This window comes from Panthera pardus, unplaced genomic scaffold, assembly GCF_024362965.1.
Source record: "Panthera pardus isolate Hobbes unplaced genomic scaffold, ASM2436296v1 HiC_scaffold_249, whole genome shotgun sequence".
NCBI classification, from domain to species: Eukaryota; Metazoa; Chordata; class Mammalia; order Carnivora; family Felidae; genus Panthera; species Panthera pardus.
In genome coordinates this window covers 61,277-132,814 of record NW_026526820.1, presented here as the reverse complement: position 1 = coordinate 132,814, position 71,538 = coordinate 61,277, and the positions used below count along the sequence as shown (strand labels likewise).

At 49.4% G+C, this 71,538-nt stretch overlaps 1 long non-coding RNA gene across 1 annotated transcript; it reads left to right on the top strand.

The window, feature by feature from the left end:
• The first annotated feature begins 26,716 nt into the window (after window positions 1-26,716).
• On the top strand, window positions 26,717-50,772 carry LOC109261137 (uncharacterized). Its single transcript, XR_008417637.1, has 2 exons — window positions 26,717-27,749; window positions 50,616-50,772. It is a non-coding gene; the product is annotated as an uncharacterized LOC109261137 (long non-coding RNA).
• The last annotated feature ends 20,766 nt before the right edge of the window (window positions 50,773-71,538 follow it).

The window sequence follows — 71,538 nt, the reverse complement described above, 5'->3', positions numbered from 1 at the left end:
TGGCACTGGATTCACTGCATGCTGCAGTGCCGCTGGCAATGGGTTCACTAGAGCGTGCAGTGCCGCGGGCACTTTGTTCACTGGAGGGTGCAGTGTCGCGGGCACTGGGTTCACTGGAGGGTGCAGTGCCGGGGGCACTGGGTTCACTGGAGGGTGCAGTGCCACGGGCAATGGGTTCATAGGAGGGTGCAGTGCCGCGGGCACTGGATGCACTGCAGACTCCAGTGCCACTGGCACTGGATTCACTGCATACTGCAGTGCCCCTGGCACTGGTTCACTTCATGCTGCAGTGCCGCCGGCACTGGGTTCACTGGAGGGTCCAGTGCCGCGGACACTGGGTTCACTGGAGGGTGCAGTGCCGCGGGCACTGGATACACTGCAGACTCCAGTGCCACCGGCACTGGATTCACTGCATGCCGCAGTACCACTGGCACTGGATTCACTGCATGCTGCAGTGCCGCTGGCACTGGGTTCAGTGGAGGGTGCATTGCCATGGGCACTGTATTCCATGCAGACTTCAGTCCCACAGGTACTGGGTTCACTGCAGGATGCATTCCCGCTGGCACTGGGTTCACTGGAGGATGCAGTACCTCTGGCACTGGTTTCACTGGAGGGAGCAGTGTCCCAGGCACTGGATTCCCTGCAGACTTCAGTGCCACGGGCATTGGGTTCACAGCAGGCTGCAGTGCTGCTGGCACTGGGTTCACTGGAGGGTGCAGTGTCACTGGCACTGGGTACACTGGAGGCTGCAGTGCTGTGGCAATATGTTCACAGCATGCTGCAGTGCCAGAGGAACTGGGTTCACTGGAGGGTGCAGTGCTACGGGCACTGGATTCCATGCAGACTTCAGTGGCACGGGCACTGGGTTCACAGCAGACTGCAGTGCTGCTGGCACTGGGTTCACTGGAGGGTGCAGTGCCGCTGGCACTGGTTTCACTGGAGGGTGAAGTGCCGCGGGCACTGGGTTCACTGGGGGGTGCAGTTCCGCGGGCACTGGGTTCACTGGGGGGTGCAGTGCCGCGGGCACAGGGTTCAATAGAGGGTGCAGTGCCGCGGGCACTGGTTTCACTGGAGGGTGAAGTGCCGCGGGAACTGGGTTCACTGGGGGGTGCAGTGCCGCGGGCACTGGGTTCACTGGGGGGTGCATTGCCGCTGGCACTGGTTTCACTGGAGGGTGAAGTGCCGCGGGCACTGGGTTCACTGGGGGGTGCAGTGCCGCGGGCACTGGGTTCACTGGAGGGTGCAGTGAGGTGGGCACTGGGTTCACTGGGGGGTGAAGTGCCGCGGGCAATGGGTTCACTGGAGGGTGCAGTGCCGCGGGCACTGGATTCACTGCAGACTACATTGCCACTGGCACTGGATTCACAGCATGCTGCAGTGCCCCTGGCACTGGTTCACTTCATACTGCAGTGCCGCTGGCACGGGTTCACTGGAGGGTGCAGTGTCGCTGACACTGGGTTCACTGGATGGTGCAGTGGCGTGGGCACTGGATACACTGCAGACTCCAGTGCCACTGGCACTGGATTCACTGCATGCTGCAGTGCCGCTGGCACTGGATTCACTTCATGCTGCATTGCCACTGGCACTGGCTTCACTGCATGCTGCAGTGCCCCTGGCACTGGTTCACTTCACGATGCAGTGCCGCTGGCACTGGGTTCACTGGAGGGTAAAGTGCCGCGGACACTGGGTTCACTGGAGGGTGCAGTGCCGTGGGCACTGGGTTCACTGCAGACTGCAGTGCTGCTGGCACTGGGTTCACCGGAGGGTGCAGTGCCGCGAGCACTTGCTTCACTGGAGGGTGCAGTGCCATTGGCACTGGATTCACTGCATGCTGCAGTGCCACTGGCACTGGATTCACTGCATGCTGCAGTGCCCCTGGCACTGGTTCACTTCACGATGCAGTGCCGCTGGCACTGGGTTCACTGGAGGGTGCAGTGCCGCGGACACTGGGTTCACTGGAGGGTGCATTGCCGCGGGCACTGGGTTCACTGCAGACTGCAGTGCTGCTGGCACTGGGTTCACCGGAGGGTGCAGTGCCGCGAGCACTTGCTTCACTGGAGGGTGCAGTGCCATTGGCACTGGATTCACTGCATGCTGCAGTGCCACTGGCACTGGATTCACTGCATGCTGCAGTGCCCCTGGCACTGGTTCACTTCACGATGCAGTGCCGCTGGCACTGGGTTCACTGGAGGGTGCAGTGCCGCGGACACTGGGTTCACTGGAGGGTGCAGTGCGGCGGGCACTGTATACACTGCAGACTCCAGTGCCACTGGCACTGGATTCACTGCATGCAGCAGTGCCACTGGCACTGGATTCACTGCATGCTGCAGTGCCGCTGGCACTGGGTTCACTGGAGGTTGCAGTGCCGCGGGCACTGGATTCCCTGCAGACTGCAGTGCCGCGGGCACTGGATTCACTGCAGACTCCAGTGCCCCTGGCACTGGATTCACTGCATGCTGCAGTGCCACTGGCACTGGATTCACTGCATGCTGCAGGGCCACTGGCACTGGATTCACTGCATGCTGCAGTGCCGCTGGCACTGGGTTCACTGCATGCTGCAGTGCCGCTGGCACTGGGTTCAGTGGAGGGTGCAGTGCCGCGGGCACTGGGTTCACTGGAGGGTGCAGTGCCGCGGGCACTGGTTTCACTGCAGACTGCAGTGCAACGGGCACTGGGTTCCCTGGTGGGTGCAGTGCCGCGGGCACCGGGTTCACTGGACGCTGCAGTGCCTTGGGCACTGGGTTCACTCGAATTTGCAGTGCCGCGGGCACTGGGTTTACTGGAGGGTGCAGTGCCTTGGGCACTGGGTTCGCTGGAGCGTGCAGTGCAACGGCCATGGGCTCACTGGGGGTGAACTGCCGCAGGCACTGCGTTCACTGGAGGGTGCAGTGCATCGGGCACTGCCTTCACTGGAAGCTGCAGTGTCGCGGGCAGTGTGTTCACTGGAGGCTGCAGTGCAGAGGGCACTGGGTTCACTGCACGCTGCAGTGCCCCAGGCGCTTGGTTCACGGCTGACTGCCGTGTCGCGGGCCCAGCGTTCACTCGAGTGTGCAGTGCCGCGGGCGCTGGGCTCCCTGGAGGCCGCAGTGCCGCGGGCACTGGGTTCATTGGAGTCTGCAGTGACGTGGGCACTGTGGTCCCTGGAGGCTCCAGGGCCGCGGTCCCTCGGGTCACCGGAAGCTCCAGTCCCGCGGTCGCTGGGGCGTCCTGTGCCCCGGTACGGCTGGCACTGGAGCCTGGATGGGCTGCTTGGGATTCTGAGTCTCCCTGTCTGTTTTTCCCCAGGGGTCTCTGGTTGGAGCACAGAGCTGGAGGCTGCATGGGATTGTGTGTCTCCCTCTGTCTCTCTCTTTCCCCAGGAGTTTCTGTGCCGAGACCACAGAGCCTGGAGGCTGCTTGGAATTCTGTGTCTCCCTCTCTCTGTCCTTCCCCTCCAGTTCCTCCAGGAACTGGGATTGCGGACTTCAGGCACTGGGAGTGACGTCAGGAGTGACTTCAGTCCCTGGGGGTGACTTCGGGAGTGACTTCCGTCCGTGGGAGTGACTTCGAGTGGGACTTCCGTCACTGTGTGTGTCTTTGCGAGGGACTTCCGTCACTAGGAGTGACTTCAGTCATTGGGAGTGACTGACTTCAGTCCCTGGGCATGCCCTCGGGCCCTGAGCGTGCCTGTGCCCTTCAGGCGGGGGGCTAGACTTCAGGCACAGGGTGAGAATTCACGCATGGGGCAAGCCTTCGGGCATGGGGCATGCCTTCAGGCCAGGGGCGTGCCTTCAGGCCCTGGGCGGGGCTTCATGCGTGGGGCAAGGCTTCAGGCACAGGGCTTTCCTTCAGGCACGGGCCTTGCCTGCAGGCAAGGGGCTTTAGTACAGACACGTGGAGCTGTTTCAGGCAAGAGGCACGCCTTCAGGAACAGGAGCCCCTTCGGGCACATGGAGCGTTTTCCAGCACGGGGCGCACCTTCAACCATGGAGCTTGTCTTCAGGCCCTGGGAGCACCTCCAGGTACAGTGAGCGGCTTCATGCACGGGGTGCGACTTCAGGCACGGGGAGCCCCTGTGCTCTTCGGGCACAGGGCGCGTCATCAGGCACTGGGCTCGCCCTCAGGCGCAGGGCGCCCTCAGGCAAGGGGTGCGCCGTCACCCACGGGGTGCGCCCTCAGAGAGCGCTTGTGCCTTCAGGCAAAGGGAATGCCTTCAGGAACGGGGAGCGCATTCAGGCACGGGGAGTGCCCTCAGGCATGGTGAGTGGCTTCAGGAACTGGAGGCTCTGTGCTGCGAGCACAGAGCCTGGAGGGGCTGCTTGGGATTCTGTGCCTCCCTCTCTGTCCTTCCCCAGGAGGCTCTGTGGTGAGAGCACAGAGCCTGGGGGCTGCATGGGATTCTGTGTCTCCCTCTGTCTCTGTCTTTCCCCGGGAGTTTCCGTGCCGAGACCACAGAGCCTGGAGGCGCTGCTTGGAATTCTGCGTCTCGCTCTCTCGGTCCTTCCCCTGCAATTCCTTCAGGCACTGGGAGTGCCGACTTCAGGCACTGGCAGTGAAGACTTCAGGCACTGGGAGTGGGAGTGACGACTGCAGTCACTAGGAGTCACTTCAGACACCGAGTGTGACATTTCCTTCCGTCACTGGGAGTAACGATGACCTCAGCAGCTGGATCAGCAGCTGGGAGTGGCTTTGACTTCAGTCCCTGGGAATGACTTCGGGAGTGACTTCCGTCACTGGGAGAGGGACCTCGAGAGGGACTTCCGTCACTGGTTGTGAATTCGGGAGTGACTGGCGTCACTGGGAGTGACATCGGGAGTGACTTCTGTCACGGGGAGTGACTTTGGGAGAGGCTTCCCTCACTTGGGAGTGACATAGCGAGTGACTTTCGTCACTGGGAGTGACATCGGGAGGAGAGGATTCTGTCGCTTGGAAGGACTTTGGGAGTAACTTCCTTCACTGGGAGTGACTTTGACTTCAGTCACTTGGAGTGACTTTGGGAGTGACTTCGTTCGCTGGGCATGACTCAGTCATCGGGGGTGACCGACTTCAGTCGCTGGGCATGCCCTCAGGCACTGGGCATGCCCGTGCAATTCAGGCACGGGGCGTGCCTTCAGGCGAGGGGTGTGCCTTCAGGCACCAGGCGGGGCTTCACGCACGGGGCAAGGCTTCGGGCACGAGGATCGCCTTCATGCAAGAGGCTTGAGTACAGGCACGTGGAGCTGTTTCAGGCAAGAGGCGTGCCTTCAGGAACAGGGAGCGGCTTCGGGCCCAGGGAACATTTTCAGGCACGGTGCACGCCTTCAACCATGGGGCTTGTCTTCGGGCACTGGGAGCACCTTCAGGTACAGTGAGCGGCTTCGTGCACAGGGCACGACTTCAGGCACGCGGAGCCTCCGTGCTCTTCGGGCACAGGGCGAGACGTCGGGCACTGGGCTCGCCATCAGGCACGCGGCACCCTCAGGGGAGGGGTGCACCGGCAGGCATGGCGCAAGCCTTCAGGGAGTCCCTGTGCCCTTGAGTCAAGGGGAGCGCCTTCAGGCATGGGGCTTGCCTTCAGGCACTGGGAGCTTCTTCAGGCATGGGGTGAGTCTTCAGGCACGGGGAGCTCCTGTGCAATTCGGGCAAGGGGAGCACATGTGCCTTTCACCAAGGGATGCCCCGTCATGCACAGGGAACTCAAGGAGACACAGAGAATGCCCTCAGGCAGGGGTGCAGCTTCAGAGATTACCCATGCCATTCAGGCAATGGGAGTAACTACAGGCACCGGGAGTGCATTCAGGCACGGGGAGGGCCTTCAGGCACGGTGAGTGGCTTCAAGAGCTGGAGGGTATGGGCCGAGGGCACTGGGGTACCGGTGGCTGCAGTGCCATGGTCACCGGGGCACTGGAGGCTGCGGTGCCGAAGGCACTGTGTTCACTGTACGGTGCACTGCCGCGGGCACTGGATTCACTGCAGACTGCAGTGTCACAGGCACTGGGTTCACTGCAGGCTGCAGTGCCGCTGGCACTGTGTTCACTGGAGGGTGCAGTGCCGCGGGAACTGAGTTCACTGGAGGGTGCAGTGCCGCTGGCACTGGGTCCACTGGAGGGTGCAGTGCCCCTGGCACTGGATTCACTGCATGCTGCAGTGCCACTCGCACTGGATTCACTGCATGCTGCAGTGCGGCTGGCAATGGGTTCACTAGAGAGTGCAGTTTCGCGGGCCCTGGGTTCACTGGAGGGTGCAGTGCCGCGGGCACTGGATACACTGCAGACTCCAGTGCCACTGGCACTGGATTCACTGCATGCAGCAGTGCCACTGGCACTGGATTCACTGCATGCCGCAGTGCCGCTGGCACTGGGTGCAGTGGAGGGTGCAGTGCCGCGGGCACCGGATTCCCTGCAGACTGCAGTGCCACAGGTACTGGGTTTCACTGCAGGCTGCAGTGCCACTGGCACTGGATTCACTGCATGCTGCAGTGCCCCTGGCACTGGATTCACTGCATGCTGCAGTGCCTCTGCAATGGGTTCAATAGAGCATGCAGTGCCGCTGGCACTGGGTTCACTGGAGGGTGCAGTGCCAGGGGCACTGGATTCACTGGAGGGTGCAGTGCCGCGGGCACTGGATTCACTGCAGACTCCAGTGCCACTGGCACTGGATTCACTGCATGCTGCAGTGCCACTGGCACTTGATTCACTGCATGCTGCAGTGCCCCTGGCACTGGATTCACTGCATTCTGCAGTGCCCCTGGCACTGGATTCACTGCATGCTGCAGTGCCGCTGGCAATGTGTTCACTAGAGCGTGCAGTTCCGCTGGCACTGGGTTCACTGGAGGGTGCAGTGTCAGGGGCACTGGATTCACTGCAGACTCCAGTGCCACTGGCACTGGATTCACTGCATGCTGCAGTGCCACTGGCACTGGATTCAATGCATGCTGCAGTGCCCCGGCACTGGATTCACTGCATGCTGCAGTGCCGCTGGTACTGGGTTCACTGGAGGGTGCAGTGCCGCTGGCACTGGGTTCACTGCAGACTCCAGTGCCACAGGTACTGGGTTCACTGCAGGCTGCAGTGCCCCTGGCACTGGATTCACTGCATGCTGCAGTGCCCCTGGCACTGGATTCACTGCATGCTGCAGTGCAGCTGGCAATTGGTTCAATAGAGCGTGCAGTGCCGCTGGCACTGGGTTCACTGGAGGGTGCAGTGCCGCGGGCACTGGATTCACTGCAGACTCCAGTGCCACTGGCACTGGATTCACTGCATGCCGCAGTGCCACTGGCATTGGATTCACTGCATGCTGCAGTGCCCCTGGCACTGGATTCACAGCATGCTGCAGTGCCACTGGCACTGGATTCACTGCATGCTGCAGTGCCGCTGGTACTGGGTTCACTGGAGGGTGCAGTGCCGCTGGCACTGGGTTCACTGCAGACTCCAGTGCCACAGGTACTGGGTTCACTGCAGGCTGCAGTGCCCCTGGCACTGGATTCACTGCATGCTGCAGTGCCCCTTGCACTGGATTCACTGCATGCTGCAGTGCAGCTGGCAATTGGTTCAATAGAGCGTGCAGTGCCGCTGGCACTGGGTTCACTGGAGGGTGCAGTGCCGCGGGCACTGGATTCACTGCAGACTCCAGTGCCACTGGCACTGGATTCACTGCATGCCGCAGTGCCACTGGCATTGGATTCACTGCATGCTGCAGTGCCCCTGGCACTGGATTCACAGCATGCTGCAGTGCCACTGGCACTGGATTCACTGCATGCTGCAGTGCCACTGGCAATGTGTTCACTGCATGCTGCAGTGCCCCTGGCACTGGATTCACTGCATGCTGCATTGCCCCTGGCATTGGATTCACTGCACGCTGCAGTGCCACTTGCAATGGGTTCCCTGGAGCGTTCAGTGCCGCGGGCACTTGGTTCACTGGAGGGTGCAGTGCCGCGGGCACTGGGTTCATTGGAGGGTGCAGTGCCGGGGGCACTGGGTTCACTGGAGGGTACAGTCCTTGGCCACTGGGTTCACTGGAGGGTGAAGTGCTGCAGGCACTGCGTTCACTGGAGTGTGCAGTGCAGCGAGTATTGACTTCCCTGGAAGCTGCAGCGTCGCGGGCAGTGGGTTCACTGGAGGCTGCAGTGCAGTGGGTACTGGGTTCACTGTAGGGTGCAGTGCCATGGGCACTGGGTTCACTGGAGGCTGCAGAGCACCGGTAAATGAGATGACTGGGAGCTGCAGTGCTGTGGGCACTGGGTTCACTGGAGGATGCAGTGCATCGGGCACTGGCTTTATTGGAGCCTGCAGTGCCACGGACACTGGGTACACTTGAGGCTGCAGTGCCACGGGCAGTGGGTTCATTGAAGGCAGCAGTGCTTTGGACAATGTGTTCACAGGATTCAGCAGTTCTTCGGGTGGTAAGTTCACTGGAGGCTGCAGTGATACTGGCAGTGGGTTCACTGGAGGCTGCAGTGCCTCGGGCAGGCATTCACTGGTGGCTGCATTGCCCCAGCCACTGGGTTTACTGGACGATGCAGTGCCACGGGCACTGGGTTCACAGGAGGCTGCAGTGCCTTTTGCACTGGGTTCACTGGAGGCTTCAGTGCCGCGGGCACTGTATTCATGGGAGGATTCATTGCCTTGGGCACGGGGTTCACTGGAGGCTCCAGTGCCATGGGCACTTGGTTCACTGCAGACTGCAGTGCCGCGTGAACTGGTTTCACTGGTGCCTGCAGTGCCACAGGCACTGGGTTCACTGGAGGCTGCATTGTAGCGGTCACTGGGTTCACTGGAGGCTCCAGTGCTGTGGGACCTGGCTTCACTGCAAGCTGCAGTGCCGCGGACACTGGCTTTACTAGAGTGTGCAGTGCCGTGGACACTGGCTTCACTTGAGGCTGCAGTTGCGCAGACACTTGGTTCACTGGAGGGTGCAGTGCCACAGGCACTGGCTTCACTGGAGGGTAGAGACACGCAGGCCCTGGGTTCACTGCGGGCTGCAGTGCCTCGGGCACTGGGTTCACTGAATGCTGCAGTACCGCGGGCACTTTTTTCACTGGATGGTTCAGTGCTGCGGGCACTGCTTTAACTGGAGGGTGCAGTGTACCGAACACTGATTTCACTGGAGGGTGAAGTTCTGCGGGCTCTTGGTTCACTGGAGGCTGCACTGCCACAGACACTGAGTTCACTGCAGGCTGTAGTGCCGTGGGCACTCTGTTCCCTGGAGGGTGCAGTGCCACGGGCTCTGGGTTCAATTGAAGCTGCAGTGCTGCACGCACTGCGTTCACTGGAGGCTGCAGTGCCACGGGCACTGGCTTCACTGGAGGCTGCAGTGTCGCGGGCACTGGCTTCACTGGAGGGTGCTGTGCCACATGCACTGGTTTCAGAAGAGGGTTCAGTGCCATGGGCGATGGGTTCACTGGAGGCTGCAGTGCTGCGGGCTCTGGGTTCACTGTAGGGTGCTGTGCCACGTGCACTGGTTTCACAAGAGGGTTCATTGCCATGGGTGATGGGTTCACTGGAGGCTGCAATGCCGTGGACACTGGGTTCCCTGGAATGTGCAGTGCAGGGTGCGCTGACTTCACTGGACAGTGCAGTGCCGTGGCCACTGGTTTCACTGCAGGCTGCAGTGCCCTGGGCACTGGGTTCAATGCAGGATGCAGTGTGGCAGGAAATGGGTTCACTGGGTGGTGCAGTGCTGCGGTCACTGCATTAACTGAAGGGTGTAGTGCACTCAGGGCTGGCTTCACTGGAGGCTGAAGTGCCGCGGGCACCGGGTTCACTGCAGGCTGCAGTGCTGCGGGCACGGGGTTCACTGCAGGGTGCATGCCATGAGCACAGCGTTCGCCGCAAACTTTCGTGCCGCCTGCACCAGGCTCACTGGAGGCTACAATGCCGCCGACACTGGGTTCATTGGAGGATGTAGTGCCTCAGGCACTGGGTTCACTGCAGGATGCAGTGCTGTGGGGACTAGGTTCACTGCAGGCTGCTGTCCTTCGGGCACTGGGTTCACTGCAGGCTGCAGTGTGGCGGGAACTGGGTTTACTGGATGTTGCAGTGCTGCGGTCACTGCGTTACCTGGAGGGTGCAGCGCACTCAGGACTGACTTCACTGAAGTCTGCAGTGCAGTGGGAACTGGGTTCAATGCAGGCTGCTGTGCCTCGGCCACTGGGTTCACTGCAGGATGTAGTGACGTGTGCACGGTGTTCACTGGAGGCTGCATTGCTGCGGGCAGTGGGTTCACTGGAGCCTGCAGTGCTGTGGGCACTGGGTTCACTGGAGGCTGCATACAAGCGGGAACCGGGTTCACTGCATGGTGCAGTGCCACGGGCACTAAGTTCACTGGAAAGTTCAGTGCGGCAGGTACTACCTTCTCTGGAATCTTCAGTGTCGCGGGCAGTGGGTTCACTGGAGGCTGCATTGCCACAGGCACTGGGTTCACTGAAGGATGCATTGCCACGGGTACTTGTTCACTGGAGTGTGCCGTGCCTCGGGCAGTGGGTTCACTGGAGGCAGCAGTGCCTCGGTCAGTGGGTTCCCTGGAGGATGCAATCCAGTGGGCACGTGATTCACTTGAGGCTCCAGTGTCGCGGGCCTTGGGTTCATTTGAGGCTGCAGTGCCGTGGGCACTGGGTTCCCTGCGGGCTGCAGTGTCTCGGGCACTGGGTTCACTGTAGTGTGCTGTGCCACAGACACTGTGTTTCCTGGAGGGGGCAGTGTCGCAGACAGTGGGTCACTGGAGGCTGCAGTGCCGCAGGCAGTGGGTTCACAGCAGGCTCCAGTGCCACGGACACTCGGTTCACTGGATGGTGCAGTGCCACGGGAACTGGGTTCACTGTAGTGTGCAGTGCCGCGGGCTCTGGGTTCACTGCAGCATGTATTGCCGCGGTCAGTTTGTTCACTGGAGCCTGCAGTGCTGTGGGCACTGGGTTCACTGCACGCTGCAGTGCCAGGGGAACTGGTTTCACTGGAGGCTGCAGTGCTAGGGCGCTTGGTTCACTGGAGGGTGAAGTGTCGCAGGCACTGCGTTCACTGCAGGGTGCAGTGCAGCGGGCGCTGCCTTCACTGGAAGTTGCAGTGCCTCGGGCAGGGGGTTCACTGGAGGCTGCAGTGCAGTGGGAACTGGGTTCCCTGGTGGGTGCAGTGCCACGGGCACTGGGTTCACTGCAGGCTGTAGTGCACCGGTCACTGAGATAACTGGAAGCTGCAGTGCTGCGGGCATTGGGTTCACTGCGGGCTGCAGTGCACGGGTCACTGACAGTGCCGCGGGCAGTGTGTTTACTGGAGGCTGCAGTGCTGCAGGCCCTGGGTTCACCGCAGGCTGCAGAGAAGCGGAAACTGGGTTCACTTCATGGTGCAGTGCTGTGGGCACTGGGTTCACTTGAGGGTGCAGTGCAGCAGGCACTGGCTTCACTAGAGGGTGCAGTGCTGGGGACACTGGCTTCACTGGAAGGTAGAGTCGGCAGACCTTGGGTTCACTGCAGGCTGCAGTCCCGCGGGCACAGGGTTCACTTGAGTGTGTAGTGCCGCGGGCTGGGTTCACTTCAGGATGCATTGCTGCGGTCACTGTGTTCACTGGAGGATGCAGTGCATCTGGCAGTGGGTTCACTGGAGGCTGCAGTGCCTCGAGCACTGGGTTCACTGGAGGCTGCCATACCGCAGGAACTAGGTGCCCTGCAGGATGCCATTCTGCGGGCACTGTGTTCATTGGAGGCTCCAGTGTTGCGGGCACTGTGTTCACTGGAGGATGCAGTACTGCGGGCACTAGGTTCACTGGAGGATGCAGTGCCACAACGGGGTTCACAGGAGGCTGCAGTGCCGCGGATGCTGCGTTCACTGGAGGATGCAGTGCCGCGGGCACTGGGTGCATTACAGGCTGCAGTGGCCCGTGCACTGGGTTCACTGCAGGATGCATTGCTGTGGGCACTTTGTTCACTGGAGGCTGCAGTGCTGTGGGCACTAGGTTCACTGGAGGGTCCAGTGCAGCAGGCGTTGTCTTCACTGGAAGCTGCAGGACCGCGGGCAGTGGGTTCACTGGATGATTCAGTGCCACGGGCACTGGGTTCACTAGATGCTCCAGTGCCTCTGGCAATGGGTTCACTGGAGAATCCAGTGCTGTGGACCTGCTTTCACTGGAGGATGCAGCACCACGGCACTGGGTTCACTGGAGGCTGCAATGCTGTTGGCAGTGGGTTCACTGGAGGCTGCAGTGCTGCGGGCAGTGGGTTCACTGGAGGCTCCAGTGCCTCGTGTGCTGGGTTCACTGGATGATGCAGTTCTGCAGGCACTGTGTTCACTGGAAGATGCAACTCCGTGGGCATTGGTTTCACTGGAGGCTGCATGCCTCGGGCTGAGGGTTCACTGTTAGCAGCAGTGGTGGCGCAGTGGGTGTCCTGCAAGAAGTGCTTCGGGGAGTGGATTCACTGTAAGCTTCAGTGCGTTGGACAATGGGTGCATTTGAGGCGGCAGGGCCTCAGGCACTGGGCACACTGGAGGATCCATTGCCGCGGGCATTGGGTTCACTGGAGGATGCAGTGTCGAGGGCACTGGGTTCACTGGAGGCTTCAGTGCCACCGGCAGTGTTTTCACTGGATCTCCAGTGCTGCGGGTCCTGGTTTCACTGGAGGATGCAGTGCCGCTGACATTGGGTTCACTGGAGGATGCATTGTCAAGGGCACTGTTTTCACTGGAGGCACCAGTGCCACGAGCACTACGTTCACTGGAGGAGGCTATGTCGCAGTCACTGGGTTCACTGGAAGCTGCCGTGTCGCGGTCACTTGGTTCACTGGAGGCTCCAGTGCCGCGGGCACTGGGTTCACTGGATGATGCAGTGCCGCAGGCAGTGTGTTCACTGGAGGATGCACTGTCGCGGGCCCTGGGTTCACTGGAGGCTCCACTGCCGCGGGCACTAGGTTCACTGGATGATGCAGTGTCGCGGGCCTTGTTTTCACTGGAGTGCCGACATCAGGCACTGAGATTGACGACTGCAGTCACTCGGAGTAACCGCAGACACTGAGTGTGTCTTTGACTTCAGTCACTGGGAGTGACTATGACATCAGTCACTGCGAGTAACTTGACTTCAGTCAGTGGGAGTGACGTCAGGATTGACTTCAATCACTGGGAGATACTTCGAGAGTGACTTCGGTCAGTGGGAGTGACTTCAGTCATTGGGAGTGAGTGACTTCAGTCACTGGGCATGACCTCAGGCACTGGGCATGCCTGTGCCCTTCAGGCAGGGGGCTAGCCTTCAGGCACAGGGTGAGAATTCAGGCATGGGGCGTGCCTTCAGGCAAGGGGCGTGCCTTCAGGCACTGGGTGGGGCTTCATGCATGGGGCAAGGCTTCAGGCACGGGGCTTGCTTTCAGGTGCGTGGCTTGCCTTCAGGCACGGAGCTTGTCTTCAGGCACGGGGAGTGCCTTCAGTTATCGGGAGCCACTTCCGGCATGGGGTGTGCCTTCAGGTACTGGGAGCATCTGTGCCCTTCAGGACACTTTCCATGGAAAGTAATGCTGCACCACTTCTGGCCCCACATGTGTGTGGTCATATCAGATTTAGGAATTTTGTCCTCATCGAGAGAGAGAGAGAGTCTTAGCTAGTGTTTGGGTTTGGGCCAGGGACTTAGATAGGGCTGAATGGACAGAAGACCCATGATCACCCTGGAAGGCTGAAGTGAGGGCCCATGCACTAATGTGTGTAAGGTTTAGGATTATGGTAAGAGTTGGTGTGAACTTTAGGTTGAGGGGTATGGTGCGGGTCAAGGTTACTGTTAGGTTTAGGTCCCAGGAGGTTCTAGGCAGTGAACTCCTAACAGTGCAGTGGTCTCCACATAGGGTTGAATGGAGACTGCATGAAAGCCTCTAGTTCAGGCTTCGTCTTTCCATGCCAGAGCCAGCCTCCCGTGTGTGCCACTCTTCAGTTGGGCCTTAGCACCCTCCTTGTGCAACTCCATGCCGGCAGTGGAATTGACATGATGATGTTCCAATTCCATACCGAATAATACTTCAGGGGTCTGGGCCCTATGGGCGTGTTGTTCTCAGAATTCGCAACTCGATCCTCATTGGGAGAGAGCCATCTCTAGGGTTAGGGTATGTTCCAGCAACATAAGCACGGCTGAGGCGACACCAGTCCCTTGAGCTACATGGAGGTCTGAATAGGGCACATGCACAGGTGCAGGTCAGATGTAGGGTTACGGTTAGAGTTGGTGAGGTTGGTGTCTATAGTTATGTTCATTGTTATAGTTCTGTTCATAGTTATGTTCATGGTGAGGTTGGTGTGTATAGTTATGTTCATTATTGGGTTTGGAGTTAAGTCCTAGGTGGCTCCAAGCGATAAACCAACAGCAATGCAGTGAGCTTCCTGGAGGGCTCAGTGGAGGGCATATTGCAGGTTGTCCATCATGCTTAGTCTTTGTTTGCCAGGGCAAGCCTCCATCGTGGGACATTCTTTGATTGAGCCTCAGCAACCACTTCTGCAGCAACATCTGGGCTTTGGATATTACATGGTGATATTCCACATTTCACACCGAGTAATAGTCCTCCTCCTCTGGACTCCATGTGTGTGGTATCCTCAGACAAAAGAATTGAGTCACCATCAGGAGAGAGCCTTAGTTTGAGTTAGGGTTTGCTTCAGGGCCATAAGCAGCGCTGAAGCAACACTACTCACGTTATCTACATGGGGTGTTGGATGAGGGACCATGCACACGTGAGGGTCTGGTGTAGGATTAGTGTTAAAGTTGGAGTGAGGTTTAGGTTGAGGAGTACTGCGAGGGTCACAGTTAGGGTTAGGGTCCAGGAGGCCCTAGGTGCTGAAACCCAAGCAGTGCAGTGATCACCCTGGAAGGCTGAGGGAGGTCGCATTGGAGGGTGCCGGCCAGGCTTAGTCTTTAAGGGCTAGGGCCAGCCTCGGATATGGACCACACTTTGGTTGGGCTTCAGCCACCCCCTTGTGCAGCTCCCTCTGGGCTTTGGAAATTACCTGTCGATGTTCCATGTTCCATGCGAGTAACGCTGCAGTGCTTCTGGGCCCCATATACGTGGTGACTGAGACTTAGGAATTTGTTCCTCAATGAGAGAGAGCCATTACTAGGGTTAGGTATCGGCCCAGGGATGTAGATAGGTCCAAATCCACATGCGTCCGTGATCGTTCTGGAGGACTCCATAGGGCCCATGCTTGGGTGCGGGTCATGTGTAGGGTTAGCGTTAGAGTTGGTGTGAAGTTTAGGTTGAGGTGTATGGTGAGTGTCAAGTTTAGTGTTAGTGTTAGGTCCCAGGAGGTTCCAGGCAGTGAACGCCTAGCAGTGCAGTGGTCTCCACAGAGGGCTGAGTGGAAGCTGCATGGAAGTCTACAGTTCAGATTAAGTCTTTGCATGCCAGGGAAGCATCCTATGTGTGACACTCTTCAGTTGGGCCTCAGCAACCTCCTTGTGCAGCTCCATCCCAGCAGTGCAAATGAGATGATGATGTTCCAATTCTACACTGAAGAATACTGCAGGGGTTTGGACCCTATGTGCATGGTGTTCTCAGAGTTAGGAACTGGATCCCCTTTGGGGGAGAGCCATAGCTAGGGTCAGGATTCGGTCCAGGGACATAAGCAGGGCTGAAGCAACACCAGTCCCATTATCTAGATGGAGGGCTGAATGAGCACCCATGCAGGGGTGCAGGTCAGGTGTAGTGTTACCTTTAGAGTTGGGGTGAGGTTGAGGATGATGTGTATGGTTCTGGACAATATGATGGTTAGGTTTTGTCCTGGGTCCTCCAGAAGCTGAAGCACCAGCAGTGCTGGTCTTCCTGTATGGTTCAGTGGTGAGCACATGGGAGGGTGTAGGTCACGCTTAGTCTTTGAGAGCCAGGGTGGGCCTCCTTTGTGGGCCACACTTTGGTTGAGCCTCAGGAACCACTTCTGAAGCAACATCTGGGCTTTGGATATTACATGGTGATATTCCACATTCCATGCCGAGGAATCCCCCTTTTCTTCTGGAAAGCAGGTATCCTCAGAGTTAAGAATCGGGTCACCATCTGGAGAGAGCTTTAGATAGAGTTGGGTTTCAGACCAGGGCCATGAAGAGGGCCAAAGCTACCCCATTCCACTTACCTCCATGGGGTGATGAATGGTTGCCAGTGTGCAGGTGAAGGTCAGTTGTAGGGTTAGCGTTAGTGTAAGAATGAGTTTGAGGTTCAGGGTATGGTGAGGGTCACGGTTAGTGTTAGGGTTAGGGCCCAAGAAATTCCAGGCGGTGAACCCCTAGCATCACAGTGGTCTCCACGGAAGGCTGAGTGGTGGCTGCACGGGAGCCTTCAGTTCAGACTTATTCTTTGTGTTTCAAGGCCAGCCTCCCGTGTATGCCACTATTCATTGGGTCTCAGTAGCCTCCTGGGGCAGCTCCATCCCAGCAGTGGAAATGAAATGATCATGTTCCAATTCCATACCGAATAATACTGCAGGGGTTTGACCTATATGCATGGTGTTTCAGAATTAGGACCTGGATATCCATTGGGAGAGAACCACGGATAGGGTGAGGTTCTGTCCAGGGACATAAGCAGGGCTGAAGAGACACCGGTCCCATTATCTCCATGAGAGCCTGTATGAGGGCCAATGCACAGGTGAGGGTCAGGTGTAGGGTTAGCATTAGCGTTGGGGTGACGTATAGGTTGAGTAGTATGGGGAGGGTCATGGTTTGGGTTAGGGCTAGGTTCCAGGAGGCCCAAGGTGCTGAATCCAAGGCAGTGCAGTTGTTTCCCTGGGGGACCCAGAGGAGTGTGCATGGGAGGGTGCCTGTCATGCTTATTCTTTGGGTGCCAAGGCCAGCTTCTTGTGTGGGCCACTCTTCGGTTCGTCCTCAGCAACCCCCTTGTGCAGGTCCCTCTGGGCTTTGGAAATGGTATGGTGATGTTCCCCGTTCCATGCCAAGTAAGCCTGCACCGCATCTGGGCCCCATGTACGTGGTTTTCTCCGAGTTAGGAATTGGGTCCCCATTGGGAATGAGCCATAGCTAGGGCAAGCGTTTGATCCAGGGACGGGACGTAAGCAAGACTGAAGAAACAACAATCCCTTTACCTCCATGGAGGGCTGAGTGAGGGCTCATGCACGGATGCAGGTCACGTGTAGGGTTAACGTTAGACTTAGGGTGAGGTTCCGATTGAGGAGTATGGAGTGGGTCATGATTAGGGTGAGAGATAGCTCCAAGGAGTCCCCAGGTGATGAACTCCATGCAGTGCAGTGGTCTCCTGGGAGGGCTCAGTGGAGGGCACATGGGAGGGTTCTGGTCAGGTTTAGTCTTTGGTTACCAGTGCCAGCCTTGCATGTGGGCCACTTTTGGGCCTCAGCAAGCACTTTGGCACCTCCCTCTGGTATTTGGACATGACATGGTGGTGGTCCATGCTCCATGTGGAGTAATCCTGCACTGCTTCTGGGCCACAGGTGCGTGATATTCTCTGCATTAGGAATTGGATCCCCATCGGGATAGAGAAATAGGTAGGATTACAGTTAGATCCAGGGACATAAGCAAGGCTGAAGCAACAACAGTCCATTTATCTCCACTGAGTATGAATGAGGGCCATGCGCAGTAGCAGGTCAGGTGTAGGGTTAGTGTTAGAATTGGGGTGAGGTTTAGGTTGAGGAATATGGCTAGGGTCATGGTGAGGGTTAGGGGTAGGTTCCAGGTGGCGCTTAAGTGCAGAAACCTAATAGTGCAGTGGTCTCCTAGAGGGTTGAGTGGAGGGCGCAAAGGATGGTGCCATTCCTTCTTAGTCTTAGGGTGTGAAGGCCCTCCTTGGGTGTAGGACACTCCTTAGTTGGGCCTCAGCAGCGCCCTTGTGCAGCTCCCTCTGAGCTTTGGAAATGGCATGGTGATGTTCCAGGTTCCAAGCCGAGTGATTTACACCATGAGTGTGCTGTTGTCAGTCATTGGAATTGGGTTGCCAGGAGGAGGGAGACTTAGCTAGGGTTAGGGGTCAGTGCAGGGACATCATCAGGGCAGAGTGACTCCAGTCTCATGAATTTCATGAGGGCTGAAGTGAGAAACCTTGTGAGGGTATGGGTCTGGTATAGAGTTAGTGTGAAAGATAGGTTTAGGTTTAGGTTGAGTGCTAGGGTCAGGATTCTGGTTAGGGTTGGGGATAAGTCCCACGAGGCTCCAGATGCTGAACCCACAGCAGTTCAGTGGTCTCCCTGAAGTGCTGACTGGAGTACACAATGGATGCTGCGCATCAGGATTAGTCTTTCGGTTGCCAGGCCAGACAGCTGTTTCTGGCACTCTTCGGGTAAGCCTCGGGAATGCTCTCGGGCACAACGGAAGCTGCCGGTCAGGATTAGTCTTTGGGTTCCAAGGCTAGACAAGTGTATTGGACACTCTTTGGGGAAGACCTCAGGAATCCTCTTATGCATTAGCAGCCGGGCTTTGGAAATGACATGGTGATATTCCACGTTCCAAGCTGAGTGATCCTGCACTGCTTCTTGACCCCATGTGCATTCTGTTGTCAGACAATGTAATTGGGTACCCCTAGGGAGTGAGTTTTAGCTAGGGTTAGGGTTCAGTGCAGGGATGTGGCCAGGGCCAAAGGACTCCAGTCTCGTGATCTCCTTGGAGGGCTGAAGTGAGGGCACATGCGCTGGTGTGGGTCTGGTGTAGAGGTATTGTGAGATATATGGTCAGGTGAGATTGAGGGTTATGCTCAGGGTTATGGTTATGGTTAGGGTAGGTCAAAGAATGATCCAGGCGCTGTACCCAGAGCAGTGCAGTTGTCTCCCCGAAGGGCTGAGTCAGTGCACAATGGAGGCTGCTTGTCAGAATTAGTGTTTGGGTTCCAAGGATGAACAACTCTATAAGGTCTGGTGTAGATAGGTGAGTCTAGTGTGATAGAAACTGTTAGATTTAGGTTGAGGGTTATTGTTAGGTTTACGGTTAGGTTTAGAGTTAGGTCCCAGTAGTCTCCAGGCGCTGAACCCACAGCAGTGCAGTCATCTCCCGGAAGGGTTGAGCGGAATGCACAACGGAGGCTGCCAGTCAGGAATAGTTTTCAGTTTCCAAGGCCAGACAACTGTATCGGGCACTCTTCAGGTAGGCCTGTTGAATCCTCGAGTGCAGTGGCAGCCGGGCTTTTGAAATGACATGATGATGTTCCACATTCCACTCCAAGTATTCCTGTACCACTTCTCGATACCATGTGCGTGCTGATGTCAGACTGTGAATTGGGTCCCCATGGGGAAGGAGCCTTAGCCAGGGTTAGGGCTCAGTGCAGGGAAGCCACCAGGGCCGAAGCAACTCCAGTCTAGTGGTATCCCTCAAGGGCTGACCTGAGATCCCATGCGAGGCTGTGGCTCAAGTGTAGGGTTAGGTTTAGAAATAGGGTTACGATTAGGTTGAGGGTTATCGTTAGGGGTACGGTTAGGGTTTTCTTTGTTCCCAAGGCTCCATGCACTGAACCCACAGCAGTGCAGTTGCCCCCACGAATGACTGAGTGGTGTGCACAACCGAGGCTGCGGGTCAGGATTAATCTTTGGGTTCTAAGGACAGACAACTGTATCTGGTCTGGTGTAGATACATGTGTCTAGTGTGAGTGATAGGGTTAGGTTTAGGTTGAGGGTTAGCATACGGTTCTGGTTAGCATTAGGGTTAGGTTCCAGGAGGTTCCAGGCACTGAAAGCACAGCAGAGCATTTGTCTCCCCGAAGGGCAGAAGGGAGTACACAAAGGAGGGTGCTGGTCAGAATTAGTCTTTTGCTTCCAAGGCCAGACAACTGTATGGGCCACCCATCAGTTAGGCCTCAGGAATCCTCTTGTGCAGCTGCAGCCACGCTTTGGAAATACATGGTGATTTCCACATTCTATGCTGAGTGTTCATGAACCGTTTCTGGTCTTGGTGTGTGTGCTGTTATCAGTCTTTCGATATGGATCCCCATGGGGAGAGAGGCCTTAGGTTTATAGTTTTAGACTTAGCGGGTAGAGTTAGAGGGTTAGGACGAGGGTTTTAGGGTTAGAATTAGAGGCTAAGTGTTAGAGGGTTAGGGTAAGGTTAGGGTGAGTTCGGGTTATGTTTACATTTGCGGTTAGTTAGAGGTAGGGCTAGGGTTAGGGGAAGGATGGGGGCAGTATTTAGCATTAGGGTTATGGTTAGTGTTAGGTGTTAGGTTTAGGTGGTGGGATTTTGTTTAGTGATAGGGTTAGGAGTTGGGCAAGGAGTAGGTCATGCTTGCACCCCCACTTTGAGCGGGAAGGTGTTCATGCGTGGATACCGCCCTCCATGTTTGAGGGATTGTGTTCTTGCTATCGCCCCAGTCTCTCTGCACTGCAGGTTGTTCTTGCCTCGCCCATTCCAGCTTTGCTCTGGAGTTTTTCACACCATCACCCCACACTCTCTCGGTATGGTAGGATTTCACATACCACCCAATCCTTTTTGGTGCATGGGGTGTGCTCACACATGCGACCCTCCACCCCCTCTGCATGCGATTGTGTCACCCATGAGCCTCACCCCTCCTTAGATTGGGATTACTGATGCCAGTATTAAATCTGATACTCATGCCAGTATTAAATCATGAATATCTTTTTCCAATTTCACAACTGAAAAAGTAGGCGTTTCTTAAGGTAAGGTTTATGTTTAGGATTAATATTAGGTGTGAGTTAAGGTTTAGCGCATGGTTCAATCCCCCTTGGTGTGGGATGCCTTCATGAATGTGTCCCATCTGCTTCTCTTTATCCGCGATGTAGCAGTGATAGTCCTTTTAGTTCAGATGTTTTCCTTGGCACCTGGATGTCTCTGGGTTAAGCTTCCCACTCCGTCTTGGTTCATGGTCTCTGGGTTTCTGGTTTTGAGCCCTGGGTAGCTTCTGTGCTGATGGCTCTGAATCTGGGGCCTGCTTCAGATACTATCTGTCTCTCTCTCTCTCTCTCTCTCTCTCTCTCTTTCTCTGCCCATGCCCCACTTGTGTTCTTTGTGTCTTTCAAAAATTAATGTACCTAAAATCATTTTCAATCCGATGTTTTCTGGATGGCTCTTTTCACTTTCATTGCTGAAGAAGAAGGCGTCTGTCTCATTCATTGTTCTTTTGTTATCTTTGGCATAGCTGACAACATATACGACATTTCCCCAGCCAGCATCGGGGATGCTCAGCATTTCTTCTACCAGCCAGACACCTCTCATCCACTGTAACACTGCCTTCCTCTAGAGCATCCCACATGCTCTCGGAAACTGGACTGTAACTGTGGATGGTAGCAGTGTCCCATAGTCTTCTGATGGTATTTCAGGAGGTTCTTCATTCGCATCTTTGGTTACCTGAGTGTCTTCTGACATCTTCTCTCATGTTTCCACTAGGCCACTGCTATGATGCTCAACAGGGAACCCGAAGCACACAGGGATTCAGGAGCAGACCAACTACCGCTTCGCTCCCACAAATGGTCGCCTTGGAACTCTTTATGGAAGAGGAGAAAACACCCACCACCACCGTTTCATAACTCTGCACCGAATGTGGAGACAACAATCACCCACCCCCAAAAGGAAACTCTAGCAGGGTACATGTATCAAACCTAAGGTGTTGGTTATGTATTTTGGATCAATAAGTGAGGTTGCACTTTTGACTGGTAAGTGTACAACTAAATCCCTCAGAGGGGATATTCTCTGAGGTCACCCCAACCTAAATTGTTGGCCCATGGGGAGATGTGTTGTCCCTATTGACTGTATTGATGTTGTCTCTGTAGGCCAGTGAATTAAAGCTCCATTGGGTCTTGTCCTGTTCTTGCCTCTTGACGGGAAGGTCCATTTCACCGATTGAAAGAGACACCAAGGGAGTAGTGTTGCCACTATTAAATCTGATGTTTCATGAATGAGTCTTTTCATTTTGATGGCTGAAGAAGCAGCATCTCTTATGATGAGGGTTAGGGTTTGGATTACCCTGAGGATTAGGGTAAGGGTTAGGTCATGCTTGCACCCCCCGTTTTGGCAAGGGAGGAAGGTCACACCTGACCCCTGCCACCCTCCTTGTGGAAGGGTGTTCAGGCATGCAGCCTGCCTCCCTTCCACAAGGGAGTAGTGATGCCACTACTTAATGTGTTGTTTTATGAATGGCTCTTTTCACTTTCACAGCTGAAGAAGCAGGCATTTCTTAACATAAGGGTTATGGTTAGGATTGCTGTTCATGGTTCGGGTAAGGGATAGGCCATGCCTGCACCCTCCCTTGGAGTGGGAGGGCGTTCACTCATGAGCCACGACCCCCTCATCTCAGGAGTGTGTTCACCAATAGGAACCAGTCCCCTTCAGCGGGGGGATGTTGATGTATGCGCCTGCACCCATCTCGTGTGCGAGGGTGTTCATGCATGCACACCACAACGCTTGGTGAGGGAGGGCATTTGTCCATGCACCATGCCCTCCTTGGCTCAGGAGGTGTTCACGCATGAGCACAGTGCCCCCGTGGCTTGGGAAGGTGTTCAGGTATGTGCATGAACCTGCTCCCCAGCGTGGGAGGGCGTTCACGCATGTGCCCTCCCCCCTCAGGCGCTGGAAGGGGTCACCAGTGCCCAGCACCACTAGTCAGCAAGGGAGTAGTGATGCCACTATTAAATCTGACGTTTCATGGACGGCTGTTTTCTCTTTCACAGCTGAAGAAGCATGCATCTCTTAAGGTCAGGGGTAGGGTTATCATTACAGTTAGGGGTTAAGAATAGGGCTAGGTCATGCTTGCTCTCCCCCCTCAGCACCGGAAGACTTCATGCATCACCCTACTATCCTGAGCAAGGGAGGGTGTTCACCCTTTCACCCCAACCCCTGAGAGTGGTAAAATATTGAAGCACGTGCTCCACTCCACTTCCGCTGGGGAGGGCTTTCACACATGCGTAGATCCCCCCTTCAGGAAAGATTGTTCACATATGTGCATGACCACCTGTCGGGTCGGGAGGGTGTTCACTCATGGGCACACCCCACCTCTGCATGGGAGAGGTTCATGCATGTGTCTTGCTCACCTCAGCAGGGAGGGCTTTTACGCATGTGCACAGCCTCACCTTGGTGTGGGAGGAGGTCACCCATGCAGAGCACCACCCTTCAATGAGGGAATAGTGATGCCATTATTAAATGTGACGTTTCATGAATTGTTCTTTTCAATTTCACAGCTGAAGTAGCAGACAACTCTTAAGGTAAGGGTCTGGGTTAGCATTACCATTAACGGTTATGGTAAGGGTTAGGTCATGCTTCCACACCCACCCCCTCCTCTCTAGAGTGTATTCACGCAATAGCACCGCCCCTCAGTGTGGGAGAATATTCATGCATGTGTCCTGCCCCCTTCAGCGTGGGAGGGTGTTCACACATGTGCCCCATCCTCTTCAGCTTGGAAGTGCATTCACGCATTCTCACATTTGCACCACCCGTCCTAAGGTGAGGGAGGGTGTTGACACATGTGCCCTGTCTCCTTCGGCATGGGAGGTGGTACACACATGCTCCTCATCCCCTCGGTGATGGATGGTGTCACCCATGAACAGTGCCACCCCTTGGCAAGGGAGTACTGTTGCCACTATTAAATGTGACCTTTCATCAATGATTCTTTTCACTCTCACAGCTGAAGCAGCATGCATCACTTAAGGTAAGGGTTAGGGTTAGCTATACATTTAGGCTTTAGGGTAAGGGTTAGGTCTTGCTTGCTTCCCCTCTCTGCACGAGAGGTGTTTCACTAATACTCCCTGCCCCCCCTGGCACAGATGGGCACAGCCCTCCATCCGTGTAGAAGGGTGTTCTCACGCACAACCCTCCTTGGCGATGGAACGTGTTTGTGCATGCACCCTGCCCCATTAGTGCGTGAGTTTGTTCTCGTGTGTGTAAGGCCCCCCCTCCTGGTGGAAGGACGTTCACCCATGTGCACCATCCCCCCACTTTGGCATGGGAAGGTGTTGACCTATGTGACATGACATGTCAGCATGGGGGAATATTCACACATCTGCCCCGCCCCCCTCTGTCCGGGAGGGTGTTCATGCATGCGCACAGCCACCAGTGAGGGACGGTATTCATGCATGTGCACAACAACCCCTCCATGAAGGAGGGCATTCACATATGCGCCATGCATCCCTCAACAAGGGAATGGTTCAAGCATGTGCCCCATACCCATTTTGGCACGGGAGGGTGTTGACCTATGTACCTTACCCCCTCAGCGCTGGAGGGTGTTCATAGATGTGCACAGCCCCCGTTGTGGCGGAAGTGTGTTCATACTTCTGAACAACCCCGGCTGGGGGAGGGATGCCATTCTCACGTTGGCCCCACCCCATACCACTGGGTGCTGTTCACACATGTGCACAGCTCTCCCTACTGGCGTAAGAGTGTTCACACATGCACAAAACTCCTGCTCCAAGAGGTAGGGTGTTTCCACATGAGCACAATCCCCATCACTGAGGGAGGGCATGCATGCATGCTCCTTACCCACTACCGCAGGAGGCTGTACAGGCATGCGCACTGCCCCCCCTACTGGTGTATGTTCACGCATGCACACAGCTCCCCTCAATGAGGGAAGGCATTTGCACATGCGCCCCCTTCCCCTGGGCAAGGAAGGGTGTTCAGGCATGCACAGAACCACCACCTCAGCCAGGGAGGTCGTTGGTGCATGCGCCCTGCCCCACTTAGCACAGGAGGTGGTTCAGGCTTCCGCCTGGCCCCCTGTCAGCATGTGAGTCGGTCACCCATGCACAGCGCCACCCCTCAGGGAGGAAGTACTGATGTCACTATTGAATGTGATGTTTCATGAATGGTTCTTTTCACTTTCAGAGCTGAAGGAACACAGCTGAAGAAATGCGGCCAGGGAGGGCATTAACATATTCTCCCCGCTCCCCTTGCCAGGATGGTGTTCATGCATGTGCAAAGCCCCCCCTCCCTTGCCAAAGGGGGTTCAGGCATGCCCACAACCCCCGCTCTGTGAGGCAGACCATTTGTACAGGCACACAACCTTCCCTCAGCAAGGGACAGTGTTCATGCTTGGCCCCACTCACCTCGGTGGGAAGGGTGTTCACACATGCACATAACCCCCCTCAGCATTGGAGGGTGTTCAAACATGTGCCCCACCCCACTTGACGCCAGAAGTGGTTCAGGATTCTGCCTTGCCCCTGGTTGGTGTGTGAGATGGTCACCCATGCACAGTGCCACCTTTTAGGGAGAGTAGTGGTGTCACTATTAAATGTGATATTTCATGAATGGTTCTTTCACTTTCACAGATGAAGAAACACACATCTCTTAAGGTAATTAATTGTTAGGGTTGACACTGACATAAGGGGTAGGGTAAGGCTTAGGTAGTACTTCCTCCACCCTGGGTATGAAAGGTTTTCAAGCATTAGCTTCCCCCTCCCCCTTTGGACAGGAGGGGGTTAACACATGCGCTCTCCCACATCAAGGTAGGGGGTCACCATTGCGCCACTGTCTCTGCGATGGAGGGGTGTCACTCATGTTCTTTCCCACACCTTGGCATGGGAGGGGATCATGCATGTGCCCCTTCTGCACCCCTTCATCGGTGATGTAGCCTTGATGTTCCTTTTAGGCCAGATGTATTTTGCACTGCCTCGGCCGTTCAGTGGATTAAGTGTCCCACTCCAGGTCATAGTCTCACGGTTTGTGGTTTCGAACCCTCGCTTCATCTCTGTGCTGATGACTCTGAACATGGAGCCTGCTTCAAATCCTGTGTCTCACTCTCTGTCTGCCCCTTCCCCACGTGTGTTCTGTCTGTCTGTCTGTCTCTCTCTCTCAAAAAAAACAGTGACGCTGAAAACATTTTAAAGCAGCTCCATCGGTCTACTTGTCTTCTTGCCCTATTCCCGCCTCTTCACGGGAAGGTCCATTTCACTGATGGGTTTTACGGTTTTATGAAGAGAGTAAAACCCTCGTGTGGCCATTCAAATGAGTCACTATTTAGGAAACAAGTGATTATGCTACTTTTCCATGGTCAGGATACCATGGCCATTTCATGAATGTCCATAGGCAGGCGGGGCCTCTAAAACTAGAAATGCTAGAGGTGATTTTACTGGTAAGCAGGTGGGGTTTGTGTTCACTGAGTTCCTTTTACTTCCTTTCATCTTTCCTTGATTGCCTATCTGTGTTGGGTCAACAATTGTTTTGGTATTGACTTTACAGTTAGGTTATTTTTATCTCATGGTTAACTATCCATGGTTATCCGCTCTGATAGAGCTTAAGCAAGTACAAATATTTCTTGTTGCACATACTAGCATTATTGTTTCCTGTGTACCTGAAGCTGTTTCTCCCGGCCCACGGGGAGCAATCACTTCCCATCCAGCACCACCTGCTTTGTCTTCCTATGCCTAGCAGTGCACGTGCCGGTGCCTGCAGAACTTCCCTTGTTTCTCTGTCAGCTGAGTCTGAATGGGCTTCCTCTCCCACTCATCCCTACTTCTCATCTCTTTAATGGATGACACACATCGCTGAAGGTCACAGTGAAGTCTCAAACTTCAGTATGTGGATTACGTGGCACCATTTTACAGTCTCACTTGATTACCCCCTTTCTTTAAAAATTACTTCCTTCCTCCTCCCACCGTCTGGGCCACTGCTCACCAGTGTCTGTGTTGGTAGGTCCTCATCTTCTTCCTGCCCCCCATCTGCTTTCCATCCGCCCTTACTCTGGGGTGATCTCAGCCAGCCTCAGGCTTCTATATGCCAGCATCTGGGGCCTCTAAGTCTTTATGCGCTGCCCACAGCTATTCATGTCTCCAGACACCTGACTCCAGCTGTGCACCACAGAGGTACTACCCTCCCCAGACTCTGCTACCTCCTTGTAGGCCTCTCCTATTCCCCTCCTCTTTTTTACTGGGCTGCTGCCACACTGGCCCCTCCCTGTTCCCTGAGCTTGTCAAGCACATACTCCTGCTTCAGGTCTTTGCAATCAGTTTGCCTCTCTCTGTCGGAGATATACTTCCACGTGCCAACAAGACATACTCCCTCAATTCCGTCATAACCTTGCTCTGACATCACCTGCTCAGTGGATTCTCTGCTAGCTCTCTATGTAAAACTGAAAACTGTTCCTTCTCCGACCTGAACACCCCATATCCCTTCCCTGCATTCTTTTTCTTCCTGGCCCTTGGCACCATCTGTTTTCTTTCTTGCTTGCTGGATGTCGCCTACTGCAGTCCCTGCCAGATTGTCGGCTCCATGGGCTCCAAAGACCAAACTAGCTTTGTTTAGGGCTGGTTCCTTAGGGCCCTCGAACAGTGCCCGACTCCTTCAAAGGCTCACAAACCATTTGCTGAGCAAGTAAATATTAGGATTTCGTATTGTTTTGCTGTGTCTTCCATCACAATGTACCACAGACTGGGTGGCTTAAGCAACAGAAATTGATTTATTTATTTTCTCACACTTCAGATCAAGGTGTGGCCAGGGTGGGTGTCCTCTCTCCATGACTGGTGGATGGCCTCCTTCCCACTGTCTTCACGTGGTCTTCCTTCTGTGTGTGTAGTTGCCCACTCTCTTCCTATAGGACACCGGTTATCAGACTAGAGTCCCTCCCCGCAAATGAGCTCATTCGACCTCCACTTTACCTTTCAAGATCTGGTATCCAAGTACAGTCCCATGGGTAGTTAGGACTTCAATGTATGGATTTTGGGGGCAAATCCATTCCATAACAGGTTTATGTCTGTTGTACCTAGTCACTACCTACATGGGTTTTTTTTTCTTTATGCCCTTGTGCCCGTTATTTGCTCACACAGTGCTAATCCCAGTTTGCCCTTAGCCCAAGTTATAACTCTGTTTATTTATTTGTATAGGCTTGCATCTTCCCTCTACCTCTATGCTCCAAGTTCCTGGCTGGCACTGGAATTACATCTTTAGCACGGACATCATAACCTCCAGGTGAGGTAAGTATGATTTTCATTTTGAAAATCAACAATCTGAAGCTCAAAAGAGAGTAGGTCATGTTTCTGAGATCACAATACTAGTAAGTGCTGTCCTTTGGATAACTTTGTTCTCATGGGCTCCAAAGCCCACTTTCTTTCATCTACCATATGTCCCCAAGATGAATGGGGAAAAGCCATATTTCAGCATGGTATAATATAAGCAATGGTACGTGTAAAGCTGGTGTAACAATTCAGGAAATGGGATTAAGTTTAGTATCTGCGTAATTATACCCACAGGTTGAATTTCAATATCACATCCTTTTATTTTTTACTGCTGGAATTTCTGTTATCCTTAATGATTATATAAACGTATTCTTCCCTTTGCAAAATTTAGCCAGTAAGAATACTGAGAGAGTTTGTTTCCTTTTTAACAGGTCTGAATTATAGGATGAATTCATAATGTCAAGATAATAGCTGTTATTTTTTCCTACAATATAGAGGAAAAGGTCATTGCCTTTGTTGTAAGAGTTTACCATGTGTTCTTGGTAACATGACTGAGCTGTATTGGTGAAAACCCGTCGTAGATTTTGAAAGTCAGTTATTTATAGTTAAGAGAGTATCGTTCTTTCTTTGGGTGCAGCTGATTTTTGAAATAGAACTTAGGATTTGTCTGCATAGATTGTCTATTTCAGAATGAGCTTTGTTTTAAAAAGTATGTTATATTTGCATTCATGTAAGTTGTACCATCATTAAATTGACAGGAAAGCAGCTGTTAATAGTTGTCATTTGGACATGTAGATGGAAATCCTAAGGGTCATGGTGTGACTCCTTACACGTGTTGAGCTCTGGTTTCATTTGGCATTTCCAAACCATTGCCATGACCTTATGAATGTTGATCAAGTGGCCATATAATGGTTGTTTTAAATTGGCATCAGTGGTGTAGAGATGATTCCTAAGTTGTGTATGAGGAAGCTGTTGGTTTTCTGCTTCTATGTCTGTGTAGCTCCTAAAAATAGAAGACTAGCGCATCTTATCAAAATTACTTTTGTTCAAAGTCAATGCAACTTGTGAATGAGCTAAAGGCTTAGATAATAGTCAGTACTTTTGGAGTCTGATATTTGCAAATTTAAAATAGGTCTTCGGGCATCTGTGTGGCTCAGTTGGTTAATCATCTGACTTTGGCACAGGTCATGATCTCACTGCTCATGACTTTGAACTCCATGTTGGGCTTTGTGCTGGCAGCTGGGAGCCTGGAGCCTGATTGCGATTCTGTGTTCCCTCTCTCTGCCCCTCCCTGGCTCATGCTCTTTCTCTCTCTCTCAAATATAAACTTAAACATAGAAAATAGGTCTAGAATAAATCTGTAGACCATAACATATTTATAGTGACTGCTGATTGAAACAAAGAAATATCCTGAAATTCCAAAAATACATTACTGTTGTTTCCCTAGGCTCCCATTAAATGCCAGGTTGACCATTAAGCTGAATACAAGCAGTAATCTTTTAGTAACTTGGAAGAGATAAGCATACTATCATAGCTAGTAAGGTTTGGTATATGTCGTTTTGGTAGACCTATTTTCTTTAATGATCAAAAAATTAATTTGAGGTCTCTTTTATTTGGGTATTCAGGATTAAGAGAAGTTACCCAAGGAAAATGAATTAAGACCATTTTAGAACTGACCTGGACTTAAAAAGCCAGAGACTGGAGTCATGATAAAGATAGTTTGAACATGCCATTTCATCAAATAAAAAAAAAAATACAGCTCCTGAATGACAATCATCATGTTGGAGGAGAGTTTCTGGCGTTCCCTCCACAAATGGTGCATGATTTTCAGTCAAGGATACAGCTTCACTGACTGTACTTTTACTGACATGATGGTTCAGATACCAACAATGTTGTTTGTTGGGATTGTCTTTTACAAAACTGATATCCTTTCAGTTTTCAGCTTAATTAATATACTAAGGAGAAAAAAAATGTTTCCCTCTTTCTGAAAAATAATCCCATTTGTATTTAGAGTTATCATTAAACATAGTATTTCTAAAAATGGTTAATAAATTGGAAGTCAATATAAATTTGCTTGTGAAGTTATCAAATGGAAAACTGTTGCCAAAGCAGTTATTTTATGTTTTATAGGAAAACTAATCTTTTATGTCCTTACTGCATTTATGTTATATACTATTCACTTTTGTTTCATGCTATTTGTGTGTGTGTGTGTGTGTGTGTGTGTGTGTGTGTTTGCAACTAAGTGAAATGTGCAATATTTGGTCATTTAAATAGATTCACTAATTTAGGCAAAGTCAGCCATAAACAAATGCAATACATTATGTCCAAAGTAGTCAAGCAGATTTGCATCATGAGTAAAAGTTGCTTTATCTTAAATGAATTTGCTTTTCTCTTTTCTTTTTAACAAGCCAAGTCAAAGGTGAATATATTCTTTCTGCTCACCTTGAGGCAGGGCAAGAGCAGATTTGTGTCAGAGCGCACTGTCCGTATTTATGAGAAACTAGGGAAATTAAGAAAGCCACTTAGGTACAAACCTTAGTGGGGACTCATGACTGACACCTTTTCAACAATATTCTGTTGGGATGTCTTTTATTTACTGGGATAATTTTTTTTAATTTTTAGTTAATTTATTTTTTAATTTACATCCAAGTTAGCATAATGTGGAACAATGATCTCAGTAGTAGATTACTTAAAGTCCCTTACCCATTTAGCACATCAGCCCTCCAATAGTCCCTCCAGTAACCCTGTTTATTCTCCACACTTAAGAGGTTTTTTTTTATATTTTTGTCCCCCTCCATGTTTTTATATTATTTTGCTTCCCGTCCTTTATATTCATCTGTTTTGTATCTTAAAGTCCTCATACGAGTGAGGTCCTATAATATTTGTCTTTCTCTGACTAAATTCACTTAGCATAATACCCTCTAGTTCCATCCATGCAGGTTAAATGGCAACATTTTATTCTTTTGGATTGCTAAGCAATACTCTATTGTGTGTGTGTGTGTGTGTGTGTGTGTGTGTGTGTGTGTGTATACACCACATCTTCTTTATCCATTCATCCATCGATGGACATTTTGGTTTTTTCTATACTTTAGCTGTTGTTGATGGTGCTTCTATAACTTTGAGGTTCACTTTTCCCTTCAAAATAGCACATCTGTATCATTTGGATAAATACCTAGTAGTGCAACTGCTGGGTTGTAGAGTAGTCCTCTTTTTCATTTTGTGAGGAACCTACCTACTGGTTTCCAGAGTGACTGTGCCAGTTTGCATTCCCGCCAGCAGTGCAAGAGTTACTCTTTCTCTGCTTCCTCGCCAACATCTGTTGTTGCCTGTGTTGTTAGTGTTAGCCATTCTCACAGGGGTGAGGTGTTATCTCATTGTGTTTTTGATTTGTACTTCCATGATGATGAGTGATGTTGAGCATTTTTTCATGTTTCATTTGGCCATCTGGATGTCATCCTTGGAAGATGTTTGCTCATGTCTTTGCTCATTTCTTCACTGGATTACTTGTTTTTTGGGTATTGAGTTTGATATGTTCTTTATAGATTTTGTATACTAATCCTTTATCTCATATGTCGTTTGCAAATATCTTCTCCCATTCTGTTGGTTGCCTTTTAGTTTTGCTGATTGTTTCCTTCACTGTGCAGAAGCTTTTTATTTTGATGAGGTCTTAATCGTTATTTTTTGCTTTTGTTTCCCTTGCCTCTGGAGACTTGTTGACTAAGAAGTTGTGGAAGCAAACATCAAAGAGGTTTCTGCCAGCTTTCTCCTCGAGGGTTTTGATGGCTTCCTATGTTACATTTAGGTCTTTCATCCATTTTGAGGGTCTTTCATCCATTTTGAGTGTGAGAAAGTGGTCCAGACTCATTCTTCTGTATGTCGCTGTCCAGTTTTCCCAGCACTCTTGCTGAGGAGACTGTATTTATTCCATTGGATATTCTATCCTTTTTGTCAAAGATTAGTTGGCCATACGTTTCTGGGTCCATTTCTGTGTTCGTATTCTCTTCCACTCATCTGAGTGTCTGTTCTTGTGTCAAGAGCATACTGTCTTGGTGATTACTGCTTTGTAATACAGCTTGAAGTCCAGGATTGTGATGCTTCCTACTTAGGTTTTCTTTTTCAAGATAGCTTTGGCTATTCCGGGTCTTTTCTGGTTCCATACAAATTGTAGGATTCTTTGTTGTAGCTCTGTGAAGAATGATGGTATTATTTTGATAAGTATTGTGTTGACTATGTAGATTGTTCTGGGTACTATTGACATTTTAACAATATTTGTTCTTCCTATCCAGGAGCATGCAATATTTGTCTTTTCTGTGTGCTTGCCATCTGCAATTTCTTTCATAAGCTTTCTATAGTTTTCAGTGTATAGATTTTTCACCTATTTGGTTAGATTTATTCCTAGATATTGTATGGGTTTTGGTGCAATTTTAAATGGGATCGATTCCCTGATCCCTCTTTCTCTTGCTTCATTGTTGGTGCATAGGAATGCAACTGATTTCTGTGCATTGATTTTGTATCCTGCCACTTTGCTGAATTCCTGTATTATTTCTAGCAGTTTTTTGTTGACTATTGTGGGTTTTCCACATAGAGTTTCATGCCATCTATGAAGAATGAAAGGTTGAGCTCCTCCTGGACGATTTGGATGCCTTCTATTTCTTTGTGTTGTTTGATTGCTGAGGCTAAGAATTCCCATATTATGTTGAATACCAGTGGCGAGAGTGGACATCCTTGTCTTGTTCCTGACCTTAGGAGGAAAGCTCTCAGTGTTGCCCCTTTGAGGACAATATTAGCATCGGGCCTTTCATATATGCCTTTTATGATCTCGAGGTATGATCCTTCTATCCCTACGTTCTTGAGGGATGTTATCAAGAAAGGATGCTGTATTTTGTCAAATGCTTTCTCTGCATCTATTGAGAGGATCATGTGGTTCTTGTCCTTTCTTTTATCGATGTGATAAGTCACATTGATTGTTTTGTGGATATTGAACCCAATTTGTATTCCAGGTATTAATCCCACTTGGTCGTGGTGAGTAACGTTTAAATGTATTGTTAGATCTGGTTGGTTCATATCTTGTGGAAGATTTTTGTATCCATGTTCATCATGAAAATTTGTGTATACTTCTCCTTTTTAGTGGGTCTTTTTCTGGTTTTGGAATCAAGGTAAAGCTGGGTTCAGAGAAAATGTTTGGAAGTTTTACTTCCATTTCTTTTTTTGGGACAGCTTCAAGAGCATAGGTGTTAACTCTTCCTTAAATGTTTAGTAGAATTCCCCTGGAAAGCCATCTGGCCCTAGGCTCTTTTTCTTGGGAAATTTTTGATTAGTAATTCAATGTCTTTACTGGTTATGGGTCTGTTCAAATTTTCTATTTCTTCCTGTTTCAGTTTTGTTAGTTTATATATTTCTAGGAATTTGTCTCTTTCTTCCAGATTGTCCATTTTATTGGCATACATTTGCTGATAATATTCTCTTATTATTTGTATTTCTGCTGCGTTGGTTGTGACCTCTCCTCTTTCATTCGTAATTTTATTTATTTGGGTCCTTTCCTTTTTCTTTTTGATCCAACTGGCTAGTGGTTTATCAATGTTATTAATTATTTCAAAGAACAAGCTTCTGGTTTCAATGATCTGTTCTACTGTTTTGTGTGTGGGTGGAGGGGGTTATTTGTTGTTGTTTTTTTTCTGTGTGTGTTTTTGTTTTTGTTTTCAGTTTCGATAGCATTGATTTTTGCTGTAATCTTTATCATTTCTTGTCTTCTGCTGGTTTTGGTTTTATTTGTTGTTCTTTTTCCAGCTCTTTAAGGTATAAAGTTGGGCTGTGTATCTGAGACCCTCTTACCTCTTTTGGAAGGCCTGGATTGCTATAAACTTCCTCTTATTACTACTTTTGCTGAATCCCAGAGGTTTAGGGGTGTGGTGTTATCCGTTTCATTGGCTTCCATGTACTTTTTAGTTTTCTCTTTAACTTCTTGGTTCACCCATTCATTCCTTTTTTTTCATTTTTTTTATGTTTTAAAATTTACATCCAAATTAGTTAGCATATAGTGCAACAATGATTTCATGAGTATATTCCTTAATTCCCCTTACCCATTTAGCCAAACCCCCTCCCACATCCTGTCCAGTAACACTCTGTCTGTCCTACATAGTTATGAGTCCATTCTGTTTTGTCCCCCTGACTGTTTTTATTTTTGTTTCCCTTCCCTTATGTTCATGTTTTGTCTCTTAAAGTCCTCATGTGAGTGAAGTCATGATTTTTGTCTTTCTCTAATTTCACTTAACATAATACCCTACAGTTCTAAACACGTAGTTGCAAATGGCAAGATTTCAGTCTTTTATATATATATATATATATATATATATATATATATATATATATCTTATATATATAAGTGATATATATATATCACTATGTATATGTGTGTGTGTGTATGTATGTGTGTGTGTGTATATATGTATGTGTATATTCACTCAAATATAGTGTTTTTATATACACTCAAATCCATTGTTTGTTTGTTGATTTTCTGTTTAAATGATCTTTCTGTTGTCATAATGGGGTGTTGAAGTCCCATAGTATTATGGTTTTATTATCAATGAGCTTCCTTGTATTTGTGATTAATTGATTTATATCTTTGTGTGCTTTCACATTGGTAGCATAAATGTTTACAATTGTTAGGTCTTCTTGGTGGATAGACCCCCTCAATTATGATACAACACACTTATTCATCTCTTGTTACAGTCTTTATTTTGAAATCTAGATTGTCTGATATGAGCAAGGCTACTCCGTCTTTCTTTGGCGATCATTAGCATGATAGATGGTTCTGCAGCCCCTTCCTTTCAATCTGAAGGCGCCTTTAGGTCTAATACGGGTCTCTTGTAAACAGCATATAGATGGATCTTGTTTTTTTCCCCACCCTGTTACCTTGTGTATTTTGATTGGAGCATCTATGCCATTGACGTTTAGAGTGAGTACTCACAGATATGAGATTATGGCCGTTATGTGTCTTGTAGCGTTGGATTTTGTGGTGGTGTTTTTTTGTGCTATCCAGTCTTTGGTACTTTTGGTGTTTTTTTATTCTTTTTTTTTAATCTTTTCTCCCCTCAGGGAGCCCCCCTGAAAATTCCTTGAGGAATTGCTTAGTGGTCACAAACTCCTTTAAGTTTTATTGTCTGGGAAACTTTTAATCTGTCCTTCTATTTTGAACGACAGACTTGCTGGATAAGGAATTCTTGGCTGCATAGTTTTCTGATTCAGCACATTGAGTATATCTTGCCACTCCTTTCTGGCCTGCCAAGCCTCTGTGGGTAGGTCTGCTGCAAACCTGATCTGTGTTGTCTTCCCTTGTTGGTTAAGGACTTTTTTCCCTTGCTGCATTCATGATTCTTTCCTTGCCTGAGTATTTTGTGAATTTGAATGTGATATTCCTTTTACTGGTGGATTTTTATGGAATCTTATGAGAGTCTTCTGTGCTTCCTGGACTTTAATGTCTGTGCCTTTTCCTAGGTAAAAAAAAAAAAAATATCCGCTATGACTTGCTGACTTAACACTTCTACCCCTTTGTCTCTCTCTTCATCTTCTGGGAGCCCTCTGATTCTGATGTTGTCCTTTTTAATGAGACAGGGTTAGGTGTAGGTTGAAGGTTATGGTTAGGGTTAAGGTTAGGGTTAGACTTAGGACCCAGGATGCTCCAGGCACTGAAACCCCAACAGTGCACTTGTCTCCACGAAGGGCTGAGTGGAGTACACAAGGGAGGGTACCAGTCAGGATTATTCTTTGGGTTCCAAGACCAGACTACTCTATGGGACGTTATTCAGGTAGGCCTCAGAAATACTCTCTTGTAGACACACTCGCGCTTTGGAAATCACATGGTGATGTTTCAGGTTCCATGCCAAGTGTTTCTGCACCTTTTTTCGAACCCGTGTGCGTGTTGTAGTCAGACTTTGGAATTGGGTCCCATGGGGAGAGAGCCATAGCAACGGTTAGGGTTCGGACCAGGGACATCGACAGGGCTGAGGCGACACCAGTATCATAAATTCCATGGAGGACTGAGGTGACGGCACATGCACAGCTGTGGGCCTGCTGTAGAGTTAGTGTGATAAATAGGGTTAGGAGCAGGTTGAGGGCTAGGGTTAGGATTACGGTTAGGGTTAGGGTATGTCCCAGGAGACTCCAGGCACTGGCCCTACATCAGAGCAACTGTCCCCCTGAAGGGCTGAGTGGAGTACACAAGGGAGGATGCCGGTCAGGATTAGTCTTTGAGTTCCAAGGTCAGACAAATGTATAGGCTCCCCTTCAGGGTGGCCTCAGGTATCCTCTTGGGCAGCTGCAGCCAGGATTTTGAAAGGACATGGTGATGTTCCAAGATTTTTGCCGAGTGATTCTGTACTGCTTCATGCGCCCAGACACGTGGTATTTTCAGACTTTTGTATTGGGTCCCCATGGGAGAGACCTTAGCTAAATTTAGGGTTCGATTGAGTGACATCACCAATGCCAAAGCGAATCCAGTCTTGTGATCTCCTTGGAGGGTTGAATTGAGGGCCCATGCGAAGGTGCATGTCATGAATAGGCTTTGAATTGAGATAGGGTTAGGGTTTTGTTGAGAGTTCTGGCTAGTGTTAGGGTTAGGGTTAGGTCCCAGGGGGATCCAAGCGCTGACCCCACAGCAGTGCAGTTGTCTCCCGGAAGGGCTGAGTGAGGGCACAGTGGATCATGCTCGTCAGGATTAATTTTTGGGTTCGAAGGCCAGACAACTGTATGGGCCACTGGTCGGGTAGGCCTCAGGAATTCTCAGGGGCAGCTACTGTGGGGCTTGGAAACAACATAGTGATGTTCCAGGTTCTATGCCAGGTGATCCTGTACCGCTTCAGGACCCCAGTCGCATGGGGTTGTCAGACTTTGGTATTGGGTACCCGTGGGGAGAGAGCGTTAGCTAGGGTTAGGGTTCGATCCAGGGACATCGCCAGTGTTGACGAGACCAGTTTCGTGACCTTCCTCGAGGGCTGAAGTGGGGGCCCATGTGACTGTGTGCTTCAAGTGTAGGGTTAGAGTTCGATATAGGGTTTGGGTTCGCCTGAGGGTTCTGGTTAGGGTTTCTGTTAGGTTTAGGTCTCAGGAGCCTCCAGACACTGACCCCAAGGCAGTGCAGATGTTTCCCCGAAGGGCTGAGTGGAAGACACAAGGGAGGGTGCCGGTCATGATTAGCCTTTGGATTCTAGGCCACACAAATATCTGGGCCACCCTTGGGGTAAGCCTTGGTAAACCTCTCTTGCAGCTGCAGTCACCCTTAGAAAATGACATACTGATATTCCACGTTCCATGCCGAGTATTTCTGTACCGATTCTTGAACCCTTGAGCGGGCTGTTGTTAGACTTTGGAATTGGGTCCCCATGGTGAGAGAGTCTTAGCTAGGGTTAGGATTCGGTCCAGGCAAATAGACCCGGCTCAAACGACTCCAGTTTTGTGATCTCCCTCAAGGGCTGAAATGAGGGCACATGGGAGGGTGCGCGTCAAGTGTATGGTAAGTGTTAGAGAATGGGTTAAGTGTAGGGTGAGTGTTACGGTTAGGGTTATGTGTAGGGTTACTGTTAGGTCCCAGGAGGCTCCAGGCACTGACCCCACAGAAGAACCTTTGTCTCCCCAAAGGGCTGAGTGGGGGACACAAGGGAGGGTGCTGGTCAGGATTAGTCTTTGGGTTTCAAGGCCAGATGAGTGTATGGGCCATCCTTCAGGTAGGCCTCAGGAATCCTCTCGTGCAGATGCAGTCACGCTTTGAAAATGACATGGTGATGTTACACGCTCCATACTGAGTATTTCTGCACTGATTCTCGAACCCGTCTGTGTGGTATTGTCAGACTTTGGAGTTGGGACCCCATGGGAAGAGAGGCTTAGCTAGGTTTAGGATTTGGTCCAGGGAAGTTGCCAGGGCTGAAGCGACACCAGTGTTAATTCCATGGAAGGTGAAGTGAGGGAAAATGTGTGGCTGTGAGTCCGCTGTAGAGTTACTGTGCTAGATAGGGTTAGGTGTAGGGTGAGGGTTATGGTTTGGGTCATGGATAGGGTTTGGGTTAGGTCACAGGAGACTCCAGGCACTGAACTCACAGTAGATCAGTTGTCTCCCTAAAGGGCTGAGTGCACTACACAAAGGAGGGTGCCGGTCAGCATTAGGCTTTGGGTTTCAAGGCCAGAAAAATGTATTGGCCACCCTACAGGTAGGCCTCAGGAATCCTCTCATGCAGCTGCAGTCGCGCTTTGCAAATGACATGGTGAATTTCCATGTTCCATGCCGAGTATTTCTGCACTGATTGTCGATCTCATGTGCATGCTGTTTTCAGACTTGAAATTTATTCCACATGGGGAGATAGCCTTAGCTAGGGTTAGGGTTCGGTCCTGGGAAGTCACCAGGGCTGAAGCGACTCCAGTTTCATGATCTTCCTAGAGGGCTGATTGAGGGCCCATGCGAAGTTTCAGGTGAAGTACAGGGTTAGGGTTAGAGATAGGGTTAAGTGTAGGTTGAGGGATATGGTTTGGGTTATGGTTTCGGTTAGGGTTAGGTCCCTGGAGGCTCCAAGCACTGATTCCACAACAGTGCTGTTGTCTACCTGAGGGGCCGAGTGGTGTCCCCAGGGAGGGTGTCAGTCAGGATAAGTCTTTGGGTTCCAATTCCAGACTAATGTATGAGAGACACTTCAGATAGGCCTTAGGAATCCTCTTGTGCAGCTGCAGTCGTGCTTTGGAAATGATGTAGTGATGTTCTACATTCTGTGTAGAGTATTTCTACACTGATCTCGAAACCGTGTGTTTCCTGTTGTCAGTCTTTGCAATTGGTTCCCCACAGGGTTTGTGCCTTAACCAGGGTTAGGGTGAGGTCCAGGGTAGTCGGCAGGACCGAAGCGACTCCAGGTTCGTGATCTCCCTCACGGGCTGAATTGAGGCCCAGCGACGATGTGGGTCAAGTGTAGGGTTAGAGTTCAAGATAGGATTAGGTTTCGGTTGAGGGTTCTGGTTAGGATTACGTTTAGGGTTAGGGGTAGAATTAGGTCCCAGGAGGCTCCAGGCACTGAAAGCACAGCAGTGCCGTTTTCTCCCCGCTGGGCTGAGTGTACAAGGGAGGGTGCTAGTCAGGATTAGTCTTTTGGTTCCAAGGCCTGACAACTCTATGGGTCACTGGTGTAGTAGGCCTCAGGAATCCTATCAGGCAGCTGCAGCCAGGCCTTCGAAAGAACATGGGGACCTTCCAGGTTCTATCCCGAGTGATCCTGCACCGCTTCTGGAGCCCAGGCATGTGGTGTTGTCAGACTTTGGTTTTGGGTCCACATGGGGAGAGAGCCTTAGCTAGGGTTAACATTCTGTCCCTGGACGTCGCCAGGTCCGAAGCGACTCTAGTCTCGTGATGTCCCTCCAGGGATGAAGTGAGAGCCCATGCGATGGTGATGGTCAAGTGGAGGGTTAGTGTTTGAGATAGGATTAGGTTTCGGTTGAGGGTTCTTGTTAGGCTTAGGTTTAGGGTAGTGTTAGGACCCAGGATGCTCCAGGCGCTGAACCCACAGCAGTGCAGTTGTCTTCCCGAAGGAATAAGATGAGGGCACATGGTAGGGTGTTAGTCATGATTAGTCTTGGTCTTCCAAGACCACACAGCTCTTTGGGCCACTGGTCAGTGAGGCCTCTGGAATCCTCTCGGGATGCCGCAGCCGGGTCTTTGAAAGGACATGGTGTTGTTCCAGGTTCTATGCCGAGTGATCCTGCACCACTTCTGGACCCCAGGTGCGTGGTGTTGTCACACTTGGTTTTGGGTCCCCATGGGGAGAGAGCCTTAGCTAGTGTTAGCTAGGGTTAGGGTTCGGTCCAGGGACATCGCCAGGGCTGAAGCGACTCCAGTCTCGTGATCTCCCTCGAGGGCTGAAGTGAGGGCCCATGCGACGGTGCGGGTCACGTGTAGGGTTAGGGTTACAGATAGGGTTAGGTGTAGGGTGATGGTTATGTTTAAGGTTATGTTTAGGGTTAGGGTTAGGTCCCAGGAGTCTCTAGACACCCCACAGCAGAGCAATGTCTCCCCAAAGTTCTGAGTGGAGTACACAAGGGAAGGTGCCCGTCAGGATTAGTTTTTTGATTCCAAGGCTAGACAAATATATGGGCCACCCTTTGGTTAGGCCTAAGAAGACCTCTAGTACAGCTGCCATAGATCTTTGGAAATGATGTTGTGATGTTACACGTTCCATGGTGAGTATTTCTCCACTGATTCTTGAACCCGTGTGCATGCTGTTGTCAGACTTTGGAATTGGGTCCCCAGGGAAGAAAGCCTTACCTAGGGTTAGGGTTCGGTCCAGGGACATTGCCAGGGCCAAAGTGACACCAGTGTTGTGAATCCATGGAGGGTGACGTGAGGGCACATTCTTGGCTCTGAGTCTGTTTTAGAGTTAGTGTGATAGATAGGGTCAGGTGTAGGGTAAGCTTTAGGGTTAGGGTTAGGGTTAGGGTCAGGGTTATGTCCCAGGAGGCTCCAGGTACTGAACCCACAGCAGAGGAGTTGTCTCCCTGAAGGTTTCAGTGGAGTACACAAGGGAGGGTGCCGGTCAGGATTAGTCTTTGTGTTCCATGGCCAGTCAAATGTATGGGCCACCCTTCTGGTGGGGCTCAGGAATCCCCTCGTCCAGCTGTCTCCCCGAAGTTGTCTCCCCGAAGGGCTGAGTGGAGTACACAAGGGAGGTTTCCAGTATGGATTTTTCTTTGTGTACAAAGTCCAGACAAGTGTATGGAATGCTCTTCATGTAGTACTCATAAATCCTCTGTTGTAGCTGCAGTCGTGTTTTGGATATGACATGGTGATGTTCCATGTTATGTTGAGTATTTCTGCACTGATTCTGGAACCCATGTACATGCTGTTATCAGACTTTGGAATTGGGTCTCCATGGTGAGAGAGCCTTAGCTAGGATTAGCGTTTGGTACAGGGACGTCGCCAGGGCCAAAGCGATACCATTCTCGTGAATTCCATGGAGGGCTGAAATGTGGGCACATGGGCGGGTGTAGGTCTGGTTTAGAGTTAGTGTGAGAGTTCGTGTTAGGTTTAGGTGTAGCGTTAGGGTTACGTTTCTGTTTATGGTTGAGATTAGTTCCCAGGAGGTTCTAGACCCTGAACCTACAGCAGTGCAGTTGTCTCCCCGGAGGGCTGACTGGAGTGCAGAAGGAAGGGTACCGGTCAGCATTAGTCTTTGCATTCCACGGCCCCACACCTATATCCACACTCTTCAGTAGGCCTCAGGAATCCTCCTGTGCATCTGAAGCCCTGCTTTGGAAATGACGTGGTGATGTTCCACGCTTCACACACAATTATCCTGAACCGCTTCTCAACCAATTGTGCCTGCTCTTGTCAGACTGTGGAAATTCGGTCTCCATATGCAGAAAGCCTTAGCTACAGTTAGGGTTTTGGCCAGGGAAATCTCCAGGGCTGAAGTGACACCAGTCCTGTGATCTCTCTGAATCGATTATATGAGGGCACATGCATGGTGCGAGTCAGGTGTAGGGTGAGTGTTAAAGATGAGGTGAGGTTTAGGTTCACGTGTATACTGTGGGTCACTGTTAAGATTAGGGCTTGGTCACAGGAGGCTCCTGGCACTATACCCCCAGTAGGGCCACTGTCACCCCACAAGGCTGAGTAGAGGGGTCTAAGGAGGGTCCCAGTTAGGCTGAGTTTTGGGTGCCAGTGCCACTCCTCGGTTAGACTTCAAGAAGTCCCCTGTGGAGCTCCTTCTGGTCTTTGGAAATGACATGGTGATGTTCCAGGTTCCATGCCACGTAATCCTCCTCCGCTTCTCGGCCCCATGTCCGTCATGCCCTTAGACTTAGGAATTGGGTCCCCATTAGGAGAAAGCTTTTGCCAAGGTTAAGGTTCGTTCCATAGATGTTGCCAGGGCCAAAGCGACACCAGTGCCGTGATCACCCTGAGGGCTGAATGAGGGTCCATGCGCGGTTGCGAGTCATGTGTAGGGTTAGGTTTAGAGTTGGGGTGAGTTTTAGTTTGAGCGGTATGTGAGTGTCACAGTTAAGGTTAGGGTTAGGTCCCAGGAAGCTCCAAGCGCTGAACCTCTGCAGTGTAGTGGTCTCCCCAGAGGAATGTGTGTGGGCCTCATCAGAATGGGCTCTTCAGGCTTAGTCGTTGTGTTCCAGGACCAGCCTCGTGTGTGTGCCATCTTCAGTTGGGCCTCATCAGCCCCCTTGTGCTGCTCCATGCGGGCATTGGAAATGTCATGATGATGTTCGATGTTCCATGTGGAGTAATTCTGCACTGCTTTGGGCCATTTGTTTGTGGTGTTCTCAGAGATAGGAATTGGGTCCCCATCTAGAAAGATCCTTAACTAGGGTTAATGTTCTGACCAGGGACTTCACCAGTGTGGATGTGACACCATTCCTGTGTGTCGTGTGCGTTGGGTTAGGGTTTGGGATTGGGTTTGGTGTTAGGGGTTAGGGTTATGGTTAGGGTTGGTGTTAGGGGATAGTGTTAGGGGATAGAGTTAGGTTTATGCATTAGGGTTATGTTTAGGGTTATGCTTAAGGGTTAGGGTTTGGAGTTAGAGTTAGGTTTAGGCATTAGGTTTGGGCTTGCGTTAGGCTTAGGTTTAGAGTTATTGTTTGGGTTTGAGAGTTAGGATAATGGTTAGATGGTGGGGTTAGGGTAAGTTGATAGCATTAGTGTTAGGGTTTGCATTAGGTTTAGGGATAAGGTGAGGTCTAGGTCTAGGACTTGCGTTCGGGTTATGGGTTTGGAGATTCGATTCGCGGTTAGCGTTAGGGTTAGTGTTAGAGTTTTATGGTTATGGTTAGGGTTAGTTTTATGTTTTATAATTTTAGGGTTAGTGGGTATAGTTAGAGCATTAGGGTTAGGGTTTTAGGGTTAGAGTTATAGAGTTAGAGTAAGAGATTTAGTCACAAGTTTAGGGTTAGTTCAGGGTTTGTTTATTTTCTCAGTTCAGTAGGGTTAGGTTTGGGTTTAGGCGTAGGGATAGGGACTGGGTTTAGTATTTGGGTTCTGGTTAGGGTTAGCTGTTATGTTTAGGTGTTGGGATTTGGGTTATTGTTAGGGTTAAGTCTAGGACAAGAAGTAAGTTATGTTTACACTCCCACTTGGAGCGGGGAGATGTTTATCCGTGGACACCGCCCTGCATCTGGGAGGGAGTGTGTTCATTTTTCTCGCCCCTGTCTCTGTGCACTGGAGGTTGTTTTTGCCTTGCTCCATTCTTGCTTGGCTCTGGACTGTTTCACACCGCCACGCTGCCTCTCTCGGTATGATAGGATTTCACGTACTGCCTCCTCTGTTTTTGATGCATCGGATGCATAGTTTTAATCTCTATATCATTTATTTCTTTTTTGATTTTAATTATTTTCTTCATTCTGTCCTTTGTGAGTTTTGTTTGTTGTCCTTTGTCTGGTTTTTATTTTATAAAGTTATGGTGTTTACTTCAGTTTTTGTTTTTTTTTTTTTGTTTGTTTCTTTTTTTCCTGAGGCAGACATGTATTGTTATAAACTTCCCTGTTAGAACCAGTTTTCCTGCTTTACAGAAATTTGGATTGTTGTATTTTCATTTTCATTTGTTTTCATTTTTTTTTTTGTATTTTCTCTTTGATTTGTTGGTTGAGCCATTGATTGTTTAGTAGCATGTTATTTAACTTTCATGATTTTGTGCCTTTTCCGGAATTTTTTTTTTTTTTTGTTTCAGACTTCTAGTTTCATAGCATTGTGGTCTGAAAAGACACATGGTATGGTGTCGATCGGTTTGATTTTGTTTTGGCTTGTTTTATGACCTTTTTATCGAGTGTGGGGAATGTTCTATGTGCACGTGAAACGAATGTGTATTGTGCTGTTTTAAGATGGAATGTCTAAAATATATTGGTTAAGTCCATCTGGTCTACTCTATCATTCAAAGTCTCTACTTCCTTTGTGATTTTCTGATGGAAAAATCTCTCCATTGATGTCATTGGGGTGTTAAAGTGCCCTACTATTATTGGATGACTATCAATTCTTTAGTTTTGGACTGCTTTGTGTATTTGAATGCTCTCAGATTGAGCGCATATATGTTTCCAATTGTTCTTTTTGTTGGATTGTATCTTTTATTATTATATTGTCCTTCTTTGTCTCTTGTTACAGTTTTATTTTTAAATCTATTTTGTCTGATAAAGGTACTGCTACTGCAGATTTCTTTTGAAACCTTAGTTCTATAATTAGTCTCTTGTAGGTAGAAGATAGATGGGTCCTATATATTTACTCATTCTATCATCCAGTGCCTTTTATTATGAAGAGGGAGAGCACAGGCATGGGAGGGTGGGGAGGGGGGAATGAGGGAAGAGAGAGACAGAGAGAGAGGGAGAGAGAGAATGAGAATGAGAATGAATCCTCACCAAGTTCCATGCTCAGTGCAGAGCCCAGTTGGGGCTCAATCCCATGATCCTGCGACCATAGCCTGAACCGAAATCAAGAGTCGAAATCTCAAGCGATTGAGCCATCCAGTTGCCCCTGTCACCCAGTGCCTTTGATTTGAGCATTTATTCTGTTTCTATTCAAAGTAATTGATAGACATGTACTTGTCCTATTATTACTTGATATTGGTTATTTCTGATTTTTTCTGATCCTTTGTTCTCTTTCTCTTTTTTTGATTTGCCGGGTTTCTTCACAATTTCACAGTTGAAATTGTTTGTCTTTATACTCTGCATATGTATTAGTAGTGTTTGATTTGTGGGTATTATTAGGTTTGTACCTAAACACTTCTGCATATAGGAGTCTATATTAAGTTGATAGTTGTTTAAGTTTGAACCAGTTGTTTACTCCTCTCCTCCCCGTTTTGTAGCTATGTAGTGTTCCTATTTCGAAAACTTTCATATTGTGAATACCTTGACTGATGTTTTACAGATAAACTCATTTTTATTGCTTTTGCGTTTCACACTTTAATATTGTCACTTTAGGTGTTTCTTTTCCACTTAAAGAGTCCCCTTTAACATTTCTTGCAGGGGTGGTTTGTTGATTGTGAACTCGCTTAGTATTTATTTGGGAACCTCTTAATCTCTCCTTCCTTCTGAATGATAGTTTGCTGGATAGACTCTCTTTGGCTGCAGATGTTTTCCATTCGGCACCTTTACCAAACCGTGCTGCTCACTTGCGGTTTCACTCACTCACTTTACAAAACCGTGCTGCTCACTTACTGAAATACATCCAGTGATAACCTTATGGGGTTTCCCTTGTAGGTAACTGTCAACTTTTGTTTTCTTGCTGTGAAAATTTTTCTTTATCACGACATTTTGGGTTTTAATTACTATACGACTTGGTGTGGATCTGCTTCTGTTGAATATAATGAGGGTTCTTTGTGCCTCCTGCTTTGGATCTGTTTCCTTCCCCACATTAGGGAAGTTTTCATTTATTGTGTCTTCAAATAAATTTTCGGATTCTATTTCTCAGAGTTCTGAGAATGAGAAATAGGACAGAAAAGACCTATTGAAGGTTCTCTGATGAGTCACTGGATTTGCATGCGTGGAGGATAGATTTGAGACTCAAATGAACAACCTACCTTTAACTTCTAAGAACTAGAAGAAAAAAACAATCTATGCCCAATGTTCTCAAAAGGGAGAAATTAATCCATATGAGAGTGGAAACCAATGAAACAGACCATGAAATCAATAGAAAATATGAAGAAGACCAACAGTGAGTTTTCAGAAGAGTGAAATAAAATTGTCAGGACTATACATAGACTATGCTAAGACATAAAGAGGACCAAATTCAAAAGAATTATACATAAAAGAGAAGATATTATGCCTTATACAAAAGAAACATAAAGCAGACAAAGTGGCGACTATGGCCAAATTAGATGACAGAAAACTACCTACCTAGAAGAAATGTATAGGTTCTTAGAAACACACAACCTACCAAGATTGTATCAGGAAGATATAGAAGGTTTGCACAGACCCATTAAAGGAAGACTGTATCAATACAAGAAGATAACCAATGTAAGTAAATTGAATCAGTAATCGATGTTCTGCCAAGGAAGAAAACCCCAGGACCAGGTGGATTCATTGGTGAATTTAACCAAACGTTTGTAGAAGAACTAACAGCAGTACTCTCACTGATTCAAAAGGAATGAACACCACCAAACTCATTTCATGAGACTGGAATTACCCTGGTAGGAAGCCAGAAAGGATACTACCTGAACAGAAATCTATAGGCCAGTATCCCCGTGATGAATATAGATGAATAATTCCCAGTAACATACAGGCAAACCAAATTCAGGATCACATGAAAAGGATCATTGACCATGATGAAGGGTTTTTTTCCCTGTAAAGGCAGGATGTTTCAGAAATGCAAATCAATAAATGTGACCCCTCACATAATTGAATGAAATAAAAATCAACCAGAAACCAGACTCTTAACTATAAATAGCAAATGGAGGGTTACTATAAGTGAGGTGGGCAGGGGCATGGGTTTAATGGGTGATGGGCTATGGAGGGCGCTAGCAGTGAGGATCACTGGGTGTTGTATGTAAGTGATGGATGACTACATTCTATACCTGAAATTAACATACACTGTATGCTAACCAATTAGAATTTAAATAAAAAACTTGAAAAAATAAATACTAAAGAAATGCATACATAAATTTAAACTAAACTAAATACATTTTATTTTATTTTTTTTCAATATATGAAGTTTATTGTCGAATTGGTTTCCATACAACACCCAGTGCTCAACCCAAAATGTGCCCTCCTCAATACCCATCACCCACCCTCCCCCATCTCCCACCCCCCACCAACCCTCATTTTGTTCTCAGTTTTTAAGAGTCTCTTATGTTTTGACTCTCTTCCACTCTAACTTCTTTTTTTTCCTTCCCCTCCCCCATTGGTTTCTGTTAAGTCTCTCAGGATCTACATAAGTGTGAAACCATATGGTATCTGTCTTTCTCTGTATGGCTTATTTCACTTAGCATAACACTCTCCAGTTCCAACCATGTTGCTAAAAAGGGCCATATTTCATTCTTTCTCATTGCCACGTAGTACTCCATTGTGTATATAAACCACAATTTCTTTATCCATTCATCAGTTGATGGACATTTAGGTTCTTTCCATAATTTGGCTATTGTTGAGAGTGCTGCTATAAACATTGGGGTACAAGTGCCCCTATGCATCAGTACTCCTGTATCCCTTGGGTAAATTCCTAGCGGTGCTATTGCTGGGTCACAGGGTAGTCTATTTTTAATTTTTTGAGGAACCTCCACACTGTTTTCCAGAGCGGCTGCACCAATTTGCATTCCCACCAAGAGTGCAAGAGGGTTCCCATTTCTCCACATCCTCGCCAGCATCTATAGTCTCCTGATTTGTTCATTTTGGCCACTCTGACTGGCGTGAGGTGATATCTGAATGTGGTTTTGATTTGTATTTCCCTGGTGAGGAGCGACGTTGAGCATCTTTTCATGTGTCTGTTGGCCATCTGGATGTCTTCGTTAGAGAAGTGTCTATTCATGTTTTCTGCCCATTTATTCACTAGATTGTTTTTTGGGTGTGGAGTTTGGTGAGTTCTTTATAGATTTTGGATACTAGCCCTTTGTCCGATATGTCATTTGCAAATATATTTTCCCATTCCGTTGGTTGCCTTTTAGTTTTGTTGGTTGTTTCCTTTGCTGTGCAGAAGCTTTTTATCTTCATGAGGTCCCAGTAGTTCATTTTTGCTTTTAATTCCCTTGCCTTTGGGGACGTGTCAAGTAAGAAATTGCTACGGCTGAGGTCAGAGAGGTCTTTTCCTGCTTTCTCCTCTAGGGTTTGGATGGTTTCCTGTCTCACATTCAGATCCTTTATCCATTTTGAGTTTATTTTTGTGAATGGTGTGAGAAAGTGGTCTAGTTTCAATCTTCTGCATGTTGCTGTCCAGTTCTCCCAGCACCATTTGTTAAAGAGACTGTCTTTTTTCCCTTGGATAATCTTCCCTGCTTTGTCAAAGATTAGTTGGCCATACGTTTACAATAGCATCAAAAACAATAAAATTTATTGGAATAAATTGAGCCAAGGAGGTGAAAGATCTCTACAGAAAACTATAAAACCTGTGTGCAGAAATGGAAGAAATTCAATTTTCATGGAAGAAACAGAACACACAAGTCAGTGAAAAGCCACCCCATGTCCATCTGTAGGAAGAATTAATACAGATACAATGTCCATACTAATCAAAGCCCCCTAGAGATTCAGTGCTATCTCTATCAAGACTCCGATGCAATTTTTATGCAATTAGAAACACATTTCCTCAAATGTATTTGGAACCACAAAGAGACCCTAAGTAGCCAATGCAAGAAAGGACAAAATAGGAGGCATCACACTTCTTGATTTCAAACTTCATTGTAACACAAAGAAGTCAGTTATGTCACTGGCATAAGCACACACATAAGACAATGGAACGGAAATTGAGAGCCCAATCTAAACCCATGCATGCACAGTCAACTAGTATTTGACAAGGGAGTCAAAGATACACAGTGGAGAAGAATAGTCTCTTGAATAACTGGTGCTGCGAAAATTGGATATTCACATGTATAAGAATGAAGGTTAGCACCATATGTTACACCACTCCCTAAAGAGTGAAAGGAAGAAACATAGAGAGATGTGGTTAGAGAGAAACAGTGACAAAGAGGAAGTACAAAGAGGAAGGTAGACACCTGCTCGAGGTATGTGGATGGCGTTAGATACATCAGGGGAGAGGGGATGTATGAGGTGGCTCTGAGTGCTGGGGCAGAAAGGGCTGGTATCATGGGCATCAGAGTTCCATGACCCCAAGACTCCAACATCCCTGGGTCCAAGCTCTGCAGAAGCCATTGGAATTGAACCATTGGTATCCCTCATTTCTTCTGGAATTGTGAGGCTCAGCCTCATGTTCTGTCATGGAGAGGGATGTCTTGAGGGAGATTGTGCTGCTCTTTGGCAGGTATACTCCAAGTCTGCCCTGTGGGGAGGTGTCCTGGGCCATCTCTCTCACTGCCCCAGGCCCTGTTGGATTTCCCCTCTCCCCCACTACCTGGCATTCCTCAAGTTCTGAACCCAGGCATCAGGCATCATGTTGTCCCCAGGTCCTGAAGTCTGTATCTGGTAGAGGTGGACTGCTGATATTGATTAAAAAATTGACAATAAGGTCCATATCCTCCCTCTGGGACTAGCGGTGTGCATCCCAATCGTGGGTTGCTATCCTCCTGTCCACAACTAATCTGAGCATTCCAGAAGGTAGGTGAACACTTTAAAACACTCTAGTCTTCTCTTACATCAAATTCAAAGACATTTTCTTGTCCCAGCTTTCTTTTAATGCTGAAGAGATGGCAATTAGTAATTGAAGGCATAATGGTCCTATAGGATATTTACCTATATGACTGGTGGACATTATTTCATCCATCCGTGTCCCTAAAGCACGTTTCATTGGAAATATTAGCCAAGGATACATACTGTAAATTCACAACTGATTCATAGCTCCCTGTAAGTTTCATTCTGACCTTGTCACATATGTGTCATCAAAGATATTATTAGTGACTTTTCAGATAAGCTCTCCACATCAAGATGGTGATGTTAGAGAATCTGGTATAAATGGAATTTCACAAATTCCAAATGAGGAATTATTTTTCATTTTTAATGTTTCTTTTTTTCTTTTTTTGAGAGATCCCGAGCTGGGGAGGGGGGAGAGAGTGGGAGATACCGAATCTGAGGCAGGCTCGAGGCTCTGAGCTCTCAGGACAGAGCCTGACGCAGGGCTCAAACTCATGGACTGCAAGATCACAACTTGCGTCAAAGTCGGACGCTTAGCCAGCTAAGCCACCCAAGAGCCCCAGGAATGATAGTTTATTGGCAAAGAAGGAGAAATTAAACATAGTGTAAAGGATGTCTATTTTTAATTGAAATATTGTTCACACATTTGTTGTATGAGTTTTAGGCATACATTGTAGTCATTCCATATGTCTATAAATTATATTGTACTTAAGCACAAGTGTAGCTCCTGTGAAAGCATGCAACAGTATTATTACAGGATTGACTCCATTGCATTGGCTGTCCCTTGTATCCCTAGGACTCATTCATTCCATAGCTTACGCCGGTATCTCTCTCAAAGTTGTTCGTTCTTTATCTAACCTAAGTATTTTGGTTGTAAACACAATTACCACTTGCTCAGCAAGTGTAAATTGGCGGTCTATTTTTCTGTGAACATTGCTTAAAACATTACAAATGATGTCATTACGTTAATAACGTCGGTTTCATTCTTCACTCACAAGAAAGGAGAAGGAAAAGATTTCTTTTTGTCCCAGGCCCTGTCATTAAAACCTTTGCCAATGTGGAGAACAGGTTTAGTTGCCCAGGCACCTTCAGTGTCTCAGCTGAGCGACCAGGGCCTTCTACATTGCAAGAATGCCCACGATGGCCAACAGAGAGAGCTCGAGCACCATAGACCCGGAGAGGCGGGTTCCTCTGCCCAGACAGTGATAGCCAGCAGAGGGCGCACCATCGGCTTTTCTAACCCAGGGCACCTGAGAGCAGGAAGGGCTTTGATTGCTCCCAGAGGACTCAGGGCCTCTGCCGCTGCCTCAGTACAGAGAGCAGAGCTGCATTTCCAGCAGGTTGTGCCACCCGCCCCAGGGGAGATCTTGGGAGCTTTGTAGCAACTTGGCATCTCCTGAGTGGCCAGAGAGAATTTGTCTTATTGTACTGAGTGCTGAGGAGTGGGCGCTGGGTGGCTTCCCTGGGCAAGCTGGTTGCTGAGCTGCACAGACCCTTGCGTTTTCTGGGCTGTTCCCGTGTTTCATTCCTCCCCTTCCCGGACAGTATTTGAACAAGACATATTTTACTAAAGGTCTCGTGGATTGTGGAGGCCCACGACATCACCTCATCGATACAGTCGATGGTTTGTTGTTCCAGATTCAGGCTTGTTTCCGGGAAGAAACCCTGACAGAAATTCAGAAGAACGGGAGCTGCATTCCGTTAGGACATGAATACATGAAATGCTCGTCTTGGGAACTCCTAGAAGAATGAGCTGGGACCCACTTTCCGAGTCCTGCTAGAACCAGTGACCGAGGTAAGGGCACAAACTGTCCCCCATATCATACATGCCTTTTAAAAAGTTTCATGGTTATTTTTCCAACCTAATTAAGTGATTGCAAACTACAGAAAACCTGGTAGGTACCTGTCATTAATGTACGTTTTCTTGAATTTAAATTCCAGTGCATAAAGATACAGTGTAGTATTAGTTTCAGGTGTAAAATATAGAGCAACCCTTCCACACGTCATCCGGTGCTCATCCCAGGTGCACTTCTTAATCCCCAGCAGCTGTTTCACCCATTCCCCACCTTGCTCTGGAAGCCCTCAGTTCGCTTCCTACTTAAAAGTCTGTTTGTCACTGTCTTCTCCCCGCCCCGCCCCCCGCTTTGTATTGTGTTATTTCCATGTGTTAGTGAAATCATCTGGTATTTGTCTTTGTCTGAAAGGCTTATTTCACCCAGGATAACATTCTCTCCATGCAGCTCATGGCAAATGGCAAGATTTCATGTTTTTACGGCCTAATAATATTACATTCCATATACCATATCTCAATTTATTCATCAGTTGATGGATGCTTGGATAGTTTCTGTAATTTGGCTGTTGTAGAAAATGCTGCTGGGGGCGCCTGGGTGGCGCAGTCGGTTAAGCGTCCGACTTCAGCCAGGTCACGATCTCGCGGTCCGTGAGTTCGAGCCCCGCGTCAGGCTCTGGGCTGATGGCTCGGAGCCTGGAGCCTGTTTCCGATTCTGTGTCTCCCTCTCTCTCTGCCCCTCCCCCGTTCATGCTATGTCTCTCTCTGTCCCAAAAATAAATAAAAAAACGTTGAAAAAAAAAAATTTAAAAAAAAAAAAAAAAAAGAAAATGCTGCTGTAAACATCATGGTGCATGTATCCCTTTGAAGATTTTGTATTCTTTGTGGAAATACCTTGTAGTGAAATTGCTGGATCATAAGGTACTTCCATTTCCAGTTTTTTTTTTTTTTTGAGAAATCTCCATAATGTTTTCCAGACTGGCTGCACCAGTTTGCATTCTTACCCACAGTGCAAGAGGGTTATTCTTTCCCCACATCCTTGGCAACACCTGCTGTTTCATCCTTCATTGATTTTCGTCATTGTGACAGATGTGATGTGTTATCTCATTGTACTTTTGAATTGTATTTCCCTGAAGATCAGTATTGTTGAGTATTTTTTCATGTGTCTCTTGGCCAGGTATATGTCTTCCTTCGGGAAATGTCCATTTTTGTCTTCTGCCCAATTTTAATCGGATTTTTCATTTTTTGGGTGCTGTATAACTGTATATATTTTGGGCACTAACCCTTTATCTGATGTCGTTTGCAAATATCATTCTGTAGGTGTTTTAGTTTTGTTGATTATTTCCTTGGTGATAGAAGGTTTTAATTTTTATGAAGTCTCATTATTTTTGCTTGTGTCTCCCTTACCTGTAGAGATATCTCTGCAAAGACGTTTGTACAGGCAATGTCAAATAAGGTACTACCCGTGTTGTCCTCTGGGATTTTTATGGTTTCAGGTTTCACATATAGGTCTTTATCCATGTTGGATTTATTTTTGTGTATGTTGTAAGAAAGTGGTCCATTGTTGTTTTTGTTTTGTTTTGCAGGATGCTGTCCAGTTTTTCCAAAACCATTTGTTGAGGAGCCTTTTTTTAAGTTTATTTACTTATTTTTGAGAGAGAGAGCATGCAGAAGAGGGGCAGAGAGAAACGGAGACAGAGAATCCCACGCATGCTCTGCACTGCCCTAAGATCATAACCTGAGCTGAATTCACAATCACACGCTTTGTTGACTGAGCCACCCCTGTGTCCCAAGACTATCTCTTTTTCCATTGGATGTTCTTTCCTGCTTTGTTGATAATTAATTGACCATATAGGTGTGAATTCATTACTGCGTTTCTATTCTATTGATCTATGCCTCTGTGTTTGATGTTGTTGTTGTTGTTGTTGTTGTTGTTGTTGTTGTTGTTTTGCCAGTACCATACTGTTCTGATCAGTACAGCTTTGTAATATAACCTAAAGTCTGGAATTGTGATGTCTCCAGCTTTGCTTTTCTTCTTCAAGTTTGTTTTGGCTGTTTGGGGACTTTTGTCATTCCATACAAGTTTTGAGATTATTTGTTATTGTTCTGTGACAAATGTTTTTGTTAGTGTGATAGGGATTTCATTATATGTGTAGATTGTTTTGAGGAGTGTAGACGTTTTAACAGCATTTTGTGCTTCCCATCCATGAACATGAAATGTATTCCATTTCTTTGTGTCCTCTTCCATTTCTTTCATCAGTGTTTCATAGACTTTAGAGTACAGGTCTTTCACCTCTTTAGTTAGGTTTATTCCTGGTTTCTTGTGGTATTTGTGAGCCTGTTAATGGGATTGATTCCTTACTTTCTTTCTGTGTTAATTCATGATTTGTGTTAGAAATGCAATACATCTATGTAGCTTGATTTCTGTATATTGTGACTTGTGGAATTCATATATCAATTCTAGCATTTTTAAGGGAATATTTCATGCTTTTTATAGAACACATCACGTCAGTTCCCAATAGCGAAAGTGCTACTTCTTCCTTGCCAATTTGGATGGCTCTTATTTCTTTTGGTTGTCTGAGTGCTGTGGTTAGGGTTTCCCATACTACGTGGAATAACAGTGGTGAGAGGGGTCATCCCTGTTTTGTCCCTGACCTTGGAGGAAAAATTATCAATTTTTCCCCATTGAGGATGAGATGAGCTGTGGGTTTTTCATAGATGACCTTTATTATGTGCAGGTAGGTTGACTCTGAATGTACTTTGCTGAGGGGTTTTATCATGAATGGATGTGACATTCTGTCAAATAGTTTTCCTGCATCTGTTGAAAGCATTGTATTGCTCTTATCCTTTCTTCTATTACTGTGGTGCATCATGTTGATTGATCTGTGAATGTGCAACCACCCTTGCAGCCCAGGAATATATCCCACTTGATTATGGTAAATGATTCTATTAATGTATTGTTGACTTTAATTTAAGGTATTTTAATAAGAATTTCTGCATACATAGTCATCAGGCTATTGGGCTGCAGTCTTATTTAAAAAAAATTTAAACATTTTAAAATGTTTATTTCTTTCCTTTGAGTACATAAAAGTGAGGGAGGGGCTCAGAGATAGGGAGAGAGAGAATCCTGGCCATGCCCCACACTGTCATGGCAGGGTCCAACATGGGACTCGAACCCACGCACCGCAAGATAATGTCATAATCCGAAATTAAGAGTTGGACAGTAAACAGCCCGAGCCACACAGACGCCCCGCCAGTTTTCGGTTTTAGTGGAGACTTTATCTGGTTTTGGTATCAGGGTAATGATGGCCTCATAAGATGAATTTATAAGTTTTCCTTCTTTTTTATTTTTCGTAATAATTCGAGGAGAATACATATTACCTCTTTCTTAAATGGATGGTAGAATTCATCAGTTATACCATCTGGCCCAGAACTCTTGTGTTGGGGGGAGATTTTTTTTTATTACAGATTTTATTTCTTTCTGTTTTCAGATTTTATGTATCTTCCTGTTTCAGTTTTGGTAGTTTGTGTGTTTATAGGAATTTGTCCATATTTCTCAGAGTGTCCAATTTGTTGCATATAGTTGTTCATAATATTAACTTCTAACTGTATTTTTGTGGTGTGGACTGTTATTTCTCCTTTCTTATTTGTGATTTTAGTTATTTGAGTCATTTCTCTCTTCTTACTGAAAAGTCTGCCTAGAAGTTTTCATGTCGATTAATGTTTACAAAGAACCAGCCCCTGGTTTCACTGATTTTGACTAGTGTCTTTTTGGTTTGAATATCCCTTATTTCTGTCTGAATCTCTATTACTTCCTTCCTTCTGCCGTTCTTCTTCTGATATGTGACCTAGAATATTATCAATTCTGGAGAATGTCCCATGTGCGCTTGGAAAGAATATGTACTCTGCCATTTTAGTATGGAGTGTTCTCAATATATCTGTTAAACCCATCTGGTCCAGTGTGTCATTCAAAGCCATTGTTTCCTTGTTGATTTTCTGTTTACAGCTTCTGTCCATTGATGTGAGCGATGTGTTAAAGTCCTCTACTATCATTATATTATAAAAGATGAGTTCCTTTATGGTTGTTGTTAAATATTTTATATACTTGTTGATCGCATGTTGGGTGCATCAAAATTTATAATCATTGGATCTTCTTGTTTCATTGTCCCCTTTAGTATGAGATAGCGTCCGTCTTCATCTCTTGTTATAGCGCTATTTATTTATTTATTTATTTATTTATTTATTTATGTATTTTAATTTAAGTCATAGTTGACATATAGTGCATTCTCGGTTTCGGGAGTAGAATTTGGTGATTCATCCCTTACATACAATACCCAGTGCTCATCCCAACAAGTGCTCTCCGTAATACTCATCCCACATCTAGCCCAGCGCTGACCCATTTCCCTCCATCAACCTTCGGTTTTTTTCTCTAACATTAAGAGAGTCATGTGGTTTGTTACCACTCTTCTCGTTTCCTGCCCCTTTCCCATGTTTTCATCGGTTTTGTTTCTTCAATTCCACATGAGTGAAATCATATATTTGTCTTTCTCTGATTGACATATTTCTATATATGTCATATATACATTCTAGCTCCATCCACATAATACATTCTAGCTCCATCCACATCATTGCAAATGGCAAGATTTCATTCTTCTTGAAGTTGAGTTATATTTCTTTGCATATACATGTTTGTATATATGAACGTACACATATGTACATATGTATATATGCGTATACATACATACACACACACACACACACATACACACCACAACTTCTTTATACCTTCATCAGTTGATGGATACTTGGGCTTTCTCTATAGTTTGGCTACTGTTGATAATGCTGCTACAAATACTGGGTTCATGAAATGTCACTATTAGGTATTTACCCAAAGTGTACCAAAATAGAGTCTGGGTTTTAAAGGTTATTTTGCCTGATATAAGTATTGCTACTGGCTTTCCTTTGACATTATTGGCATAATAAATGTTTCTTCATTCCCTTACTTTAAATCTGAAGGTGACTCAAGTCCAAATAAAGCTTTGTAGGCAGTATCTAGATAGGTGTTGTTTTTGTTTGTTTGTTTGTTTGTTTGTTTTGTCCATTCTGACGCCCTATCCAATGTCTTATGATTGGAGCATTTAGTCCATGTACATTTAGAGTGATTATTAATAGGCATATATTTAGTGCCATTCTACTAGTTGTTTTGCCATTGTTTCTTGATGTTTTCTCTGATCCTTTCTTGTCTGTAACACTTTTAGTCCTATATTTCCACTCAAAGAGCCCGATTTAAATATTCTTTTCTTTTGACTGGTAGTACATTTCTTTACTTCTTTTTAATATTTCTTTTTTTTAAAATTTAAGCCCAAGTTAGTTACTTTATAGTGGAATACATTTCAGCAGTAGAATTTAGTGATCCATCAAGTACAAATTATACCCAATACTCATCCCAAGTGCGCCCGTAATGCCCATACCCATTTAGTCCATACCCCTATTCAGTAACCCTCCTGGAACCCTGAGTTTCTTCTCTGTATTTCAGAGTCTCTTATCGTTTGACTCTCTCTCTGTTTGCATCTTATTTTTGCTTTCCTTTCACTACATTCATCAGTTGTATTAAATTCCACAGATGAGAGAAATCATATGATGTGTGTCTTTCTCTGACATATTTTGCTTAGCATAATCAAGTCCGGTTCCATCCATGTTGTTTCAAATAGCAAGATTTCATTCTTTTTGACCGCTGAGTAATATTCCATTGTATGAATATACCACATCTTCTTTATCCATTCATCTGTCAATGGTCATTTGGGCTCTTTGGATAATTTAGCTATTGTTGATAATGTTGCTATAAACATTGCAGTGCATATGCCACTTCGACTCAGCGTTAGTGTATCCTTTGCATAAATACGTAGTAGTGCAATTTCTGGGGTCTAGTGTAGTTCTATTTTTAGTTTTTCTGTCAAATATCCATACTATTTCCAGAGTGGCTACACCACTTTGCATTCCCACCAGCATTTCAAAAGCGTTCCCTTTCTATGCATCCTTGCCAACATCTGTCTTTTTCGGAGATGTTAATTTTAGCCATTCTGATAGGTGTGAGGGGATATCTCATTGTGGTTTCGATTTGTATTTCAGTTATGACAAGTGAGATTGAGCATCTTTTCATGTGTGACCAGTCTGGATGTCATCTTTGTTAAAGTGTCTGTTTACGTCTTTTGCCCATTTCTTCACTGGATTATTTGGTTTTTGGGTGTTGAGTGTGATAATTTTTTATAGATTTTGGATACTAACCCTTTATCTGATATGTCACCTGCAAATATCTTCTCCCATTTCATTCAGTGGCCTTTCAGTTTTGCTGATTGTGTCCTCTGCTGTGCAGATGCTTTTTATCTTGAGGTCCCAATAGTTCAGTTTGTTTTTATTGCCCTTGCTTTGGAGACATGACAAGCAAGAAGTTGTTGTGGCCAGGATCAAGGAGGTAGATTGCCTGTTTTCTCCTCTAGGATTTTGATGGTCCCTTTCTTACATTTATATCTTTCATCCATTTTGAGGTGTGTGTGTGTGTGTGTGTGTGTGTGTGTGTGTGTGTGTGTGTGGTTTAAGAACATAGGTGAGGTCCAATCTTCTCACTGTCCAGTTTTCCCAGTACCATTTGCTGAAGAGACTTTTGTTTTTCCATTGGATACTCTTTCCAGTGTTATCAAAGATTACTCGGCCATATGTTTGAGGGTCCATTTATGGGTTCCCTATTCCGTTCCATTGATGTCTGTGTCCGTTTTTGTGCCCGTACCATACTGTCTTGATGATTGCGGTTTTCTAATACACCATAAAGTCCAGATTTTAATGTCTCCAGCTTTGTTTTCTTTTTCAACATGACTTTGGCGATTTGGGGTCTTTTCTGGCTCCCTACAAATTTTAGGGTTGTTCTGTTTCTGTGAGAAATGCTGTTGTTATTTTGATAGGGATTGCATTGAATGTGTCGATTGCTTTGGGTGGTATTGACATTTTAATAATATTTGTTCTTCTCATCCATGTATGGAATGTTTTTCCATTTCTTTGTGTTTCTTCCATTTCTTTCATAGATGTTATGGTTTGTTCCTTTATGTTTTTAATCTTTGTTTATTTTTGAGAGAGAGAGAGAGAGAAAGAGAGAGCACATGAGCAGGGGAGGGGCAGAAAGAGAGAGAGAGGGAGACAAAGACTCTGAAGCAGGCTCCAGGCTCCGAGCTGTCAGCACAGTGCCCATCACGGGACTCAGACCCACAAATGCAGGATCATGTCCGGAACCAAAGTCGGCACTTAACCGACTGAGCCACCCAGGCGCCCCTCTATTGTTTTTTTTTTAATATTTTTTGAACGTTTATTTATTTTTGAGACAGAGAAGGCAGAGCATGAATGGGGGAGGGTCAGAGAGAGAGGGAGACACAGATTTGGAAGCAGGCTCCAGGCTCTGGGCCATCATCAGCCCAGAGCCCGACGTGGGGCTCGAACTCACGGACCGTGAGATCGTGACCTGAAGTCGGACGCTTAACCGACTGAGCCACCCAGGCGCCCCGCCCCTCTATTGTTTTAAGTGTACTGATCTTTTACCTCTTTGGTTATGTTTACCCCTGGGTATTTGATGGTTTTCAGTGCAGTTGTAAAGAACATCAATCCTTGATTTCTCTCTGCTGACTCATTATTGGTGTATAGAAATGCAGTCAACTTCTGTATATTGATTTTATATCCTGAGACTTTCCTGAATTCCAGTATCAGTCCTACAAGTTTTTCCATGGAGTCTTTTGGATTTCCTTGGAAAGTATCATGTCTGCGAAGAGGGAAAGTTTGACCCTCCTTGCCAATTTGGACGCCTTGTATTTCTTTTTGTTGTCTGCTTGCTGAGGTTAGGACTTCCAACAGTTTGTGGAATAACAGTGGTGAGAGTGGACATCCCAGTCGTGTTCCTGACCTTAGGGGGAAAGCTCTCAGTTTTTCCTCATTGAAGATGATATTAGTTGTGGGACTTTCGTATCTGGACATACGGATATTCAGACAAGATCTTTCTATCCTTCCTTTCACGAGTGCTTTTTTTTCCATCAAGAACGGATGCTGCATTGTGTCAAATGCTCTTTCTGCATCTATTGAGAGGATCATATGGTTGTTATTCTTTCTTTTATCAATGTGATGTATCACATCAGTTGATTTGCAGATATTGAATTCGTGGTGCATCCCAGGAATAAATCCAATTCATTGTGGTGAATAATTATTTGTATGTATTGTTGGATCCGGTTCGTTACTTTTTGTTGAGAATTTTTGCATCCAGGTTCATCAGGGAAATTGGTCTGTAGTTTTCCTTTCTGGTGGGGTCTTTGTCCAGTTTGGACTCAAGGCCAAGCTGGCCTCATAGGATGAGTTTGGAAGTGTTCCTTCCATTTCTCTGGCCATGACCTTATCTTGTTCATTCATTTGGGATGCATTCCTCTTCTCTTGGCATTTTGGCTGAGTATTTGCCTTCTCTGTGTTACAAAAGCTCATTATGTTATCTTCCTGTGAGATGAATGGCTTTATAAAATGGAGGTCATCTAGTGTCCAGGGCCTGACACATCAGGGAGTGTCTGTGGTGTGTGTTGCGTACACTGTTTTGTGTTCTGGCTGCACTGTCCTTCAGGCCAGTTGTATGGACAATGTATGGTCCTTGGCCAGAATGTGCTGAGTTTTGTCTAGGCTAGCTCCGATCTGCTTCTTAAATGAGACTTGAAATGACTGCCACTCGAAGTGAAGCTCTGCAGAACTGTCTGGTCAAGAGAGGTGGTGTGGTCCTGGGCTTCCGCTGGTCTCCTGGGGAAGGGGACACCTCCATTGGGACTGAGGCAAGCCTGATTGACCTAGAAGGCCAGTCTCACCAGAGCACAGGAATGTGGGGTTGGTGTAAGCATCTTAGGCAGCCAGTGTGGGGATGACATTGTTTCCAGCAGATGGCTCTGTGTTTATGCTGTGGAGAAGAGGAGGAAAATGGTCCCACACACCTCCTCTGTCCTAGCTCCTTTGTCCCCTTGTTGTGAACACTGCCTCTCAGGGGTGCTCTCCATGATAGTGTATAATCTCCCCACTGTGTGCACCAGGCGATGTACAGGTCACTGTTTCCATGCCATCTGCCTGTAAGTAGTTTGCTGCCCTCTCTGAAGGATTAGGCCAGTGCCCTCAGGGCTGTATCCCAGCCAAGCCTTCTAACTTTTGAAACTCCACATTCTCAGGGTCTGGATCACTTGGTTAAGTGTCCGAGTCTTGATCCTGGCTCAGATCATGACCTCGTGGTCATGGGCTTCTCTCTTTCCCTCTATTCCTGCCCCTTCCTTGCTTGTGCTCTCTGTCTCTCTGTCTCTCTCAAAATAAACTGAAAACAAATTTAGTGGCATGGAATACCTTATTTATGCGAGATTTCCTCCCTGATGGAATGGCAGTGGTCTATCAGTTAAATTTCCGGCAATGACTAGGAATTTCATTGTTGACCGGTTAAAGGTTACATTCATACAGGAGTAAATTTAGGGTTAGTGACATGACGCCTTAACGTAAGTAACTCCATGATGGCAGGCGCTGGGTTCATGGAGGCTGCATTGCCTCGGGCAGTGGGTTCACTGTAGGCAGCAGTGTGTCAGAAAGTGTGTTTACAGGTGTCAGCAGTACTTCGGGTGGTAAGTTTACTGGAGGCTGCAGTGACACTGGCAGTGGGTTCACTGTAGGCTGCACTGCATCGGGCAGTGCATTCACTGGAGGCTGCATTGCCCCAGGCACTGGGTTCACTGGACAATCCATTACAGCTGGCACTGGGTTCACAGGAGGCTGCAGTGCAGTGGTCACTGGGTTCACTGGAGGCTCCAGTGACGCAGGGACTGGATTCACTGGAAGCTGCAGTGCCGCCATCACTGGCTTTACTAGAGTGTGCAGTGCCATGGGTACTGGCTTCACTTGAGGCTGCAGTGGCGCGGACACTTGGTTCACTGGAGGGTGCAGTGCCACAGGCACTGTCTTCAATGGAGGGTGCAGTGCCAGGGACACTGGCCTCACTGGAGGTAGAGACCCGCAGGCCCTGGGTTCAGTGCAGGCTGCAGTGACGCGGTCACTGGGTTCACTGGAGGGTGCATTGCCGCGGGCACTTTGTTCACTGGAGGCTGCAGTGCCATGGGCAATGGGATCCCTGGAACCTGCAGTGCAGTCGGAACTGGGTTCACTGCAGGGTGCAGTGCTGTGGTCACTGGGTTCACTGCACACTGCAGTGCACGGATCACTAGAATAACTGGAGGCTGCAGTGCAGTGGGCTCGTGTTTCACTGGAGGCTGTAATGCCACGGGCACTGGTTTACTGGCAGCTGCCATGCCGCGGACCCAATGTTCAATGGAGATTTCAGTACGGCAGGCACTGGCTTCAATTGAGGCTGCAGAGCCGCGGGGACTGGGTTCATTGCAGGCTGCAGTGCCGCGGGCACTTTGTACACTGGATGGTGTAGTGCCATGGGCAGTGGGTTCACTGGAGGATGCATTGCGGCAGGCATTTTGTTCACTGGATGTTGACGTGCCAGGGGTCCTGGGATCCCTGGAACCTGCAGTGCATTCGCGACAAGGTTCATAGCAGGGTGCAGTGCCGCGGGCAGTGGGTTCACAGCAGGATCCAGTGCCAAGGGGACTGAGTTCACTGGATGGTGCAGTGCCGCGGGAACTGGGTTCACAGCATGGTGCAGTTCCGCGGGCACTGGGTTCACAGGAGGGTGCAGTGCGGCAGGAACTGCCTTCAATTGAGGGTGCAGTGCCGTGGTCAGTGGGTTCACTGGAGGCGGCAGTTCTGCGGCAATTGGTTTACTTGAGGCTGCATACAAGCGGGTACTGGGTTCACTGCATGGTGCAGTGCTGCGGGCACTTTGTTCACTGGATGGTGTAGTGCCGTGGGGACTGTCTTCACTGGAATGTAGAGACCCACAAGTCCTGGGTTCACTGCAGGCTGCAGTGCCGCAGGCACTGGGTTCATTTGACGGTGCATTGCCGCAGGCACTTTTTACACTGGAGGCTGAACTGCCATGGGCACTTGGATCCTTGAAACCTGCAGTGCAGTCAGAACTAGGTTCACTGCAGGGTACAGTGCTGTAGGCATGCGTTCACTGCAGACTGCATTGCACGGATCCCTGGGAAAACTGGAGGCTGTCATGCTGTGGGCACGGGTTTCACTTGAGACTGCAATGCCGTGAGCACTGGCTTTACTGGCGGCTGCAATGCCGCGGACCCAAGGTTCATTGGAGAGTCTATTACTGTGGGCCCTGGCTTCAATGGAGGCTGCAGAGAAGTGGGCACTGTGTTTATAGGAGTCTGCAGTGCTGCAGGCACTTTGATCACTGGATGCTGTCGTGCCCTGGGCACTGGGTTCACTGGAGGGTGCATTGCCGCGGGCACTGGGTTCACTGGAGGGTGCAGGGCCACGTACACTGTGTTCACTGGAGGGGGCAGTGTCGCAGGCTGTGGGTCACTGGAGGCTGCAGTGCCGCAGGCAGTGGGTTCACTGGAGGGGGCAGTGCCGCCGGATCTGGGTTCACTGGAGGCTGCATTGCTGGGGGCAATGTGTTCACTGGATGCTGCATACAAGCTGGAAATGGTTTCACTGCATGGTGCAGTGCCGCGGGAACTGGGTTCACTGGAGGCTGCAGTGCCGCGGGCAGTTGGTTCACAGCAGGCTCCAGTACCACGGGTCCTGGGTTCACTGGATGGTGCAGTGCCGTGGACACTGGGTTCACAGGAGGCTACAGTGCGTTAGGCACTGCCTTCACTGGTTGGTGCAGTGTTGCGGGAAGTGGGTTCACTGGAGGCTGCAGTGCTGCGGGCACTGTGTTCAATGCAGGGTGCATAGAAGCGGGAACTGGGTTCACCGCATGGTGCAGTTCTGCGGGCCCTGGGTTCACTGGAGGGTGCAGTGCGGCAGGCACTACCTTCATTTGAGGGTGCAGTGCCGCGGTCAGTGCGTTCACTGGAGGCTGCAGTGCTGCAGGCAATTGGTTTACTTGAGGCTGCATAGAAGTGGGAACTGGGTTCACTGCAGGGTGCAGTGCTGTGGGCACTGGGTTCACTCTAGACTGCAGTGCATGGATCACTGGGATAACTGGAGGCTGCAGTGCTGTGGGCACAGTTTTCACTTGAGGCTCCAATGCCGCGGGCACTGGCTTAACGGGCAGCTGCAGTCCCACGTACGCAAGGTTCAATGGAGAGTGCAGTACGGCGGGCACTGGCTTCAATGGAGTCTGCAGAGCCGTGGGCACTGGGTTCATAACAGGCTGCAGTGCTGCGGGTACTGGGTTCACTGGAGGGTGCATTACCGCAGGCACTTTGTTCACTGGAGGCTGAAGTGCCATGGGCACTGGGATCCTTGGAACATGCAGTACAGTCGGAACAGGGTTCACAGCATGGTGCAGTGCTGTGGGGACTTGGTTCACTGCAGACTGCATTGCACGGATCCCTGGGATAACTGGAGGCTGCAGTGCTGCCAGCACGGGTTTCACTTGAGACTGCAATGCCACGGGCACTGTCTTAACTGGCAGCTGCAGTGCCGCAGAGCCAAGGTTCAATGGAGAGTGCAGACGGGTGGGCATTGGCTTCAATGGAGGCTGCAGATCCGTGGTCACTGGGTTCATAGCAGGCAGCAATGACGCAGGCACGTTGTTCACTGGATGGTGTAGTGCCTAGGACACTGGTTTGACTGGAGGGTGCATTGATACAGGCACTGGGTTCTCTGGAGGGTTCAGTGCCACAGACACTGTGTTCACTGGAGGGGTCAGTGTCGCAGGCAGTGGGTCACTGGAGACTGCAGTGCCACAAGCAGTGGGTTCAGAACAGGCTCCAGTGCCACGGGTACTGAGTTCACTGCATGGTGCAGAGCCACGGGAACTGTGTTCACAGCATGGTGCCATTCCGCGGGCGCTGGGTTCACTGGTGTGTAGACACCCGCAGGCCCTGGGTTCACTGCAGGCCGCTGTGCCGCAGGCACTGGGTTCACTGGAGGGTGCATTGCTGCGGGCAATTTGTTCACTGGAGGCTGAATTGCCATGGGCACTGGGATCCTTGGAACCTACAGTGCAGTCGGAACTGGGTTCACTGCAGGGTGCAGTGGTGTGGGTAAGGGGTTCCCTGCACAGTGCAGTGCCTGGATCACTGGAATAACTGGAGGCTGCAGTGCAGTGGGCACTTGTTTCGCTGGAGGCTGCAATGCCGCGGGCACTGGCTTTACTGGCGGCTGCAGTGCCGCGGACCCAAGGTTCAATGGAGAGTGCAGTACGGTGGGCACTGGCTTCAATGGAGGCTGCAGAGCCGCGGCCACTGGGTTCATAGCAGGCTGCAGTGCCACGGGCACGTTCACTGGATGGTGTAGTGCCTTGGGCACGTATTTCACTGGAGGGTGCATTGACGCAGACACTAGGTTCTCTGGAGGGTGCAGTGCCACGGACACTGTGTTCACTGGAGGGGTCAGTGTCGCAGGCAGTGGGTCACTGGAGACTGCAGTGCCACAAGCAGTGGGTTCAGAGCAGGCTCCAGTGCCACGGGTACTGAGTTCAATGCATGGTGCAGTGCCGCAGGAACTGTGTTCATGGCATGGTGCTGTTCCGCGGGCTCTGGGTTCACTGGAGGGTGCAGTGCGGCAGGCAATTTGTTCACTGGAGGCTGAATTCCCATGGGCACTGGGATCCTTGGAACCTACAGTGCAGTCGGAACTGGGTTCACTGCAGGGTGCAGTGGTGTGGGCACTGGGTTCACTGCAGTGTGCAGTGCATGGATCACTGGGATAACTGGACGATGCAGTGCTGTGGGCACGCATTTCACTTCAGGCTGCAATGCTGCGGGCAGTGGCTTTACTGGCAGTGCAGGGCTGCGGACCCAAGGTTCAATAGAGTGCAGTACGGCGGGCACTGTCTTCAATGGAGGCTGCAGAGCCGTGGGCACTGGGTTCATAGCAGGCTGCACTGCTGCGGGCACTGGGTTCACTGGAGGGTGCATTACCGCAGGCACTATGTTCACTGGAGGCTGAAGTGCCTTGGGCACTGTGAGCCTTGGAACCTGCAGTGCAGTCGGAAATGGGTTCACTGCAGTGTCCAGAGATGTGGGGGCTTGGTTCACTGCAGACTGAAGTGCACTGATCACTGGGATAACTGGAGGCTGGAGTGCTGTGTGCACGGGTTTCACTTGAGGCTGCAATGCCACGGGCACGCGCTTTACAGGCGGCTGCAGTGCCGCAGACCCAAGGTTCAATGGAGAGTGCAATACGGTGGGCACTTGCTTCAATGGAGGCTGCAGAGCCACGGGCACTGGGTTCATAGCAGGCTACAGTGCTGCAGGCAGTTTGTTCACTCAATGGTGTAGTGCCACGTAACTGGGTTCACTGGAGGGTGCAGTGCCAGGGACACTGGCTTCACTGGTGGGTAGACACCCTCAGGCCCTGGGTTCATTGCAGGCCCCAGTGCCGCATGTACTGGGTTCACTGGAGGGTGTATTGCAGCAGGCAATCTGTTCACTGGAGGCTGAATTGCCATGGGCACTGGGATCCATGGAACCTACAGTGCAGTCGGAACTGGGGTCACTGCAGGGTGCAGTGGTGTGGGCACTGGGTTCCCTGCACAGTGCAGTGCATGGATCACTGGGATAACTGAACGATGCAGTTTTGTGGTCCCTGGTTTCACTTCAGGCTGCAATGCCGCGGGCAGTGGCTTTACTGGCAGTGCAGTGCCTCGGACCCAAGGTTCAATGGAGAGTGCAGTACGGCGGTCACTGGCTTCAATGGAGGCTGCCGAGCCGCGGGCACTGGGTTCATAGTAGGCTGCAGTGCTGCGGGCACTGGGTTCACTGGAGGGTGCATTACCACAGGGACTTTGTTCACTGGAGGCTGAAGTGTCTTGGGCACTGGGATCCTTGAACCTGCAGTGCAGTTGGAAATGGGTTCACTGCAGGGTGCAGTGCTGTTGGGAGTTGGTTCACTGCAGACTGCAGTGCACGGATGACTGGGATCACTGGAGGCTGCAGTGCTGTGGGCACGGGTTTCCTTCAGGCTGCAATGCCGCGGGCACTGGCTCAAATGGCGGCTGCAGTTCCACAGACCCAAGTTTCAATGGAGAGTTCAGTTATGGTGGGCTCTGTCTTGAATGGAGGCTGCAGAGACGCGGGCACTGGGTTCATAGCAGGCTGCAGTGCGGCAGGCACTTTGTTCACTGCATGATGTAGTACAGTGGGCACTGGGTTCACTGGAGTGTGCACTCCCAGTGACACTGGCTTCCCTGGAATATAGAGACCCTCAGGCCCTGGTTTCACTGCAGGCTGCAGTGCCGCGGTCACTGGGTTCACTGGAGGGTGCATTCCCCCGGGCACTTTGTTCACTGGAGGCTGCAGTTCCATGGGCACTGGGATCCCTGGAACCTGCAGTGCAGTTGGAACTGGGTTCACTGCAGACTGCAGTGCACGGATCACTGGGATAACTGGAGGCTGCAGTGCTGTGGGCACGGGTTTCACTTGTGGCTGCAATGCTGCGGGCACTTGCTTTACTGGCGGCTGCAGTGCCACAGACCCTAGGTTCACTGGAGAGTGCAGTACGGCGGGCACTGGCTTCAATGGAGGCTGCAGAGCCACGGGCACTGGGTTCAATGGAGGCTGCAGTGCCATGGGCACTGTCTTCAATGGAAGCTGCAGTACTGTGGGCACCGGGTTCACTGGAGGCTGCATAGAAGCGGGACCTGGGTTCACTGCATGGTGCAGTGCTGCAGGCACTGGGCTCATTGCAGGCTGCACTGCCACGGGCACTTTGTTCACTGGATGGTTTAGTGCCGTGGGCACTGGGTTCACTGGAGGGTGCAGTGCCAGGGACACTGGCTTCACTGGTGGGTAGACACCCACAGGCCCTGGGTTCACCGCAGGCTGCAGTGCCATGGGCACTGGGTTCACTGGAGGGTGCATTGCCACAGGCACTTTGTTCATTGGAGGCTGAAGTGCCATGGGCACTGGGATCCTTGGAACCTGTAGTGCAGTCGGAACTAGATTCACTGCAGGGTGCCGTGGTGTGGGCACTGGGTTCACTGCAGACTGCAGTGCACAGATCACTTGGAAAACTATAGGCTGCAGTACTGTGGGTACGGATTTCACTTGAGGCTGCAATGCCGTGGGCACTGGCTTTACTGGCGGCTGCAGTCCAGCGGACCCAAGGTTCAATAGAGAGTGCAGTACTGCGGGCACTGGCTTCAATGGAGGCTGCAGAGCGGCGGGCACTGGGTTCATAGCAGGCTGCAGTGCTGTGGGCACTGGGTTCACTGGAGGGTGCAGTGCCACGGACACTTTGTTCACTGGAGGGGGCAGTGTCGCAGGCAGTGGGTCATTGGAGGCTGCCGTGCCGTGCGCATTGGGTTCACAGAAGGCTCCAGTGCCACGGGTACTGAGTTCACTGGATGGTGCAGTGTCGCAGGAACTGTGTTCACTTCAGGCTGCATTACCCTGGGCAGTGGGTTCAATGCAGGATGCAGTGACATGTGCACTGGGTTCAATGGAGGGTGCAGTGCCGCGGGCACTGGTTTCACTGGAGGCTGCAGTGCCGCAGTCAGTGGGTTCACAGCAGGCTCAAGTACCACGGTTCCTGGGTTCACTGGATGGTGCAGTGACGTGGTAACTGGGTTCACTGTAGGCTGCAGTACCCTAGGCACTGGGTTCGATGCAGGATGCAGTGACGCGTGCACTGGGTTCACTGGAGGCTGCAATTCCACGGGTACTAGGTTCACGGGAGGCTGCATAGAAGCGGGAACTGGGTTCAATGCATGGTGCTGTCCTGCGGGTACTGTGTTCAATGCAGGCTCACAGTGCACGGATCACAGTGATAACTGGAGGCTGCAGTGCAGTGGTCACGCGTTTCACTGGAGGCTGCCATGGAGCGGGCACTGGCTTTACTGGCAGCTGCAGTGCCGCGGACCCTAGGGTCCCTGGAGAGTGCATTACAGCGGGCACTGCCTTCAATGGTGGCTGCAGAGACGCGGGCACTGGGTTCATTGCAGGCTGCAGTGCCGTAGGCACTTCGTTCACTGGATGCTGCAGTGCAGTGGGCACTGGGATCCCTGGAAACTGCAGTGCAGTCGGAACTGTGTTCACTGCAGGGTGCCGTGCTGTGGACACTGGGTTCACTGCAGACTGTAGTGCACGGATCACTGGGATAACTGGAGGCTGCAGTGCAGTGGGCAAGTGTTTCACTGGAGGCTGAAATGCCATGGGCACTGGCTTTACTGGCGGCTGCAGTGCCGCAGACCCTAGTTTCACTGGATAGTGCAGTACGGCGGGCACTGGCTTCAATGTAAGCTGCAGAACCGCGGGCACTGGGTTCATTACTGGCTGCAATGCTGCGGACAGTTTGTTCAGTGGATGGTGTCGTGCCGTGGGCACTGGTTTTACTGGAGGGTGCATTGCCGCTGGCACTGGCTTCACTGCAGGGTGCAGTGCCACGGACATTGTGTTCACTGGAGTGGGCAGTGTCGCAGGCAGTGGGTCACTGGAGGCTGCAGGGCCTCGGGCAGTGGGTTCACAGCAGGCTCCAGTGCCATGGGTACTGAGTTCACTGGATGGTGCAGTGCAGCGGGAACTGGGTTCAATGCAGGCTGCAGTACCCTGGGCAGTGGGTTCAATGCAGGATGCAGTGACACGTGCACTCGGTTCACTGGATGGTGCAGTGCCGCGTAACTGGGTTCACTGGAGCCTGCAGTGTCGCAGGCAGTTTGTCACTGGATGCTGCAGTGCCGCAGGCAGGTGGTTCTCTGGAGGAGGCAGTGCCGCCGGATCTGGGTTCACTGGAGGCTGCTGTGCTGCGGGCAGTGTGTTCACTGGAGGCTGCATACAAGTTGGAACTGGTTACACTGCATGCTGCAGTGCCGTGGGCAGTGGGGTCACAGGAGGCTACAGTGCGTTAGCCACTGCCTTCACTGGCGGGTGCAATGCTGCGTGAAGTGGGTTCACTGGAGGCTCCAGTGCTGCGGGATCTGTGTTCACTGGAGGCTGCAGTGCTGCGGGCACTGTGTTCACTGCAGGATGCCTAGAAGCGGGAACTGGGTTCACTGCATAGTGCAGTTCCACGAGCACTGGGTTCACTGGAGGGTGCAGTGCGGCAGTCACTGCCTTCAATGGAGGCTGCAGTGCCGCGGTCAGTGGGTTCACTGGAAGCTGCAGTGCTGCGGGCAGTTGGTTTACTTGAGGCTGCATAGAAGCGGGAACGGGGTTCACTGCATGGTGCAGTGCTGAGGGCGCTTTGTTTACTGGATGGTGTAGTGCCGTGGGCACTGGGTTCACTGGAGGGTGCAGTGCCAGGGACACTGGCTTCACTGGAGGGTAGAGACCCGCAGGCCCTGGGTTCACTGCAGGCTGCAGAGCCGCATGTACTGGGCTCACTGCAGGGTACATTGCCGCAGGCACTTTGTTCAATGGAGGATGAAGTGCCATGGGCACTGGGATCCTTGGAACCTGCAGTGCAGTCAGAACTAGGTTCTACTGCAGGGTGCAGTGCTGTGGGCACTTGGTTCAGTGCAGACTGCAGTGCACAGATCACTGGGAAACCTGGAGCCTGCAGTGCTGTGGGCACGGGTTTCACTTGAGGCTGCAATGCCGAGGGCACTGGCTTTACTGGCAGCTGCAGTGCCGTGGACCCAAGGTTCAATGGAGAGTGTAGTACGGCAGGCACTGACTTCAGTGGAGGCTGCAGATCCGCGGGCACTGGGTTCATAGCAGGCTGCAGTGCCGCAGGCACTTTGTTCACTGGATGCTGTTGTGCCCTGGGCACTGGGTTCACTGGAGGGTGCATTGCCGCAGGCACTGGGTTCACTGGAGGGTGCAGTGCCACGGACACTGTATTACTGGAGGGGGCAGTGTCGCAGGCAGTGGGTCACTGGAGGCTGCAGTGCCGCAGGCAGTGGGTTCACTGTAGGGGGCAGTGCCACCGGATCTGGGTTCACTGGAGGCTGCAGTGCTGCGGGCAATATGTTCACTGGAGACTGCATACAAGCTGGAACTGGTTTCACTGCATGGTGCAGTGCCGCGGGCACTGGGTTCACAGGAGGCTACAGTGCGGCAGGCACTGCCTTCACTGGCGGGTGCAGTGCTGCAGGAAGTGGGTTCACTGGAGGCTCCACTGCTGCGGGATCTGGGTTCACTGGAGACTGCAGTGCTACGGGCACTGTGTTCACTACAGGCTGCATATAAGTGGGAACCTGGTCCACTGCATGGTGCAGTTCCGCGAGCACTGGTTTCACTGGAGGGTGCAGTGCGGCAGGCACTGCCTTCAATGTAGGGTGCAGTGCCTCGGTCAGTGGGTACACTGGAGGTTGTAGTGCTGTGGGCAATTGGTTTACTTGAGGCTGCATAGAAGCGGGAAGTGAATTCACTGCATGGGGCAGTGCTGAGGGCACTCTTTTCACTGGATGGTGTAGTGCCGTGGGCACTGGGTTCACTGGAGGGTGCAGTGCCAGGGACACTGGCTTCACGGGAGCGTACAGACCCGCAGGCCCTGGGTTCACTGCAGGCTGCAGTGCCGCGGGCACTGGGTTCACTGGAGGTTGCATTGCTGCGGGCACTTTGTTCCCTGGAGGCTGAAGTGCCATGGGCACTGGGATCCTTAGAACCTGCAGTGCAGTCGGAACAGGGTTCACTGCAGGGTGCAGTGCTGTGGGGACTTGGTTCCCTGCAGACTGCAGTGCACCGATCACTGGAAAATCTGGAGGGTATAAACATTGGGGTACAAATGCCGCTATGCATCAGTACTCCTGAATCCCTTGGGTTAATTCCCAGCAGTGCTATTTCTGGGTCATAGGGTAGGTCTATTTTTAATATTTTGAGGAACCTCCACACTGTTTTCCAGAGTGGCTGCACCAATTTGTATTCCCACCAAGAGTGCAAGAGGGTTCCCGTTTCTCCACATCCTCACCAGCATCTATAGTCTCCTGATTTGTTCATTTTGGCCACTCTGACTGGCGTGAGGTCATATCTGAATGTGGTTTTGATTCGTATTTCCCTGATAAGGAGCGACGTTGAACATCTTTTCATGTTCCTGTTGGTCATCTGGATGTCTTCTTTAGAGACGTGTCTATTCATGTTTTCTGCCCATTTCTTCACTGGATTACTTGTTTTTCGGGTGTGGAGTTTGGTGAGCTCTTTATAGATTTTGAATACTAGCCCTTTGTCCGATATGTCATTTGCAAATATCTTTTCCCATTCCGTTGGTTGCCTTTTAGTTTTGTCGGTTGTTTCCTTTGCTATGCAGAAGATTTTTATCTTCATGAGGTCCCAGTAGTTCATTTTTGCTTTTAATTCCCTTGCCTTTGGGGATGTGTCAAGTAAGAAATTGCTACAGCTGAGGTCAGAGAGGTCTTTTCCTGCTTTCTCCTCTAGGGTTTGGATGGTTTCCTGTCTCACATTCAGATCCTTTATCCATTTTGAGTTTATTTTTGTGAATGGTGTGAGAAAGTGGTCTAGTTTCAATCTTCTGCATGTTTCTGTCCGGTTCTCCCAGCACCATTTGTTAAAGAGACTGTCTTTTTTCCATTGGATAATCTTTCCTGCTTTGTCAAAGATTAGTTGGCCATACGTTTACAATAGCATCAAAAACAATAAAATTTATTGGAATAAATTGAGCCAAGAAGGTGAAAGATCTCTACAGAAAACTATAAAACCTGTGTGCAGAAATGGAAGAAATTCAATTTTCATGGAAGAAACAGAACACACAAGTCAGTGAAAAGCCACCCCATGTCCATCTGTAGGAGGAATTAAT